The following is a 64,873-nucleotide window of genomic DNA, read 5'->3' on the forward strand; positions in this document are numbered from 1 at the left end:
AGATACTAGGAACCACAAGTAAGCCTGCATTCTAAGAGTGCAGTGTTGTAGTAGGTTCATAAGGTACTATGAGCTCTTTAAGATATGATGGAGTCTCACCATAAATAGCTTTGAAACTGAAGAGAAGGACTTGATGTCTGTTGTGGATTTTATAGGAACGCAATGCAGCAAAGCTAAGATGGGAGTAATATGATCTCTCTTTCTAGTTTTTGTAGGAAAACATGCAGCTGCACACTGGACCAGCTGGAGAGTCTTAGTGCAGCCTAGAAGTAAAGAACGCATGGACTAGTTTTTCTGCATCATTTTGAGACATGATGTGCCTGATTTTTGCAATGTTACGTAGGTGAAAAAAGGCAGTCCTTGACATATTTTATATGGGAGTTAAAGGACATATCCTGATCAAATATAACTCCAAGATTATTTACAGTGGTGCTGGAGGCCAGAGTAATTCCATCCAGAGTAGCTACATCAATTACTGATATCATTAATGATATCATTAGGGATTTCGTTGTATTTTACCAGTAAGTACTGAAATTGAGATATAATCATAAATCATTCTAAACCACATTGTCCCCATTTGCGATCATACTTTCATACTTAGTGAAAATTGCATTCTATGTGGTTTTAAATATATCCTGAAAGTCTGAAATTCAGCTTGGTGAACCCAACAGGTACCCGATGCCAAGATCACATGTCTGAAGCACCATATGATCTCAGCAACAAAAAAATGACCCTCTGTGAATTTCTGAATTGAACAGCATTCTTATTATAATTTTTTCTCTGTTTCTCTTCTAGACACATTCTGGATGATTTTGGACTTCAGTTTTTCATAGATTCAGAGATTCCTTCATTTATGTCTAGTTTTAGTCTATTTTAACTGCAGCCAGGAAAGCTCTGAGTCCACATTTCTACAATCTGCAGGGCCATACTTGAATATCCTGCATTCAAGTGTTCAAGCATTATGCATGTGTCACAATGTCAGCTAGGGGGTCCAAATTGGCTCTGCTTTCATCAACACATGACCTCAAACTTGTATGCATTCAGTGCTCTGTCAGGGAGAAAGAAATTACATATTCCTTAAAATCAGTCCAGCACCAGTGTTCACATGATCTCCTGCTCTGCAGAGCCAAAGGTGGCAGCAAATGGAGGCCGGTTTCTAGACGTCCCACCTTTCCAAAGCCTAGTCAGTATATGACATGTTGGTTCTTTGAAGAGGGCTCTGGTTGCACAAGGCACCAAAACCGATGCACCTTTGCTAGAAGTGATGAGGAAGTGGCAGTATGGAATTTTGAAAAGCATCAGGGATTAGACCACACCCATCTCTGCTATCTTATATCTCAGTCTGAGAAAGGATCTGATCCTAGTAACACATCTAATCGCCTGGGTGACCTTTTGGATTTAGATTTGAAGGCTGTGTGTGATCTGTGCTCTGTTAAGGAGAATGAAATAACATACACTGTTGAGTCAGTTATTCACAAGTGCAGTAGAAATCAGCTTTTAGTCAAAGCAAAAACCTCTAACCAATGGAGGCCTGTCTCTGAGCCGCCTAAATATGGAAACTTTGGTAAAAATGTCTTTTACAAAGCTTGTGACTTCTATGTTGAGGGCTCTGGATGCACACAACACGGAGAGAGCTGCACTTTTGCCAAAAGCTTCGAAGAGGCCACTGTATGGAACTATGTGAGAGAAAGAAAAATAGATAAAGATGAGTTTATCAGAAATGTAGCTGACTCTGAGCATATTTCGATAACACCAGAAAGTGCAGCTGAAAGCATACTCCGAAAATGTTCAGGGGAATTCATTGAGCTCTGTAAAGACTGCTTTCATGATCGTCCACAAAAATTAACAGTCAAAAGGTGGAACGCCACTTGCTCGACAGATCAAGCACACACCTGGAACCCAATCTTAGTTCATCACTTATCAGAGAATAATAGGAAGGACATCTATAGTCAGGTGCGCCCACTTCCCCAAAATTGTCAGTTTAAGTACTGCAGTCATGTCAGGCAAGGCAAGCCCTGCTGGCATCAGGCCAGCCTCTGTTCATCTGCCCAGAGCGAGGTGGAGATGGCACTGTGGAAAGCGGAACAGAGTGGGCTCTTAGTCCGACCTCATCTCCTTCAGTTGAGCCAGCAGGAGCAGAAACAGTCCAGACAGGTCACCATGTACTGCAAAGTCTGCCTCCTGGCCCTTTCCTCCCCAGAGAGTTTCTTCAAGCACTGCTCCTCTTTGGAGCATGCCCAGTTACTCTCTGATGACACCACCATCAAGTGGAAAGGACGGCAGCCTCCACACAACCGCCGAGCTGAGTTTTGGCTGTGTGACAGGTAATCAACACAAAAACATTTTGGTGTCTTTTTACTCTTTTTTTCTGTTCCAATGTTTGTTTTGTACTGAAATTTCCATTTTATATTAGACCACAAACATGTGAGTATGGCAACAATTGTCCAAAAGCTCATTCTACGGAAGAACTGAAGGAGTGGGTGATGCGTGCTGAAGAGGAAGAGGAGATCAGACATAACATTGAAGCCCAAGGTTATATGAGCTATAATGACAAGCTTTTGGAAGAATACAAAAACAGCAGCAATGAAGTGTACATTGTGAGTATGAGGCTCAAATCTTTTGTTTTGACTTTTTCTAAATATGTTGAAGAATTTTTTTATGGCAGGATGTCGTGGTAGCTCAGTCAAATAAGGGTCACACCATGCACATCCTGTAGTGCATTTGAACATCAGACAAAAAACAATAGAAAAAAATATCAAGAACAGTTTACAATAATTACTGCCTGCTTTCTAACATCTATCAGGTAACAAAGGCAGTTTTTACTGGTTACCTTCACTACTATTACTTTTACTATAACTTACTATTACTAATAATATAATTACTGACAGGATCAACTTACTCTTCAGTTCCTACCAATTTAAAGTATTTAAATTCTCCATTTCATATTTCAACAGATGTCAGAACAAGTTGATGATGTCAGCATCTCTTGTGATAAAGATTTAACTTTGGAGTGTGAACACATCAAGGCAACACTGCAATGGAACTTTCAAGTTGCAACAGAGGTAAGATTTTTATAATTTGTTTTTGTAAGGGCCTGGACACACAGGAAGTGTCAACAGTGCATTGTCGCAGAACTTCTTGCTTTTTATTTTGGCGCCCATTTTAACAGATTAGAGCGTCCACACATCTGTGATATTATTTCAAACTGGGACTCCTGCCTGTTGTTTTACCTGCTTACACACATAGATTTTCTGTTGTTTTTTTCCTTATTTGTTGTCGGTTTCCCTCCTGAAAGTTAGCTTGGAGGTGTAACGGGTGAAGAAGGTGGTAAGACCCAAATGCAGCACAAAACACCAGGGAGCAGTTTGAAATGATCTTTATTGATACAGTCATCAAGGTAACTGAACAGGTATAGGCAGAATGTGTAGGGGGGAAGGCTGGGCTCATGGTCACCGATGACACAGAGTAGGCAGCAGGTAAGTTAACGCCAATAGCACTAACGGAGATGAAGAGGTTGACCAGTCAGCAGTCTCTGGGCTCTCCTGTCAAGACTGAAGCTGGAGAACACCACACAGCACAGGCAGACAGGAACCAGGAAGTAAACAGGTGATATTCGTGGTCAGGGACAGAAGGCTGTTGCGTTTACCTGGGCAGAGATGAGGAGAGGTGGTCAGAGGCAAGCAGAGTCGACACTAGGAAATCAGTCCATGAATAAGTGCTTGAAAAGTCTGGCATGAAGTTGAAGAACAATCTGACAAGGAGTGAGTGGACAGGCTTATAAAGTGGCTTGATGTAGATGAGGTGGGTGTGGCTGACTGGCAGGAATGGAGCAGAGGAGGGGTGAATGGAAATTCACCAGAGTTGCAGGAGGTGACAGGAGGTTTTTGTTTGTTTGGCTCGTTTGAAGAACTTGGTTTCATCTGGAGGGATTTTATTCACTTGGAGGGGGTTTAACTGGTAGATATAATCAATATCTCAAAAGATGAATAAAAAACCCACCCTGTGTGAGGTGTGTAAGTGGCTGACACAGAAGTACCCCCAACCAGACACATGCCCAACAGAAAGAAAGATGCTTTCACCTCATATATTGTTTATTTTTTCGACAACTGACCACATGCAGCTTAATCTTATTCTGTCTGGCTGTCGATCATGAAGCGTATTCTTCATACGACTGCATGCACCGGAGCATAAGTTTAGTACCATGACAGTGTGGGATGAATACACGTACCATAACACCCCTATTTGTTGCCATCTGAGAAGTCGTCCTTGGAGAATGTTTGGAAAAAGGCAGGCACTTTCAAAAATATACTTGGCAGGTGATTGGATGAACCATCTGCCTATCACCTTCTATCACCACCTTACCTTGCGAGGCAGCTGGAATGGCAAGATTGCAATAGGATGCTGATTGAACTATACCATTGGTGGTACGATCAATCACATAACTTGAAGCCTGAGAAGGTAGATTCTCGCGTGACCTCAAAAATGTAACTGCCTCGCAAGGTAAGATTGAAGCCCATAACTGCTGCTTATGGCCAGTACCATCTTTTTGTTTGGAACGAGGACTTTCCAGATAAGGAGTGTGGCATGTTGCCTTTCATGTTCTGGAAATGCACACCGCTACCTCAGATCCAAGCTGACTCTAACTTACTGGGAACACCAAGCGGTGCACACTTGGACTAACATTAGCTATCTAACAAAGCAGGTATAAATTATTGTGACCTTAGTCTGACTCAGTGGTAGACCTGGAACCGGGGAGAGCAGCATGTGAGCCAACTGTTGATCACAGCTGTCAATCAACATCCACACAGCTGGCATTAAAGCTGCTATAAGTCTCGAAATGTTATTAATGTAGCAATAATTTCCAAAATGACCACTAGCACACTTATTAGAGGGTCTAAAGCAATTGAGACCATAATGACTTGTTGAAAAAATGTATTGACTTTGTGATTTATGAGAGAAGTTGACACTTCTGGTGACTGTCAGTCATTTAAGATTTGCACTTCCGAATTGCATTTGATTTCAAGCTGTGCTTATTGCTGCTTGAACTTCAACAGCATTACATATCGAAAAATGGACTTGCAGTGGTATTAGCCTAGTTACGGTGCCATGTGTCAGTGTTGTATTCACACAGTTTTCAAATCAATCTTCAAATAATTTTACCTTTAATGTCCTCATCATAGAATGCTTAATTACTACTTTTGTGTTTGTACAGAGACAGCTTGTGCATGTGGCGCTGTTGAAGCAAGAACCAGGAGCATTATTTACACTTGATGACCTCAGTCTAGCACCCTGCAGTCACTCCCCAGGTGAACACTTTCTCAGTGATGACATGACCTATGACATCACTGTGTCTTTCACATGCACCAACCCAGGTCTGTATGAACAGTGGTTAGTGCTAGATTTTGGCATGAGACCAGTGCTCTTGAGAAAACTCAGAGTAAGAGTGGGCCAGCCATCATTGGATGACATCGAACAACCAAATATGACCCATGGAGCTGCCTTTCAAAGTGTTGAGCGTTGGCATCGAGGGAACAGGGTTATAATCCCATGTTCCACCAGGAAAGAAGAACAGGAGGAGCTGTTAAAGGAGTACAAGCTTCCTCAGATTAACTTTCTATTTGAGTCCTCCTATGAGAGCCAAACACCTCTGAATCATGAGAACTACAAAGAAAGCATGCACCACTTCCTGTACAAAGAGGAACTGGCAGAGGACCATGTTGTTTCAAGGTAATATGCTTTTCTGTATCTGTGTCCTGTTCCTTTCATGATTTGAAATTAGCACATATTTGCTAAACAATAACTAAGCTCTCTTTCTTATTTAGGCTTAATGTTTGTGGAGAAATTAAAACACTGGATATGTTGAACAATCCAGAGTTTGACATATTTGCTCCTCCAAGACAACTGTTCTGTTCTGTCTCAACTCCCTGTAATCTCACACCGGACACCCATGAGGGACAGGTACTGAAACGAAGCATCAAGTCTGGTCTGATAGCTCCTTTATGTTCAAGTGGTCGAAACTCCAAGGTCTATGAGGCCAATATCCTGCAGTGGAGTGAAAACAAAATGCTTTTGCAACTGTCTAAAAGATGTTGCTCAGATCTTATGCTCAAAAGAAATGAATCATATCAAATGGAAGTGCAGTTTCAGCTGGACCGCTACAGCTTCTGCAAGATGCACAAAGCTGTAGACCTCCTTCCTGATATAAAAAGAGTGCTACCGGACCTTAAAAACTGCAGTGTTCCTGTAAATGACATTCACTATGAGAAGCTGAATGTAAAGCAACAGTCAGCATTTGACTTTATCACTGGGAATTCCAGTATCCAAAAAGGTGTGGCACCACTCCTCATTTATGGACCATTTGGAACTGGGAAAACATCTACCCTTGCTACAGCAGCCAGAGAGCTTTGTAAGCATCCTCACAACAAAGTGCTAATTTGCACCCACACCAACAGGTAATACATAATATTGAAAATTCATTGAAATGGTTATTGATTGCTTTATGTAGATATATAATCTACTCTTTGCTCTAAGATGTTGTTGCAAATGAATTTTAATATAATGACAACTATAATTTTGTCTTTGACATTTGTTTCCTTTCAGTTCTGCAGATCTGTATGTCAGAGATCACTTCCATCCATTCATTAACAAGAAAAATGATGGGATTAGGCCAATTCGAATAAAGGCAAACAAAAAAAGTGCTTTGTTTGCCACAGATAAGATCACTATGAAGTACTGCTTTCTTTCGAAAGACAGGATGGATTTTCTACCACCAACAAAAGCTATTCTAGATTGCCATAAAATAGTCATAACCACCACTACAATGGCAATGCAATTTCATGACCTAAAGCTCCCAGAGGGATACTTCACCCACATTCTAATTGATGAAGCCTCTCAGATGCTGGAATGTGAGGCCTTGATTCCCCTTGGTTTAGTTGGGCCAAACACAAGAGTTGTTTTAGCAGGAGATCACATGCAAATGGGGCCGAAGCTCTTCTCAGTGGATGATCATCACCGTTCAAATCACACACTCCTTAATCGCTTGTTCCACTACTATCAAGATCAAAAGTGTGATGCTGCCCAAAAAAGTAGAATCATTTTCAGTGAAAACTACCGCTCAACCAAAGAAATTGTGGAGTTTGTATCCACCCATTTCTATGTTGGTAAGAATGATGTTATCAAAGCTAATGGAAATATCCCACCTCCGGCCAATGGCCCTGCCCTAAAGTTCCACCATGTTAGGGGAGAGTGTCTCTTGGACACTGTGTCTATGTCTTGGTATAACCAAGAAGAGGTTTCCACCGTGGTTGAAGCAGTAAATGAGATTCTCAAACACTGGCCATCAACATGGGGAACCAAGGACCAACACTCTATATGTGTTCTATCAGAGGGATGTCAGGTAAATTAAAACAAATTAATTAATGACATCAATGATACAAGGTTTGGCCAGAGTTGTAGGCTAATAGTTTATTTATATCAATTGTTTCTCAGGTTCGACTAATTCGGTCAGCACTTAAGAGAAAAGGCCTTGCAGATGTCCATGTGGAGACCCCTTCAAATGTTCAAGGTAATTTAGATTTAGCTTTAAGAACTCCAGTATGTTTATCCCATTATGTTGAAGGATGACTAGACTCAAACTGAGCACCTGTCTCTCTATTCAAACTAGGGCTGAAACGATTATTCGATACAAAAAATGATCGAGGCAAATTTTCATGAATCGAAGCTTTGTTTAATTAATTTCACTTGCTGCTCTGCTTGTGTTTTACATGGATGGTTTTTACTGACGCACATCACGTCACTCGCTATGTCGCGGAGCAGTTTACTAGAGAGTGAAATAAGTTCATGTATTTGTTTCAGAAGGCACTGAAGTTAAATGGATTTAGTTTTGATTTTAAAAGGAATGTCCAGGAATAAAACCCAATTGATTGTTCATTGAGACTTGTCCTTTTCTTCATTTTTACTATTGCTATTTAATAAGGCAAAATAATTTGATTAATCGATAGAATAATCTATTACAAAAATAATCGATAGCTGCAGCCCTAATACAAACATTGTCATTTCACATGCTCTCATTATAAGTTCTCTTCATGTGTCAACAGGCAAACAGTTCAGGGCAGTCATAATGACAGCTGTGAAAACACGCGACAGCCTAAGAACATCTCACGTGGCCGGTCTGGAGCTGTTCAATGATGCCCGTGTGTTAAACACAGCAATGACGAGGGCTCAGTCCCAAGTGGTTGTGATTGGAGATGCTGCTGCCCTCTGCTGCTTTGGGAAATGTTCAGGAATCTGGAAGAGCTACATAGAACACTGCATCAACAACAGTGGTGTTGCACCAGAGCATTTCACCAGAGATTTCTTTGAAAAAGATGTCATGGAAACTGCAAAGTTTCAAAAGTCTGAACATGTGGATGAGAGCAGCATTCTCAGTGATTCAATTCTTCAAGAATTGAGAGATGAATATGAACAACTGAAAACAGAATTTAGCTCAGACGAAGACTGTTCGGAAGGCTTCAATCACCACAAGTCAAGCTCATCATACAATATCACTGATGATCATACAGATGTTTTTAAGTTATGTAAAAAACAACCAGAGATGTACAAGCTTGGAAAGTTGGTCATGGAGTCCAATAACACAGGTTATGTCATACCATATGATAGCCCCACCAGCCATATTAGCATAAAGGGAAGGGCAAACCTGGGCGAGGCCTTCTCTGGAGATGAAGTGCTTTTACAAGGATCAAGAGTGGTCAGCATCACCAAGAAAGATGAATCAGCCCGTAAACTAGTGTGTGTGCTTGAGGATGTAGATTACAGCAAACAAAGACAGAAATCTTCTGACAAATCTGTCATAGGATGGATGATGCCTATTACAAAAACTGCACCCAAAGTGTGCATACTCATCAGCAAGAAAACACGAAACTTCCTTACAGTATGGGAGCAAATTAATGGATGGTGGAAAGTAAAAACATATGAACCTCTTGATGAAAAACTGAAACAGAACAATGTATTTATGGTGCAAGTGATTTGCTGGAAAGAAAATTGTTCATTTCCATTGGGGAACGTGATAGATATTCTTCCCACTGGAAGATCTTTAGTTTATGGACTAAGGGTCCTGAATGAAGAATTCAACATTGCACCCACTCCATGTTACTCAGATAAGACTGTGACCTTTGCAGATGAAGACAGCACACACAGACAGGATATACGTGAGGTAATGACTTTCACTGTGGATCCAGAAAATGCAACAGACTTGGATGATGCCATCAGTGTCAGGGATATTGGAGACCAATATGAGCTGGGAATCCATATTGCAGATGTGGCAAGCTTTGTGAGTCGAGGAAGTAAATTAGATGAGGATGCAAAACAACGTGGTGTGACATATTACTGCAGTAGGGAAGAACCCATTCATATGTTCCACAAAGACTTGAGCACTGGACGCTTTAGTCTTCTGGAAGATCAAGATCGTAGAGTGGTTTCATTGATGTTCAAATTAAACAAGAAAACACATGAAGTCATTGGAAAGCCTGAATTCCAGCTGTCACTGATCAAGTCTAACAGCAAGTTTTCTTATGAAGATGCAGAGTACATGATCTCCGAAAGATATAGAGAGACACTTGAATTTGATTCAGTAGAAAATTGTGTCGCTGTGGCTTATTGTTTTGCAAAAGCTCAAAGGAAGAGAAGACTTCAGGACTGGGCTTATGCTCAACCTGATGATCACAGATTACCCGGGAAGCGCAAAGCCCATCTGATGATTGAAGAGCTAAGTGTGTTATTCAACACACATGCATCTGAGACTTTGATTGGTTCAGTAAAAGCAAGGAATTACACACCCCTTCGCTGTCAGGCAGAACCAGATCCCAAAAAAGTTGACGATTTCAAGAAGAAATGTGGAGAATTGATACCTCTGTCTTTACATCTTCAGCACAAAGTTACCCATGATGAAATAGTCCCAAACTGTGGAAACTTCCACATACTCACAGAAGTGTGGAAAGATATCCAGTCAGCTGCCAGAACAGATGATATAGACCAAATGGTGGATCTCATTACAACAGATGACATCCACCCTCTGCTCCAGCCAGTCATTAATCAGTTCAGAGAGTGCTCTAGCAAAGCTTATGTCATCCGTTCCAACTCCTGCCCCATGGCAGAAGTTGGGCATTATTCTCTGAATCTAAGGTATTACACACATGCATCCTCACCAATACGGCGGTACATCGACATTGTCTTGCAAAGACTTTTGCACTCCATCATATGTGACAGGAATGTCCAGTACACTCGAACAGAGATTACGACTTTGTGCAATCAATTTGAGCACAACCTCAAGCAAGCCAAGGAGTATGAACAAAAGGCTGAGGAAATCTCCTACGCAGTGAGCATGAAAGAACAAAGTGCTACAAAGCTAGCATTTGTTGTTAGTGCAGATCCTAACACAGAAAGTTTTGCAGTGTCATTTCCTTTTAACTCGAACATATTTGCAAGGAGTTTATCAGTCATGTACAAAGATTTACAGCTGAAGGACCAACCATCTTTTGATGAAGAATATCACTGCATCACTCTTAAGTGGAAAAGGCGGATCTATGCAGCGGACACCATGCAATTCCACCAGGAGATGAAAATGCTGTCAGATTGTGCTCCCTGTGTTAAGCTTCCACTGACAATATGGAAAGGCATTGTTGATGCAATTGCTGAAGAAAATTGGGATCATGCAAAGTCACTCATAATAAAGGCTGAAACAAAGCAACCGGAAAAAGAAAAGAGTCAGCCAAAATCTTCTCAGGTGCCTCAAGCAGAGACTAACACACATACCTCTAAGGCAAATCACTATGTTGACTTTGACCTTCAGTTAAAGCCAGGGGACACTCTTAAGATCCAAATGACCTCAGAAGTTATAAGAGGTTATCCCATGCCTGCTGTTCAATTGGTTCACATTAGGCCCAAGTTTGAAGTTTGTGTGGAACATGTACGCAACCCAATCACATGCTTCTCCAGGTGTACAAATTATCCATCAATGATTTATTATAGTGATACTGAGGAGTATGTCCAGATCTGGAAACCATTGTGTGATATGGAATCTGCTGCCACTGCAGTGAGTGAAAGTGACAGCATAATCATTGAGAACCTGACAGTAAACTTTAAAACAAAGCAGGAAGGTACACTAACAGGAAGCTTCTTCTTACCTCTGGCATGGACCAATGAATGGGCGATTGAATGCAACCTTTCAAAGTGCTTCCTGTGCATTCGAAAAAGAAGTTTGAAGTTGACTTCAACTCTGAAACATTCTGCACAAGTGGACCCGAAAGAGTTCACATGGGTGGCACATGCTGTCACGAACCCAGTACAACAACGTAAAAACTCTTCAAATGATGGAAGTACAGTGAAGTTCTCTGTCCATCACCTGCCAATGGAGAACATTCCTGACTGTGTGTTTCAGAAAAACACACGTTTCACAGTTGAACTAATCCCAAAGCTCCTGCCTGACATGTAAGTTCCAGTGTAGCTCAACTTTACAATGCAACTAATTAATGTAATTGCTGCTTATAGTCTAATTTGATTACATTATTGTTTTTTGCAGACGGAAAGAAAATGCTGTGGTCAACATTCACTCTGCATGTGATCTTGTCAAGAGTATAGCACTTGGAACACATTCCAAAAGGTATGTCCATTAGACAAAAAATAGTTGCCTAGAGTTTAATTATTCATATCCACTCGTCTCACTTTCAAAACGAAACACAGACAACATATTGCACTTTAATTTTATTTTAAATTGCCATTTCATTTAAAACCTCTGTCTTTGCAGTAAAAACAAGGAGGCCCATCATGAGGAAACAGCTACCTTACGGAATGCCAGAGCTAAACCAGAGTCAGCGTGATGCTGTGGACAAAGCTCTAAATGATTCATTTACAGTTATACAGGGACCACCTGGTATGAACTAGAAATGGTATTCACCTTGATGCTTCATAATTTCTGCTATCGATTAAGACTTTTTCCCCACTTGTCTTTTAGGAACTGGGAAGACAGTAGTAGGTGTCTACATAGCGTACTGTTTCTCTGAGCTGAACTCTAAGAACCCAAGGAAATGTGTTGACCCCAAGGATGATAACAAGAAACAAGTTATTCTCTACTGCGGACCATCAGACAAGTCTGTTGATGTTGTTGCAGGCAAGCTACTATATGTCTCTGCTGATATCTGGTGAAGTTTTAATTTCTTTCTCTTACTATAATCCATGGTGTGTGTCTATTGCTGTTATAATACAGAGTATCTGTTGAGGTTTGGGGACAGACTGAAACCCCTCAGAGTCTATAGCCAACAAGTTGAGATGCTGGACTACCCTTATCCAGACTGCACCCTTCAGTTTTACTGCAGAACATTCCGCCAAGAACGTACCAAACCAGCACTTCGGTATTGTTATTACACCAATTGATAAAATTCTGTTTTTAAATGCTTTCTTATTCATTTACACTGGCATATGTTACATCATTTTTAGGAGTATTACTCTTCACCACCGCATACGGCAAAAAGGAAACCTTTATTCAGATAAAATACAAGATTTTGATGAACGCATTGAACAGCTGACTCCTCAAGAGGTGAAAGAGTAAGTTCAAATGCACACATGCATGGAATGAAGAGTTATCTAATGAATGTTACTCACCAAAACTCTTTGCAGTCTAACAAATATGTTGAATACATGTTTCCTTCCTCATGAACATTTGCTGAGCCTATTTTTAAAAATAGGTGCATTTACCGGGGAAGACAGCAGGTAGGATCGAAACCAGGGAATCAGTCAGTGAATCAATGCTGGATGGTCTGCATTGTAGCATTTGCAAATGACAATCTGGCAAAGAGTGAGTGGACAACAGCTGTGTGTGTGTGTGTGTGTGTGTGTGTGTGTGTGTGTGTGTGTGTGTGTGTGTGTGTGTGTGTGTGTGTGTGTGTGTGTGTGTGTGTGTGTGTGTGTATATACATATACACACAGGCTTGATTACAAATGGGGTGCAGCTGAGAGTCCAGGTGATTACTGATGAAGCCCAGGTGAACAGAGTTAACTGATGCGGTGTCCCAAAAAAAAAACAAATAAACAAAACACAAAAACGGAGCCGGGCAGGTGGAGGGGGTCTGAAGGAGGGATAATACTCACCTGGGCCCAAGAGGATTAGGGAGTTGGACCACCGGGAGCTCAGGCACCGGGGGTGGCTTAGCGCCAGGTGAGGCAGAGTCCGAGGCAGGCTGCTCGTCAGCAGAGGCAGAGTCCGAGGCAGGCTGCTCGTCAGCAGAGGCAGAGTCCGAGGCAGGCTGCTCGCCAACAGTGTCCGAGGCAGGCTGCTCGTCAGTAGAGTCCGAGACACAGGCCAGAGTTTGAGGCAGGCTGCTCGTCAGCAGAGGCCGAGGCAGGCTGCTTGTCAGCAGAGGCACAGGCCGAGGCGAGCCGCTCGTCAGCAGAGGCACAGGCCGGAGCCGGGGGTTGCTGGGTAGCAGGAACAGAGAGTAGCTGCACACCGGCAGGAACAGGAGGAAGGGGTTGCTGCACGCCAGCAGAAACTGGAGGAAGGGGTTTCTGCACGCCAGCAGAAACTGGAGGAAGGGTTTGCTGCACGCCAGCTGGAACAGGGAGTAGCTGCACGCCAGCAGGGACAGGAGCAAGAGGTTGCTGCATGCCAGCCGGAACTGGGGGTAGCTGCACGTCAGCAGGAGCAGGGGCTAGTTGACGCAGCCCAGTAGCCTGGGTTCGTGCACTGATTGCAGCCGTTAACTGTTGTAACTGCATAGCCATTGCAGTTAGTGCCTGTGCTTGGGCATCAAATTGTGCACGAATGGCATTTAGGGTGGTGTGTCTCTCAAGGATGCCCTCAAATCTGTCCAGGCAGCTCACTGGTGTGAGGATGTGCGCTGGGTCCATGGCTGGCCAGATCGTACTGTAACGGGTGTAGGTGGTAGGCCCCAGTAGCAGCACAGAACACCAGAGAGCAGTTTTAAATGATCTTTATTTTATAGTCCACAAGGTAAGAGAACAGGTATCAAGCATGATGTGTAGATGGGCAGGCTGGGCTCAGGGTCACTGAAGACACAGAGTTGGCAGCAGGTAAGACTATGCCAGTAGCACTCACGGACATGAGATTGACCAAGTTGGAGTTTCTGGGCTCTCCTGACAGGATCGAAGCCGGAGGACGCCACACAGCCACAGGCAAACAGGAACAGGCAATACTCAAAATCAGGAACAGAAGGCTGGTGTGTTTACCGGGGAAGACAGGAGGAGAGGAGGTCAAAAGCAGGCAGGGTCGAAACCAGGTTATCAGTCTTTCATTAGTTAACATTTCTGAACTGTCAGCATTTACTCTGGTTGTTTCACAGTAAAGGCTGCCATTGCCTCCACAGTAAAACATGTTAAAGATAATCAGTTAGTGTTTCGATAGTATCAACGGGAAGTTTAAGCATTTCAATTTGTCGATGGCAGCAAATACCTTGGCCAAATAAATAAGACAATATAATGTGCAGTGCATCAATATGCAAATGAATGTAGAGTAAACTATGGAAATGTGGTAACACTTTACTTGAAGGTATCATCATAAGAGTGACATGACACTGTCATAACTGTGACATGACACAGTCATGAATGTGTCATAAACATTATGTCAATGTCATAAACGTTTATGACTGTTGTCATTAAGTATCATTCGGTTTTTGTAATGACAAGTTGACATTGTTTGGGATGTCCTTATTATGACAACTTGACATTAATCAAAGTGACATTACCAGAACATGTCTTTTTTATGACAACTTGACATTACATTTGTTTGGGATGTCCTTATTATGACAACTTGACATTAATCAAAGTGACATTAAAATGGGTTAACCCTAACCTTAACCCTAACCCTAACCCTTCATTCAGTTTATCCTTCATTATATGTTAATGACAAATCAAAATTCTACCACTTAACTTGAGGTCAAAGAATTTCTTAATTACACTTTCATAATGGTGACAGTCAGTTTTGGGTATCCTGTCCGTATCCTGTCAAACATCTATGACCAAGTGCTAGAATTGGTCTGTAACCTTGCACATCTAATTATAATGATCATTATGTCAACTTGCCATAAACACAAAAATAGGTGCATATTTTGTTGATGTCAAGATGTCATGACAAAGACATGTTCTGGTCATGTCACTTTGAATAATGTCAAGTTGTCATAATCAAGACAACCCAAACAATGTTAACTTGTCATTACAAAAACCGAATGACACTTAATGACAACAGTCATAAACGTTTATGACATTGACATAATGTTAATGACACGTTCATGACTGTGTCATGTAACAGTTATGACAGTGTCATGTCACTCTTATGACGATACCTTCAAGTAAAGTGTTACCGGAAAGGTATACAAGCATTGATGTTTTACATACACATACTCACAAGTTACGTAACTAATGAAACCTATAGAAAAATAAAATGAATACTGAATGCTACAACTATTATTCATTATTATATTGACTTACATTTTTGATTTATTGATGTTATTGGCCATACACATTTTTGGATCATTGGAGCTGAACTTTAAATGGCCCTCTTATGCTTTTCCTTAATATTTTCAGTTATATATATATATATATATATATATATATATATATATATATATATATATATAAAATGTTGGATATTTGTATTAAACATGGCTCAAGTGTCAAATAATGAGGTAAATATGTGTAGAAGAAATCCCTAACCCCTTTTTACACAGCCTGTTCAAGGTATAAAAGTTTGTTTTTTTAATAGAAAAAAAGCAGTAATTAAGAATAGAAAACAGTAAAAAAGGCAAAAAGACCAGGTCAGCTTGCTTTTGTAACACTAACTGTATGGACTGTTTTTCCTCATAGATACAAAAAGATTCTCAGAGATGCTCGAACACATGAACTTAAACAGCATGACATCATACTGTGCACATGTACACAGTCTTCCTCACCAAGCTTGACTGAGACAGTCACTGCACGTCAGATCCTCATTGATGAATGTGCAATGGCCACTGAACCCCAGGCCATGATTCCATTAGTCTGCAACAATCCAGAAAAGGTGTACTTTTTATTTAATGATCAGTATCATGCTCCTGATCTCCATCAACACTGTCCTTCATGTGTCTGTGTGCTAATCATATATAAATTTACTTAAAGGCAACTTTTGTCAATTTGACCACACACACACACACACACATAGATACCTATTTCACTCAATTGTTTTACAATGTGACTTTCAGATTGTTTTGATTGGTGACCACAAACAGCTACGACCTATTGTGAGGAATGAGCGTGTGAGGAAGATGGGGATGGCTAAGTCTCTGTTTGAACGCTACTATACAGTCTGTGATGACAGGGCAGTGATGCTGGACACACAGTACAGAATGGTAAGAACATGAAATATACACTATGTATACACGTATAGTGTATAGTGTGTATAGTGTGTATCTCATACAGCTGTATATAACTAATGTGCACTATGAATTGTTTCAATATTGTATTACTTTAATTAATTGTAATCAACAATTACAAACCATGTGCCTTCATAGCATGAAGACTTATGCGAGTTCCCATCAAATGCATATTATTATGGAAAGCTGAAAACTGGTGTGGAGCAGCCAAGCAGTGTCCTACGTGTTGGTGACAGAACGATGTCAATCGTTTTTGGGCACATCATAGGAAAGACCAACAGTCTGGTTGTGAACACAGCGAAGGGCAACCAGAACTCTAAAGCAAACCTGGAAGAGAGAGACAAAGTGGTACAGTATTATGGACCCTTGCTTTTCCTTGTTGATTTTAAACACTAATAATAAAATACAGGGGTAAAAGACAGCATAGAGTCATTGACCTGACTGTAATGATTTGGTTCTTTTGCAGATTGATATAGCTGAACAGCTGGTGGTGGATGCAAAAGTCGAACAGCAGAGTATTGTGATCCTGGCGCCCTATAATGCCCAAGTGTCAGAAATCAGAGAAAAGCTGAAGAAGAAGAAAATGGATCAAATCACCGTTACCACAATCACGAAAAGCCAAGGTAACAGTGTAGCTCTCTGCTTCCTCTGAATGACAAATCCTTTACTGAAAGTAAAGTAGCAACACCACAATAGAAAAGTATCCAGAGTAAAACTACTCGTTGTGATGAATTGTTCCTTGTAAATGATTAAATGTATAACATGTAAGCAGTATTTCGTGTTCGTCTCAGTGGTGCTGTGTCCAACTGCTCCCTACACTGCTGTGTAGTGGAAATTAGCAGTGTGTCATATTTTATGACCAGATCTTACATTTAGATTTATAAAATCTTAATCTGTAAAGTATTTTATATTGATAAATGTAATAAATTAAAAAAGTACAGTAATCCAGTGCAGCACAGAAGAAAATAGAGAATCCTTGTATAATGAAGGTTCATCATGTAACATGAAGCATTTTGTCTTCTAGGAAGTGAATGGAGTTATGTCATCCTATCGACTGTGTGCTCTTTGCCAAGTGAAGAGATTCAGAGTGAACCAGACAGAACCTGGCTGTTAAAACATATTGGCTTTGTGAATGATCCAAACCAGATCAATGTGGGCATCACCAGGGCCAAGGAGGGACTGTGCATCATTGGTGAGATCTCTTTTTTCTACCTATGATCAAATCTAAAGGCTGAGTGATCAAATGACCTGAAGAGGTTAAATAATGCACACATTTATCTGACCTCTGCTGTCACTTTAGCATTTTTTGTTATTTCATGTCTTGTTTGAGGGATCTGAGGAACAGAGATCTCCATACATTATAACATGTAAGATTAGAATATAGTCATTATAAAACATAAAAGGTATATCAAGCAGTATTAAGAGATGCTGTATTTTGCTGTTCCTGTGTAGCTTGATAACTCAAATGTGTCTGTGTTCTCAAAGGGAACCAAGAGTTGCTCAACTGCAGTGGAGCTTGGAGAAAGCTCCTGCAACACTACAGGCTTCACAACGCAGTGACAGATGCAGACAAGATTTCAGTGCAAGGTGCCACATAGCTGATCTCCTTTATCCATGTGAAGAGACTTGATTTCTACAAGCCATAGATCAGAACTCTTACACTGACTCACCCACATGACTTCATAAAATGTGTATATTTCATGTTTTTTCTATGATATCGCAATAACTGTTTGTTGGTTTTTACAGTTTTATAGCAGATTTGGGTTTTTTGATATTGTATTTGATCATAAACTGTATGTATTTGACACAGTTGTTTTTGTTTTCTGATTTACACACCCCTTTCTCTTTTAAAAAATATGTATGAGTCTGTAAATATTTAATCTTACAACTACTGTTTCAACTGTAACTATATTTTTTTTGTTTGAGAATTTAGATTTTAAACCTTGCTGTTCAGAGAAAGACTGTTTTTTATTTTGTATTTTACAAGTATTGTACAAGTATAAATATGTAATCACACAGTGCTGATATTAACTGTGGACAGTTGATAAAAGACAACAGTTCAATTTATATTGTTTAGATTTGTTTTAATTCGTGCACGTTTTAGTTGAAATGTAGAGAATTACCAGTGTATGACATCACCTTCAGTGAGTCATTGTTTCTGTATACTGATGAGTGAGTTAGTGTTGTATATTCAGGGAGTAGCTTTGGCTACAGAATTGCTTATAACATGTTTTGTATTGTGGCACATTTTTTTATCCTATAATAGTGTTATTGATATATTTTAATATTGTATTTTCAGGGATTCATTTTGGCTACAGAAATGTTTATAAAAACATTTTGTATTGTGTTACAATGTTATTGTTTATTGTCATTTATGCATGTAGTGATTTGAATAAATGTGTGTAATCATACAAAAATATGAAATCATTTTGTGTTGGCCCTGTGTGAATGGAATGCACAGTATTAATTTCAGTAATTTAGTGTAGGTGTAAAAGAGGTGTTGGTCCCAAACGTCCCAAACGTGTGACCTCAGGAAGGATAGATCATAGACTGTATATAAAATGGACGTAACATCCGTGACGTCACCCATTGGTTTGTGGATTGGTTTGTCACCCATTCGCTTCCAAGCAGCAGTGTCACTGCCCGATTTCCGGAGCTGCCCGATTTGCTGTACGGACCGTCTGCGCATGCGCGAACGAGCCGCCATCTTGTATGGTAACTCCACTTGGACAAACTTCATTCCGTCTCTGCCCGATTTCTAGCTTTGTTGTGATTCTTATACATATATTTATAACTATATATCAGTCTCTCAATTAGAATACAACCAGAAAATAGTTTAAAGTTGTGTAAAGTATAAAGATAAGATAAGATAAAACTTTTATTGATCCCACAGTGGGGGCAATTCACCACTACAGCAGCTCAAAAAGATAGTGATATGAGAAAAAAACAAAACAAATGTGTACCACAATAAAATTAAAACTAAAAAAGGACCTTAAACTGCAGTTATAACATATAGTAGGCTATATACAACAATACAATTAAAAACTAAAAGGAAAGAAAGGACCTTCTTTGCACTAGAGCATAGCAGGGACTTTACATAATAATATTTAATAACTGGTGGTACTGTGTATATAAATATAAACGATTCACAACAAAGCTATTAAAATGGAGGTTTTAATATATGTAATGAAGTGTCGAAAAGCGCATGCGCAGACGGTCCGTACAGCAAATCGGGCAGCTCCGGAAATCGGGCAGTGACAAGCAGCTTGGAAGCGAATAGTTTCGGATCTGGGCAGCGCCATCTTGAAAATGTCCGGTGCATGCTGGGTAAAATAAAAACACGGATTCTACTCAGGAGGAGCAAGAGGCACCCTCCTGAACCTGTGAACCAATCAACCTGTCAATCAGCCACGTAGCCACGCCCTAATGCATACCCTGCTTTATCGTCAAATATAAAATCAGGGAGGCCAACATTTCACAAATGAACATCATACTGCATTGAAGAAGGCTTTAAACTAGCAATTGAGATCATAAACACATTTTGAAAACGTTTACTGAGGTTATAAATCAAGTGAGAAGTTGGTGAATTCTCCATTGACTTGTATAGAGACGGAAATCCTTTTGACACCAAAACGGTCGCCCCCTGGTGGCCTTTTGATAGAATGCAGTCTTAAGTTACTTCCGCGTTGGCATCATTTCAGAGGACCGGAACTCCCCGCTTGGGATAGATGAATGAATTCTTAACTGCTAATTCTGTATATTACTGCACTCTCCACAGGTTGTCTTGTAAGAACAGTAATGGCATGAATACGTCAATTACTCCAGTTATGACACACGCACACACACACACACACACACACACACACACTGACATGCCACTCATTTATTGCTGGTCTTTGATTCTCCTTTGCAGATGTATGCGTGGGGTTAATTCTGATGGATGCACAGAACAGAATAAACCAGCAAAGGTGAGGAAAGAGTCTACAAACTGGCATTAAGTTTATTATTCAAATAATAATAAACTTGTACTAATATGTACTAATATACTTGCATAGAATAATTAATACTAAGACATTTTTTTATAATAATATAATTTACTGCTCAAATACTCATTCTTATAACACTCGAGGGGGCGAATAGTGGACTGATTACTATACCACTACCTAAGTCTGACTCTATGAAGTTGTCAGTATTTTATAGGTCAATTGCGTTTTGGAAGAGTCTTCCAGGTGAGGTTCGTGAGATTTAGAGAAAGGCTGGTTTTAAAAGAAGATTAATAATGTATTTGATATCAATGTAATGTAATTATATCATCTTATTTGAGTGTGGTTGGGTTATGTGATACATGACTGTATAATGTTTTACTATGAGGGGCCGTACAAGCCATAATTCATTCTGGCCCTCTCACACACATACATTCTCCTTACACATACATATATTTTCACTCTCACACACATACATTCTCTTTACACATACATATATTTTCACTCTCACACACATACATACATTCTCCTTACACGTACATATATTTTCACTCTCACACACATACATACATTCTCCTTACACGTACATATATTTTCACTCTCACACACATACATACATTCTCCTTACACATACATATATTTTCACTCTCACACACATACATTCTCCTTTCAAATACATATATTTTCACTCTCACACTCGCCAGAATGAATTATGGCTTGTACGGCCCCTCATATTTTTCTTTCATTTTTATATATTTTTATATTTACTTGAGATTGTAATGCCTGTTGTGCTCTATTAAATATTATTGTCTGGATCCCAGGAAGACTAGCTTTCGTCTTGGCGTCAGCTAATGGGGATCCTTTTAAATAAACAAATAAACATTAAGTCAACATCCAGGACTGCAGCAATGAATGTAAAAACAAGTCCAGACTTCTCCGACTCGGCTCAAATGCTTACTTTAGTAGCCTATTAGGGCCACATGAGGGAAAAAAAATTCCGTGAATAGGTTAAACTTGACATGACGACTTTAAAGTCAGCACTTCAAACATTAAAACTCGAAATGTCGAGAATAAAGTTGAAATATCATGCCGACTTTAATCTCAGCGTGTCGACATTTAAGTCGACATGTCAAGATTAAAGTCGAAATTCCAACAATAAAGTTGGCATGTCATGTCGACTTTAATCTCGACAAAACTAGGAGAGAGCGCGAGCGCTCCTCAGATGCTGAATCTGGACAGTCAGCTTCAGACGCAATCGGTTGGCCCACAAAAATGCCTTGTGTAGATGAATTGGTAAAACTGTATTTCAGAACCGGTTTTAGCAACAAAGAAATTCTTGCTCTTTTAGCGCAGAAACGCAATGTTATCATAAGTGTGAGAACGTTGAAAAGGTTGTGCCGAAAACTGTGTCTTTTCTTACAAGAGCAAGCACTTGGCAACAGCAGCAAGAAAAAACTCCATTTTACCAGGAAGAAACCTCAGGCAGAACCAGGCTCAAAGTGGGAGAACATCTGCCTCGACCGGTTGGGGTAGAGAGGAGAGAGAGGAAGAATAGGAGAGAGAAGAACATTGAAAATCAACATTGAAGCTAGTAGGTCCGGGACTGGAATCTGTCATCCAGACGTCTGCAGGTACAGGCCCAGATTACTTGTGAGACGAGAAAGCACAGACAACTCCGGGGAAGAAGTTTAGGTTATTGAATGCATTAATAGTACATGAATATAGATGGATGGATAGAGAGAGAGAGAGGGAGGAGGAGAGAGGAGCACAGTGTATCATGGGAGTCCCCTGGCAGTCTAAGCCTATAGCAGCATAAACTAGGAGCTGGTCCAGGACAAGCCTGGCTGGCCCTAACTATAATTCAGTCTAGTCTGGTTTATTGGGTTAGGGCATTCATTTCCTGTAAAATCTCCCTTGAAGAAAATTATCCTCTATGTGACTGTCAAACCTGTTGTGGTCTGGGTGGGTATTCCTAAAATTCTCCTGAGTCATTAGAACATTATCACATAATTAAAAGAATTCTCAGCCAATTTGTGTCTGTCAACAGTTTTATGTCATGTTGCTCTGGAGAAGCTTTGTCAAGTCAGAGAAAAAATAACCTGATGATGTAATTTATAAACAAACCCTACAAACTAACATAAAGAGACAGGTATTTACCAGACAGTGAGGAATAAAGCCCAAATTATACGGTTTCACCAAACATCATTGTGATGCCCCTGTGAGTTCATGTGTGGGTGTGGTTAACTTCTTTCCCTTGCAGGAGAAGGCTGATTGCACCTGGGCCCAGTGCCCTGTAGTATAGTTTATAAATGACTCATTTTCCATTCAAGGTTAGGCTGTGTGAAAGCTCAGATGTCCTTGTTAACCTTCTCCCCTCTGTTTCCTCCCTCAGGTCCCGTCCTTGGTTTGGTCTTGGTTTTCAGATATACTATTTTGGTTGTAGTTTTGATTTCCGCACTTTACAACACCCTCCCACATATACATCCATATTTACTCATCCATCACATACATACTGATGCTACTGATGCTCACACTTCATGATTTATTCTAATTTGGCATAACGATTTGTTTTATTTTGGATTCAATAAATATATTTTGTTAACTGATCACCGTGGTGCGTCTCCCTTTTGTTGTGGTGACTTGAGCCAGGTCATGACTATATACAATACCCAACATAGTGTGTGCAGAAACATTCACTGTCCGCCATGCTGTCCACATTTTTTTTATGCTCTAAGAGGGACGCTATCAATTTCCATCATGGGAACTGTAGTGTTTCAGAGCTTGACCTATAATAGTCATTATAAATAAGGATATCTCCGCCTAAAGTATGCCAATTCATATCATTCTTTTTTCAAGTCTTTCTCTCCCGATTTCTGAAGTGCAATACTAAATCACTGGAGTACCCCTAATATGCATTTGAGGATGGAGTACTTCTCAGGTAGCCCTAAATATATGATATAAAATAAAAACATTTCAAATGATAAGGCATGAAACATTTTTAAGGAAATTATTTTTACTTTTTTGTCTTTTAAGCCATGAGGTCCCAAGCGTCAACGTTAAGAACTTTCTTCCTTGTAAAATAAATAGAATTCAGTGTAATCTCACTCAAATGAATGTAGTTCCGCTGAGGAACACAAGGGGGCATGTGGCTACTGTGAAAGAACGAGCAGCATGAAAATGTGTGTTTTTATGTGTTGGACAGAAATTATTATTGCAGTTTGATTTAACTATACCAACTACTATGGATCTTCATGGAATTTAATAAAAAGCCCTGGGAAACATCAGGATAAAGAAAGGGGAAACAATTCTAAATAAGTAACCAAAAGCTTTTAGAGTTCCTGAGGTGGCAGATTCATCTGGGAATTAAGTCATTAACATTACATCCCAGACATTCTGTCACCAGGGACACAACAGACAGATGAAGTCATCTGCGGCCATCAAATATTTTGTTTTATAAGGGCTGATGTCAGCAGAGGAAAAACAAAAGACTGTTGTGTCACTACAGGAGGCCCAAACAAACACTGTCCACCGCAACTTCAGCTGACTGACTGCTACTCAGGAGGAGGAAGGTCTTTGAGTTGACTTAGCGTGATATAACTGACTGACAAAACGCAAGATTTTTCTGCTCTGACAGCACAGAACAAGTCTGCAGTGACTTCCCCTGTGCTGGGACTTCTGGTTTCCTGGCATTAGGCTGTGCAGCTGTGACAAAGAGTAACTTAGTACATTTATTTAAGTACTGTACTTAAGTGCGATTTTGTGGTAGGCTACTTGTTATTTACTTTACAGCTGTTAAACCCCTGAAATGAAGTATATTTACATATTTATAGATTCTGGATTGTTCAATGATGGAGAAGGTTCTGATGTAAATGTAAGGATTTAATTATTTCATTGTAAATTGAAACACACACACACACACAAACACAAACACACACACACACACATTATTATTAACTACGTCGAATTTCTTTTTCTTTTTAAATGATGTTGATTAATGAAGCCATATAATACCTCTTTTCTTTCAGACTAAGCAGCAACTCAGCTGACAATTAGCTGCACAGAATAAATCTCCATGGTAATTTATTCTTCTCTGCTTTCATGCAACCGAATTCCGGCTAAATACAGCCAGGATAACCGGAAAATCCCGGTTTAACCGCTATCTATCTGGTGTGACGTTTTAAGTTTATCAACAAACATAAAACAGTCATATTTGAACCCCCATAAGGAAAACATGTTTCTGTGAAAGTGCAGCAACACCTGTAACCATACACATACTGTATAGCTACGTACGTAATATAGATGTCTCACAGCTGCGACACACCTGGATACTAAAGAATTAAAATATGCATATGTCAGCAAAAAAAACAACAACTGCTCAATGAACAATGCACTAGCCTACAGCTACATTAAAAAATGTGTCGGCGTGTGTGTGATTAAAGTCTTGATTCTATTCATTTAAACGTGTCACGTCACGTCATCTCTCCCTCCGCGTGCTACAACACGTGTTCTCGCGGGGTAAGGACTCGGGCACGTGAAGTACCATGCTGGACAAGAGTTTAGAGGAAGAAACCATCTGGGAAAATCCGACGGGGGAGCAAATGTAAACACAGTCCTGTAAAAGATAAGAGAGTCGCAAATGACGAATATATTTTTAATGTCAATGGAATTTGAGTGTTAACCACATTACAGCAAACATATCTAAAGGGACACTAATACTACGCTTTGTTTGGCGTGTAATTCAAGCAGGTATGTGAGACACTAACAGAAAAACGTAACTAGGACGAAATAAAACACATTTCTGACATTTCCACAGACTGCTGCAAGTTGTATGTATTTAAGATATGCGTTACAGTCTATCGTAAATTCAGCGACACATAGCCAACAGCCCTTCTTTGTTGTTCTAAATGTACTTAGGTACCCCGTGTTCTTTGGAAATGGTACAACTGAACTCTGCAACCCCACGTCCCGCGGCTGGGTCAAGCTGCACGCACTGCGCGAACAAAGGCCGGAAGTGTCCATATTTTTACATTCAGAAATAAAAGTATTCAATTTGAACTGATAAAGAAATACAGGACAGCACGGTTGTATTAAAAATATGGTCAAATAAATGATACATATGGGATTATTGCAGGTAGTCTGTGTTTATCAGATGACTTAAATAAAATGAATGAATAAAAATGAATTAAATCTGTTTTTGTTTTCTTTTTAATCAATCCTCATGTTACTTATATGTCAACTCACCTTGAACATCACCAGAAAAGTGTAATAATTATGCAATAAATTATGTGTAATGTAAGTCCTGGTGTTATTGGACTCGTCATTCTGATTTGAATTTGGTGCTACTTTATTTCAATCAACGAGCCCTATTAGGCACTAACAATGATTTGTATTCCATTGATTTAAAGCTGCAACTATTGGTTGATTGATTAGTCAGTCAACAGAGAATTAACTGGTAACTATTTTGATATGTGATTCATTGTTTGGGCCACTTTTCTGGCAGAAAAATCAAACAATTGATGGTTTTTGGTTCTAAATTGAGAATTTGAACAATGCACGATCACATGAAGAAACAACTCAACGCCATCAAATGTATGCTGGGTGCTGGTTGTCTTTAAAGGAGGAAGACAGCACAAAGACTTTTTATTCATACATATACTTTTCAAAATAATGTTACAAAGTACTTTCCATAAAATCAAATAGAAGAATGAAGAAAATTGACAGTTCTGATAAAAGTACAGGCAGTTAAGATTATAAAACATCAAATCATAAAACAGTAGAACCAACAATAGTCAAAACCATGAAATAAAGATAAAATATAGAATTAAAACATAAAAAAGGATGAGGAATGCAGTCAGTAAAAAACTATAAGGCTAAGATTATTATAGTTAACTCAAACTCAAACTAAAACTAGTAGTGAAAAAATAATTTAGTTAATGGAAATTTAAAAAAGAAGAGTCTTGTAAAAAAAAAAAAAAAAAAAACTACAACGAACAAAGCAAAACTAACTAAAACTAAACTGAACAGCAGATGAAATCAGCTTAGTTTTAGTTTTCTTTTCATTTTCTCCATTGTGACTGTATTGTGTTCAGTTTGACTTGTTGAGATAACGGGCTAGTACCAGTAGGGAGACAAACACAGTGTCAGCATTATTTCATCCTTTACAGCTTCTACTAATCAAGGCTTTCCTCTTAATACCTGAAACACTCAAACTAAGACTAAAACTAATTAAAAACTCAACTAAAACTACTTAATCACGTGTTAACTATCTAAAACTAAACTGAAATTTAAAAAAAAGCAAACTGAAAAACAAAATAAAAATAAAAACTAATAAAAATGTCAAAACAATAATAACCCTGATCCAGACTGCCACCTCGCTTACTGCAATGCACTCACAATATAAACAGCTCAACAATGAGACTTTTATTTTGGCGGACATAGCCGGAAATCAGTTTGTACGTTGCAGTGGCTTCCTGCTCTTACTTTACGTCCTCCTCCTCCCTCCCTGTGTAGCGGAGTAGGTTTCTTTCCTGGTTCTATACAGTGAATAGGCTGAAGCACCAACCGCAGGGACAAAATGTGGACGTATTTTTATTTAGTGTTTGAATCGTAAAGGATTCACCATGGATACACGCGGCGTCGACAACTGGCGAAGACGCACGAGGAGCGCGCGAGCCAGCGGCAGACAACAGACCAAGGCGCGAGCCGACGAGTCCGGCGTGCTGCGGTGTCTCAGCGTGGGAAACACGGGAGAGGAGGACCATGACATGGAGGAGGACATTTGCGTCTTTAAGCAGGACAGCCTGGAGCAGAGGGTCATGGCCCCCCGCTACAGCCTGCTGCGGGAGGTAGGGAGGGGGACGTACGGCGTGGTGTACGAGGCTGTGGCCCGGAGGTCCGGTGCTAAAGTAGCCGTGAAGAAACTACGATGCGACGCGCCAGAAAACGTGGAGCTAGCTCTGCAGGAGTTCTGGGCGCTGGCGAGTTTGGAGAAAAGGCATCTAAACGTGGTCCAGCTGGAGGAGTGTGTGCTGCAGAGGAACGGCATGGCCCAAAAAATGAGCCATGGGAACAAGAGGTCCAAACAGTACCTGCGTCTGGTGGAGACGTCACTAAAAGGTGAGGCTCAGTCAGCTCGCTAGCATCAGCTGTTTGAGCTCAGTCACTTTCTGTTACAGTGAAATCAGTGCTGCGGCTGCCTTTTAGTTTCACATGAAAGACAGATTCAAATAGTGTTTCTAAAGCGGTTTTACAGGAGTCAGCTGTTCACCACTTATAAGCAATGTGACGTCAAAGGTTGCTGAATGCAGTTTGGAGGTTGTGTACAAAGCTTCCTCACATTTACACTGATTTACTGTATAAGGACAAACGGAGACATGTGTCGTAGATTTAGCCACTGGAGCCGATCAGTTGAGTTTGGATGAGTCACACTGGTCATTAGCGTTAGATAACACAGAGGAGATGGTTCATTCTGGCTCTTGTTTCCTTTTTCTTTTGTCTTGACATGCGTTGTGTTGCAGTTAGGTTTCATCGATCTACGTTAAAAGAAGGAAAAAAAGGAATGCCTGTGATGTTTAGTTGGTAGTGTCAGCTTTAACCTTATGAAACGTCCTTTCTAGTAGAGTTGTTGTTGTCGCCATGACAGGCTCACTGGGGGATGGGTAGGTTTTTTGTAAGGGAGCTCCCGAAGCTCACACTCACTAAAATGGAGTCTGCTGTGTTGGCTGTGTTTACAGAGGTATTTTGGCACATTCCAATGACACTTCTTCGACTTTTTTCCCAAATTCTCCACATCAGCAAAGTTGTTTTGCTTGTCTTCATGTGCTGTGCTGCTTCCCAGGTGCAGATTTTGGAGTATCTTTGTTAAAAATCATTATTGTGGTATTGTGAAAGACAGAATGACATAATACATCTCTATCAATCCACACAACCTAAAGATTTCTCAGCATTTATCAGTTTCCGGTTGTGTGGAGTTATACCTTCCCGATCACAGTAGGATTTGGTCCTGTCAGTCAGAGCTACTTCTTATATGTCCATTAGTGACTTGTATGGAGTTATTCCAGCAGTTGTATAATGGATAGGTTTGGAAACATGCCAAAGCGTGTTAGAAATGCTTTGAACCGGTTCCACCAAAGTTTCGGATCTTTTGTAGTTTAGGTAAATACCACACACGCGCCCTGATGAGGAAATGCATCTAATTAGGTTACAGTAAGTTAGTTAGTGTGCATGTTCATTGTCATTAGTATAGCCTCACATACAAGTAGATTGCATAGATGGATATAAAACTACATCTATTGAACCATGTCTGTAGCTGGCGGCCTTTTTTCTCAGTGACACGTTGAAAACATATATAAGATGTATTAAGCACAAAGTATCTTTTCATATTTTCTTTGTTCCTTCTTGAAGTGTTGTGTATGATTACATCACCGTGTGACTGTGGGTCCATTGCAGGTGAGAGACTGCTCAGTCCCCCAGAGGAGCCCTGCTACCTCTGGTTCGTCATGGAGTTCTGCGAAGGCGGCGACCTCAACCAGTTCATCCTGTCTCGGCGGCCCGACCCGCAAACCAACAACAGCTTCATGCTCCAGCTGACCAGCGCCATCGCTTTCCTGCACGAGAACAACATCGTCCACAGAGACCTCAAACCCGACAACATTCTCATCTCGGAGAAGTCGGGGACGCCCGTGCTCAAGGTGGCAGACTTTGGCCTGAGTAAAGTGTGCGCTGGTTTAGGAAACACCAGCGAGGGCAAAGAGGGCGAGGACAAGAACAAAAACGTCAACGTCAACAAGTTTTGGTTGTCGTCGGCGTGCGGATCGGACTTCTACATGGCTCCCGAGGTGTGGGAGGGTCACTACACGGCTAAGGCTGACATATTTGCCCTGGGGATCATCATCTGGGCCATGCTGGAGAGAATTACTTTCATCGACGCCGAGTCCAAACGGGAGCTGCTGGGAACGTACGTGAGACAAGGGACGGACATTGTGCCGGTGGGCGAGGCACTGCTAGAGAATCCAAAGATGGTTCTGAACATCCCACAAAAACGCAGGTCATGCATGTCTGACGGTGTGAGCAAGCTGCTGCAGGACATGCTCGCCGTCAACCCTCAGGACCGGCCCGACGCTTTTGAGCTGCAGGCCAGAATGGACCAGGTCACGTGTGCTGCATGACGCTCAACCACATTGATTTACAGGTACGTGTGACTTCATCTTCTGTAATCGCTCCATGACCGCTGTCAAGATTTTGAACATGCTATCTGTCACGTTATGAATGAAACTGAAGGTCCAGTTCTGTCTGCCGTGTGCTGTTCACCCTGCAGCTGACAGCAGGGCAGGGCAATTCATTAAATTGTATCCTTTAATTACGATTTTTGGCTTCCAGCGCTTCTGGAAACAAGATCATGGAGATAAAACGGTTATTGTTCCACATTCCATTGCACAGTGATGCTCTGGTTCTGTCTTGTGTTATAAATCGTGTGTGTGTGTGTGTGTGTGTGTGTGTGTGTGTGTGTGTGTGTGTGTGTGTGTGTGTGTGTGTGTGTGTGTGTGTGTGTGTGTGTGTGTGTGTGTGTGTGTGTGTGTGTGTGTGTGAGCAGCAGGACAGAAATGATGACTACTACTTTGTTTTAGAGATTAAATTCTGATTCTTTGGTGTCCATATCAATTCAGAATCGATCCTTGATTGAATAAATAAAGAAGGGGCACTATTTTCAGTCTCTTATGGCGCTTTTCCACTATACAGTTGTAGCACTACTCGGTTTGATTCGACTCGGTTTGGTACCAGGAACGACCTTTTCCATTACAAAAGAGTACCTACTCAACGTGGGCGGGGACGTTGAAACTGCGGTGACTTCGTTTTATAAGCGACACAAAACCGGAGGCAGTGGTGTACTTGCTGCTGTATGTGGCTTTCTGTCACACACAAAGCAAGAGAAGAGAGCCGAACCGCTGTAACTATTGTTGCCGGTATTTAAAAATGCCGGGTTTGATTCTTGTGTGGGACGGCTCATGACTCTTCCAGTGAAGACTCTCTGACCAATCAGTGGCCGGCAGTCTGTTGACGTCACATTCAGTATCGGCTCGGCTCGCTTGGAACCTCACCAGAGCAGGTACTAAAAAAGTACCAGGTTACTGTATAGTGGAAAAGCGCCATTACTTCACTAAACTGTGTATCTAACCATTTTTGTGTCCTTATTCTACTGAAATGCAATATGAACCATAAGTGGTAGAAAGATGAAAGGTCCAGTGTGTTGCAGTATGTGTTGGTCAGCTGCTCTTGTTTGTTACTGCTGTAGTTAGCTGCTGCGCTCTGTCAACGTTAGCCTCTGAGTGATGGTGCAGAGAGTTCATGTCCATCTAACAAAGGTAATTATTTAGTTATTAAATCAAATAATGCTTGCAACCACTGCATTCTGTGATGAACGATGATGTAACTGTAGTGTACATGTGCTGTAGACTGTCAGGGTTCTGCTCTGCCCTCAGTATTGTGTTCCGTCTTTTTTGTTCTTTCAACATCAACTTATTAACTAACGTGTTGAAAATCAATTTTTGACATTTGCCAGTTGATTCAGAGTTGTCCACATCCGCATCAGGATTCTTCTAAGAATCAGTTTCCCCTCCCTGACTATTTTAGATACAAGGATGCTCAATGCTGTCTACAGTCTGTTACTGTGCACATGATTACTTTTAAAAAGCTGAGTAGAAACCTGTGTGTGTGTGTGTGTGTGTGTGTGTGTGTGTGTGTGTGTGTGTGTGTGTGTGTGTGTGTGTGTGTGTGTGTGTGTGTGTGTGTGTGTGTGTGTGTGTGTGTGTGTGTGTGTGTGTGTGTGTGGCAGAGACATTGGTGTTCTCCAGAGAGTAAAACCAGGTTAGTCTAATCCTTCACTCTGATTACAGAAACACAGGGTTCTCTTTTCACATGACGGTTAATTAATCACCTTACTGGAGAAAACAAGTGTAACCTGTTTATTTAAGTGTGTGTAAACAGCCTGCAGGTTAATACAAGTCAGTGATGTCTGTCACACCTCTTTCAGTATTGATCACTCTCCACACAACATGCATCTCATTAATCACTACGATAATATGATCTCAATTATTCAGGTCTAACTTATTTTTATTTATAATGTTGTTGTATTGAATATATGTGTAGTAGTTTTCAGTAGGCTGTGGAAGTGCACTACAGCATAGTTGATCTCATTTATTTTAATTGATTTATTTTTCCTAAAGGAGCTGCATGACTCTCATAACAGCACCTTTCAGGTAGATGTACTGTGAGGAATGAGGAGAGGATTCTAGCAGATGCACTAGTCAATGACTTTTAACAGTAATGTGGGGTGTTATAATGCTCGCTAAGTGATATTAATTAATATTTATTGAATTTTGATAATAATATATCAGCCAAATATCGTTATTGGCCGATATATTCCCCTTGTTGACTAACATCGGTCAGTGTTTCCCATTAATGATACAGACTGTGGCCCGTCATAGTATAATTTGTGGCGCCACAGTCTCACAGTGAGCTGAACACATCTGTACACTCTGCAAAACGTTACGTTGTTTTTAGGGCTGAGCGGTATATTTAGCAAACAAGATATAGGACGAGATGTTATCTTCTTTTGTGTGGATTATATTATCAAATTACTGAATGAAGTTGTGACTGCGCTGAGGTTCAGCTCCGCCCCTGTGAGACAGAGGAGAGGAGCAGCTAACGTTAGCCTCTGCTGCCGTTTGCTGTCACTTCTCGTCTCGTTGCTCTCCTCTGCTCTCAGAGAGTCTGTTCAATGCAGGAATACTACTACTTTATTCCTCCTCACTGTTCTGTATTAAAGGTCCGTACACTGAATGGAGGACAGAGTTGCTCCGTCAGTAAGCGGCTACAGGACGCTGTTATTAGCAGCTGTGGTGGAGCGAGCTAGAGAGTGAATGAAGAGAGGGAGCGCTGACAGTAAGAAAACCGGTGAATCAGATCAATAACACGTTATTTTCTGATTGTTTTACAGCGGTTATGTTCAACAGCACAAATAAACTTCCCCACACACCATCATTCAACCCTGCAGCTCAGCCTCAAACCTCTGAATGTGAAAACACAGCTTTATGCTGCTTCGTTTGGTTCAGTTTAAAAAAGGCTGAATTACTTTAAAACAATTCAGGTTTTTTTTTTTACAATGATTTCTTTGTTTCCGTGTGGAATAAATAACAATAACATAATAACATCATTAAATAATATAATGGAGCAGTCCTAACTAACAGAGTTCATCTCTTATGTATCATAAATGTCATCTTATCAAAAAACAAAGCTGCTTGAATTCACTTTGAAATGATGTGAAACACATTTAGTCAGTGTGCAGCACTGGAATCTCAAACATGTGACTGAAGGCTTTGATGAAGTGCATAAATCAAATGACTTCAAGTCAGCCAACATCTTTTACTAACTTCCTGTAGTCATTCAGTGCCAAGAGGAGTATGACTGAGACAACTGGATTTCTTTGCCTCAGTAACATGTTTATATCTTAGTAAGACTGGCATCATTCTCCTGAGACAGTTTCAATAATATAAGCCCCGTTTCCACTGCAGGAACTTGGGGGGGGGGGGGGGTTTTACGGGGCCGTTGGTGCGTGTCTCCATAGCAGGAACCTCCCTGAAGGACAATCTCCTGGAACTTTTACAGGGGCTAAGCGAGTCCCTGCCTCTGGGTATGTACTCCGAGCGGCCCCGAAAACTCGTGGGTGTGGCTAGAGGTTGACTCGGTGATGATTGGGTATACTCAAAGCGGGATGTGACATCAACAGAAAGCACCAAAATAAGCAGCATTTTCAAAACCCAGTAGAAGAAGAACTAGTAGAAAGCGTCTACACTGCCGGAAAAAAAGTTCATAACGTCCACCGATATGTACACGAACACACAAACCAGACACACAGCAACCACTTCAGCTCCTTCCATGTTTACCTCCTCGTTGTCGTTTTCTTTGTTATGCTTTTTGTGCGTCGCCTCGATGACGTCACGGTCAGATTCCGGTGGGTCCTATTACAGTCCTACTCTGCTATGGAGACACAACGGTCTAGAGTGCGGAGTGAAAGGACGTTCCTTTAAAGGTCCCGCCTCCTTAATTTTACCAGGAACATGTGACAGATAAACTTCATTGGTTGTTAGTCTAGCAGCATCCTTTGATACCGTTGAAATCGCTGACCTGACATTTTCAGTATGGCCAACAGCTGATCAGAAGGCATGATCTAATATTTTTCTTAGGGTCATGATGATTTTGCTGAGTCATCATGTCTGGAGCTAAACTGTCAAAATACATGAGACTAAACATATGAATATACTAGCTGCTTCAAGTTGACAACATCCACCTTAACATGCTTACATATATGATATGTGCAATATAACACACAGCCAATTGTGCCAGTCTAGCCAATGAAACGACAGCTGTATAAATAGCAGCAGTAATGCAATTTGTGGTTGACCTGAACATATCAACACACATCATCCAACCTTCCTCTGTGTGACCCTTCTCATGACTCAGGCTGAACAACGGTCAGACACACTGTACTGTACTGTTACTGACATACAGCAGCATCTGTGAACCAAAAAAATGCCCCTAAAAATAGGAAATGAAGAGAGAGAGAGAGAGAGTAGAAGAGTATGAACAAAGGGATGATCAAAAAGGGAAAGAAACTGACAGCAGCAAACTGACAGCAGTCTCTTAAGAAGAGGGTGAAAAACTGGTGTAATAGAGGGAATATTTCATGAAGCTCTTATGAAGCATTATCCGGACGTACCCGCTGGCGGATTCACTGTAGCCATTAGCCACAGAGAAATAAGTACTCCTCGTCTCTTCCCTTTAAATTACATTTCCAGCCTGTGTTTCCTGTAAGTAGCCAGTGAGTCAGATGCTTCACTGTGTGTTGTATGTGCGGGAAAAATACATTTAGAAAGAGTAGTGGTACCTGTAAACTCCATCTTGCAATGACATTAAGGCTTAGAGACCTAATGACTCAATTTGCATCCAAATTTTAACCATTTCTTCTCTTCTCAATTAAATCAGAGCTCAGACAAGTCATCCACACATCCATAAATCAGTTAACATGTATCTCTCCTGATTGTTGTATTTGGTATTAGTTGTGCCTGTTGTTTTACTGCTTCCGGACGGAGATTTAGGGTTGTGATTGTCCTTATTTCTTGTCATTTGTTTCCCTCCTGACTGTTAGTTTTGGAGGTGTGTTTGGCTTATTTGGGAAACTTAGAGGGTTTTCCTTCATTAGGAGCGGTGACAGCAGGGGTTTAACTGGCAGAATAATCAATATAATCAATAAAAATAGTGTGAGGAGTGTATGTGGCTGACACAGAAGTGTCCATCAGGAAGAAAGCAGCGTTCACATCACATTAATTATTCTTCACAACTGAGCACATGTTTCTTCACCTCTTTCTGTCTAAAGTATAACAATCAGTGACAAATAAGGGTTGGTAGGTGAGCAATTCAAAAATCTGCTAAAAAAAAATAGCAGCATCAGGTTTGTTTAAATGTACATTTAGTATTTTTGTTGGTTTTATATCATTTGAAATGACCACCATTTTTTACCAAAAGTAAGACTGAATGCTCCTGAAAATGTCAAATGGTATAACCACAAAAGAATGATACATATTAAATATTGTATCCACCTACAGTGTATTTAAGTGGACTTATACTAATTATTACTTCATTTAAAACATGTAAATGTTTCCTGATCTCCATGCTTCCCCAGATGAAATGTAATATAAAGAACAATTGTATTCCATTACCTTTATTTAATATAAAAGTTATAATGTAAGATCATGCCAAACTAGTTGATATGGTGTTTTATTGAGAATTTACTGTTTTTAAGCAAGTTGAATTATTTGGTACAAAGTTTTTATGGTTACACCACTTAGACATGTTTGCCATAATCCTCTAATATATTCTCTCAAAATGGATTAAAAGCAGACATTTGATGCTGGGTCCACAAAAAAAAGAATCATGTAAGGATCATGTTGTAGTGTGTCTACATTAGCTGAGCTTCAGTGTAGTTTGGTCTCTGGAGATTGAGTGACAGATAGGAGTTTTACAGTCTTGGTCCATGTCATGATCAATGTCCCCAGGTGTGTTCAGGCCTGTCAGTCAGGTGTAGTAAATAACACACAACGCAGTGGGAGGTGTTGTGACATGTTCCACTCCCACAGGGGTTGTGAACTGTGAACGATGTGCTGTGCTGTGCTGTGCGCGTCTGTCCCCAGGCACATATTTAGAAAGTGCTGTGCTTAGTGTATGTGCTCTCACACTGTCTTATGTTTGTGCTGGAGCTAACCAGGACACCTCTTATGCAACTAAAGCTGCAGCCACCCCTGGCCCCGGGGCCACACATCCACCAACACACAGATGCCTGTGTTTTTATAAAGAGGCTGAGTGAGCATTTTCTGGCTCTTCCCGTTGTTTTCTACATAGATAGTCGATGTAACATTTATGAGCTGCTTATTATGAATAGTTTTTCCCCTCTATGTCAGACTTTACAGTATATGTGTTTGCCTTTTGTTTGTTCTTCCATCGTGTGCTTGGCTGTGCTGAGGTGGGGGAGGGGAGGATTGCATATTATGTGAGCAGGGCGGGGTTATGAGAGTGGCAAACATCCCAGCTGACCTTCCTTCTCTTCCCGCTCTGCTTTCCGCCTATCAGTCTGCTGCGACCCCACCCCCCTAACTCCTCCATTCATCCTTTCCTCCATCCCCCAGTCAGCCCCCTGCACGCTCTCCACTCACTCAACTCAATATTTGTCAAGTAATGCTTAAAAAAAGAAAGAAGAGTAGTTCACACTTTCACCATATGGAACACGTCATATGGCCAAAGTGTCATAAAGCAAGGAGCGATATTATATTGGTTTAAAATGGGATAACGGCACATGTAGTCTGTTTTTAAAGATGAAAAGTGATGGAAATAGTTAGGAAGGATAAAAGAGACTCTGTTTACTATCTTACCTGTGCACAGCTGGCCTATCACAGCATGATGTGGGTGTAAATGTGGGTCAGGTTGTCACAGTGCGGGTGGGGGTTTCTGAAGCTGTCCGACCAATCAGGAAGCAGTTCTGATTGTCTGATTGAGTGCGCTGGCACCGTGAATGTGTTAATGATGGGAAACCCTTTTGTTGATATTTGGGCTTTTAAAGGCTCAATGCTAATGAGGGTTTTTTTGTCTTTATTGGACAATTAATAGTGAGTGTTTTAACCAGTCATCCAGCAGGACGCACCCTACTTCTTTATATTATAAAGAGCAATGTATAAATAATTCATATGATGTCGCCTGGCATCTAATTATAATTATTTTATTTTTATTTTTTTGGCCAATGTGACCTTCAGTTAAATGTGGTTGTGAGGAACATGACATGAAACTATGAGCTGTTGTCTGGTTAGATTAGTTTACACATATACAAATAATACAGATTATATACCAGGGCCTGACTGATACTTGATTTTAGGGCCCGATGCCCTCACCTATATTATGGAGTAAAACAATTCTGATGTTGATATATCGGCCGATTATGTTATATGTACTGAATATATACATTAGCATACATTGTTTTGTAATGTTTCCTCAAATTGTGCTTATCAAACACTATCCAGGAATATTTTATTGTACAAAATGACATCAGAGCTCTGAAACAGTAAAAACACCACTGGGAATTTAATCAACATAATTAGCTATGAATAAAAAAAATACACAGAACAAAAAAAAACACATATATTAAACTTGAATTAAGAAACATAAAATGCTGCCTATATAACTTAAATATCAGCACATATCAGACAACATATTTACTGATACCTATATATCTGCGATAGGTCAATATCAACTGATCGATATATCGGCTCTGCTATATACATATAAGCAATGTAAGATGTGATGGAGAAGTGCTTAATCTAGGGACTCTGCAGTGCAATGGTTACATTAATCAATGAAAAAAAAAAAAGAAGAAAACTAAGATTATTAAAAGGAAGGTCAAAAGAGAGATTAAGAACTACAAGATAGCAGATTTACAGATATGTTCTACAACTGCACAAAGAAAACAGCCTTAGGATTAGTGGCTTGTTTATAAAGATAACGTTACAGCGATAGAAACAAACCTTTTTACTGCTTTGTTAAAATTTGCAGGTGCTACTTAAAAAATAGAGATGGCAATTCATTCCATATGACTGAACCTCTGTAGATTAGACCAAACTGTAACTGAGGCCTGAGTTTAAAGTTGTTGAGGGCAGAATAGTTATGAAATTGGTGATATAATTCATGATAGTTAGTGTGCTTTCTGCAGGATAGCAGCTGTATTTAAGCCACAGATGTTTTGTTTTAGAATAAGAAGCCAAATATTCACTGATGTCAGCTTCTGTGTCATTATTTTCTGATATCTTATAGACCAAGCAAAAAAGAATTCAACAAAAAACAGTGAATCATAATGAAAAGAATCATTAGGTGCAGCTTATAATAGGATGAAACATGCTCTTGTATAGAAAGGATGTGAATGCAGTAAATTGTAGCTCAAATTCTACAAATCTATCTTCATGAAACTGACGGCACAGTCACATTCCAGGAACTCAGCGGGAGCCCTCATGATTCATTCATAGATAACTGGACTAATGGTTTTGCGTCAGAGCCTTTTATTGTAGAGAAAGCAGACATCCCAGTGTCTGAACCACACTGTGCTAGACCATGATGCAATGCTGATGCAAGGCATGCTCAGACTTTAGCTGCAGTTTAGAGTTCAACATGAGACTAAAGTAACACATTTAGAACAGCTTTCATTAGGAACTTAAAAATAGTGAAAACTGCAACATTGTATTGAGTTCTTGTTTAGTTTAGTTTAGTTTATTAAGATCACCATTAGCCATTGTGCTGGGCAACAGCTAGTCTTCCTGGGGTCCACAATTAACACAGAAAAAAACAATACAGTTATATATACCCACAATATAATACAAAAATACAATACAATAAAAAGAGAGGGTAGCAATATATGTTCAAAGCACACAAGTAAAAAAAACACACTAGAAAGAGGAAAAATAAATATAAAACCACACACAGCAAAACTCATTTTATGTCCATTGTGCTGCTGACAGAAGCCTCAACAATAGACATGACCAAATGCTCAGCTTAACTGAAATGTAATCCTGTGTGTGTAGGTGTGTGTGTGTGTGTAAATACCATAGGGGATAAGTGAGAAAAGGTGTTTGTTTAGCATGAGTCAACACTGTAAATATTAGATCTTTTTGTAGTGTTTCAGGCATAACCGTCACACAGTTTGGACAGAAGAAAGAAAACTAAAACTTTTAAAACGTGACTGAATATTTAAGCTGCGTATCACAATGCTGCATCAGTAGTTAGAGCATGTTGACGTGATCAGCACCCAATAGCCTCGTGACCAACAACAGTGTTCTCTGATGAATTTATAAAGCTCCAAAAGCCAAATTCCCATGCTCCATAAAAGTGACGGCTCAGCTCTAATAAAACATGTTGTCTTTACATGCTGCTGCATTAGGCTCCAAATCCCTGCTTGAAGCACTTTTAAGTCCGTTATGTAACCGAGGACAGGAGGGAAAATCTATGACAGCATAGACCGGGGGCCACAGAGTGCAACTGTGACTGCACATCTGAGAACAGACTCTGAACACAGGGCTGCTGCAGCTCCTGTCAGACCGAACACAGGGCTGCTGCAGCTCCTGTCAGACCAAACACAGGGCTGCTGCAGCTCCCGGCTGCCGCACAATAGCTCAGGATAATCCTCAATACGGCGGTCAACAAAGTGACATGTACTCAGACATATAAACAAGATCCGGACCTCCCAGGCTATTTGAAAGTCTGTGGCCCCTGGAGTCAGCTGTCCTGGCTGGGTGATTGACAGCAGGCCTGTGACCTCCAGTAAAAAAAGCTCCTGATGCTCCGTCCCACCACCACAGCCCAGGCTTCAGTTACACCCTGTCATGTCCACTTTACTCACTCTAGCTTCACTTTACACCATCTATATTCAATCATGTTTCTTTATTCTCTAAGATATGAAGCAAAATCAAAAATGCTTGTATAGAAAGGCATCTGTGCTGCTCTGTTGATCGTGTGTGTGTGCGCAGTAGGCAGGGTACACTGCAGTCAGACATCATTTGCTGCAGCAGAGTGGCGTCGCTGCACTGACTCAGCACATCTGTGTTTCACATCCCTGCCGCTGCGCAGCGAGGTTCAGTGGTTAGGATGAAGCTGGTAGGGCGTTAGTGAAGTGTCTGCATCTCTTATTATGCCACACACACACACAGACACGGTTTTCAGGGTGTGTGAAGCAGGTGAAACCCTCCAGGGCTCATCAGTGTCTCCTCGAGGAATACACAGTTTGTTTTTATTACAGAGCTGCTGACAGATGTTCTTCTAGCAAATAAAGATCTATCAGGGGAGCAGCACTGTTGTAATAGAGCTTAAAGGCTCCTTCCACTCAAACATGTGTTTTTCTTCTTGTTCCTACAGTTGGATGTTTACATTCATCTGCTGAAGGAGGAGAGTGTTTCTGTGCTGTTATGTTAAATCTCAGATTAACATGTGTATCTATGAGCAGGATTTGTGACATCAGATAGTAACTCAATTAATGGACTAGTCGTTTAATTTCTCAAGTATTTTTTACATTTTCAAGACAATCTTAGCATTAGATTTCCCATGTGGAAGTTTTGGGCTGAAGTTGGTTGTGTGAGGAAGGTCAGGGGTCACCAGAAACATAAACCTGAGAGTCATTAATATGAGTGTGGCCAGTGGGAGCAGCTCGTCTTATTGACTTATTGGCTGTGCAGGTGATCAGAGAACACAGTTTCATACTGTTGTGTTGTGTGTACTGTACATGGATTGTGTCACTAATCCCATTTCTCTCCTATTTATTGCAACAAGCCTCAAGCTCTCTCCCTTCGAGTTTCCCACATGTGTAGACTTTAAAATATCTTATTTCTAATGACTGTTCTCTTGTGTTTCTCTGTAGATGCGTGTTGGTACCTGGAGCTGCTACATCACAGAGGGTTTCCCCATTTTAATCTGAAGACTGTGAAGATAAAGGAGAAGTGAGGAGAGCAGTTAAGCCTGCAGTTTGGATGCTGAAATGGGATTTTTTTTTTAGTTTTCTTTGAACTTGTTTACAGTGAGGTCACCTGCCAATCATGATACAGAATGTTTGTCTCGCCCCGAATATTGTAACAAACAAAAAAACCCTTACGTCTTATGAAACTGACGTAGCCAATTCCTCCATCAAAGGTCTGGAGAAGTTCCCATCAGAAAACACACAACATGACACCACGCTGAACAAAAGGGACTGTTTGCTGATTGGCTCCAAATTGGATTCTGTCTTTACTGCAGTGAGCTCATCTTATAGCTTTGGTTGGTTTTCAATATTCACAATTTCACATCCTGCACTTTGATCATATTTAATGAAACACTGTGACATCACACACACACACACACACACACACACACACACACACACACACACAAACACACTCCTGCTGGAGTCTTCATGCTATTCAGTTCTGTTATTTTTGTCCCAAAATCTCAACGAAGTCTGGTTCCTGTAGGTGTTTCACAGTGCTGACCTGTCTCGTGTCGTATCTCCTGTTGGTGTGTTTCAGCAGAGCTCCAGTGAGCATCAGTACCACGTGTAACCCCGGTGACACTTAACATAAAACTGTGTCAACGCCCTTTTTTTCTTTTGTCGGGTTGACATTTCTCCAGACGTCTGTTAGTTTACACTGATGTATGCTACATGAGAGTACTGGTGAGTCATCAGGAGTGGGTGATGTCATGGCATATATGGTGATATAGTGCATATCCCTGAAATTCAATTCAAACAGTTTTTGGCTAATGCACTGACTTACACTCACTGGTCTCTTCTTTAGGTTCACCTCTACAATCTAATTCAATCCAATACAACAACTCTGCTATAAATTCTACTTTTATGAAGTTTATACATTTTCAGCTTGTTATATAGCAGAGCTATTAGATTGCACAGGTAAACCTAATGAAGTGACCAGTGAGTGTAAACCCTATATGTAATATATACCACAGCATTGCTCACAACATCCTGATGCAACCAGATCTTTTAAAGGGACAATAACCTCGGTCTAAACAGCACAGCAGAATTATCTCACAGTAAAAAATAGTCATCATTTCCTGTTAGTCGCTTGATAAGTTAGATATTTTGAACCAGGGTTTTGTTCCTCTCTTCATACTGTGATCATGTTTTCATCAGTGTGTCAGCCTGCAGGCAGCGCTGCTCTTCAGTCCAAAGGGATCAATGGAAACTCAGTCGCACCACAGAATCAATCCAGACCTCTCTGCCTGTTTCTGACACAGCGGCACACTTTAAAAATATATATATATTATTATGATTTCCAAACCATTTCTAAAGTTCAGTGTTGCAAACTGCGCATCACAGTCGGCAGACCAGGTTTCACTAAAGATGGAGTGTTTCAGTTTCAATTCAATGAATGTTATTTGTATTAGTCGGCATGGAAGCAAAAGCCAGGACAGTAAAGCCCCCACCCCCCCACCCCCAAACAGTCTTTACATTCATAAATGTGAAACATGACAACAGTTCTGTGTATGGATCCAGATTGGAAAAAGCTACACACACACAATAGAGTGAATGTTATGTTTTTTATAGGGATTATATCTGGAGACGTATAAGCTTTTTCAACTGAAGTATTTTCGCATGCCCCATGTTTTTTTGTTTTTGTTTTTGTGTCCTACATTTTTGCCTTTGACTAGAAACTGCGTGTTGAAAGCAGATTATTTGGCAAATGAAATTTAGACTCCATGGTCATTTTCACACCTTTGATTCTGCTCTAGTCTAATTCTTAAACCTTTGGTGCCTTGAAATCACTGATGAGATGAAATAAGATTTGGCTCCAGATTAACTGGTGTGTTTTTCTTTCAATTTGGCAATCTAAATATCTTATTCAGGTTATATGCTCGTCATGATTTAATGTCTTCAGTATTTAAATGAAATTATGCATTTAATTTGACCCCCAAGATAAATATGTACGTGGATCAATATTATTTTAATGGGGTTTTTTGTTTCTGTTTTTTTAAAATCTGTGGACCGTTTTGTTAAGTAAAACGACATATTTAAAGGGAACTGACGATCTCATGTTCAAACAGGTGCCATTCTTATTCAATTTCATAAAGTTTAGGACGCATTAAAGTTTATTTCTGGGTAGAAAAATGGATTGCCCTTAATGTAAGTGTGTTTTAAATTAACAGCAGGGTTTAGAAAGTTGTAACTGCAATCAAAATCAGAAAGTGAAAAAGAAGTCAAGAAGCATAAAAAAGAATAAATAAATAAAAAAGAAGCAGAATATTTGAATTTTTTTTTTTTTTTTTTTTTTTTTGCCCTGGAACCAAAGATGGGAACACAGCAGAATCCTGAATGTGAGATGAAAGAACCCTGAATGACTCAAAAGAATCCTGTTTTTTGTTTTTTTCTTTTGATTGTACTACCTCGTGTCTCTGCACATTTTCTTTTACTGAGCCATCGCTTTTTTCTTCCAACAAACACATTCCTCAGTTTAGAGACAAAAACCTGGCAGACTTCAAGAAGCTTTGAATTGAAAATCATCACAGTATTTGTCGGGTGTGTGCAGGTTTTCCTTTTTATTTGTCTTGATGTGTTTTAAAGAGAATTGGATTGTAAATGCGTGGCGGGGGGGATGGAGTAAGTGATACTGCTTTCCACTTCTTCTTCTGGTTTTTTTTTTTGTTTAGTTTTTTTACAGATGCATTGTGAGATACGCGTTTACAATGATACAGATGTTTACACGTCTTTAGATCAACACAGATCATGATGTACTCGGTTAATTTCTTGAGCTTCTGTGAATAATGTACCTCAGTTCCAACTTTATGTTTTCACTAATGTATGACTATTTTATTGTGCAGGGTAGATTACGATGATCATGAGCTGGAGGTGAGCTAACAGTGGAGTAGAGCTTGTGATGAACAGCTCAAACAGAGTTTTTTGTTTTTTTTCTTAAGATGTATTCTGATTTCTGAGGAATTGTTATTTTTACTTTAATGTTTAGAGGAATGTACGTCACCAATATCAAAAGAGATTGAAGCAAACCCCTTTCTGATGTTTCTTTTTTTCCATCCTCCATGTCCATGTAGCTGCCTCTGGATGCTTTCCTTTGGTGTTGGGGGACACTGGTACCTGCCTGTTTTTCGGGATGTATGTGCATAATGTAGCTGTTAATGTGTTCGGGAACACCGTGTTTGACTAAACGCTATTTTACATGTAACACTCTTCTATGCAACTTTGCCTCCCTCATCCTGACAGGAACTGTACTTGTTGGACCTGGTTGCGTTCAGGTGGATGTACGACCCTTTATTTCAGTATATGTTCAATCCTCGGTTGTACATGTTACTAAAGCGATTTGCTTGAATGAAAAACATGTTTTTTTTTTAATGCTGACTTTGTACATATCAGAGCTGTTTCAATAAAGGTTGGAAATACCTCAAATTGGTGTGTTGTTTGGGTTTGAATTCTTAAAGTATAAGTTCATTAATGTGTGTTAAATCAGCAGTCAGGTGACCATATGAACAGTAGAGAGGTTTTCCTCTCTGTAATCATTCCTCCTGTTCATACTGACTATTAAAAGATCTCCTTCATATGAGCTTTCAGTGGAAGTGACAAAATCCACAAGAGATCCTGACTGTTGTTTTAAGACAGACCTAAAAAATGATGAACTAACCCTTTAACATTTTAAAGCCATACTAACAGAGATGGCGGTGTTGATTTGTCAGTGCACTGTTTTCATACAGATTTAAATATCTTGATGGATTGTGATGGACATTTTGGTTTAACTGTGGCTATTATTACCTGTTAAATGGACAGCATTACCATCAGCTTCAGATGCTCTTTGTGTTTAGTGCTAATTAGCAAATTACAGAGCTGCTGGTATGACTGTAGTTTAGTTTAGTTAAGTTTGTTATTGACGGTGACTGAAGTGTGTAGGAGGCTCAGGAGGGAATTCAATCCAGCTAGAAAGAATGAAGAAAGGAAATAAACACGTTTTCCATGACGGTTAGCAGGGTGTGCCTCCTCCACCCTTCCTTGTGCCCAACGGACAAGTGGGAATAGCTGATTCCTCAGACTTGACTTGTTTACTGATGAATATGAATAATGATTTCACTGTTGAATTACTGCTAAGAGCTGAAATGTGAACTCAAGGCATCTGTTTGAACACTCAATTTGAAATACTTTGATGTAGGACTGGGCAATATATCGATATTATATCGATATCGTAATATGGTGATATAGCATAGGTGTTTCTTCCTGGTGTTCTAGCTGTTCTATTATTTGCCTTTTCCCCACTTTGTCATTATTCTGCCTCCCTAGGTGTAACTGACATTTGGCATATTGTAAAATGGTGATATGGCATAAGAGTCTTTTCCTGGTTTTAAATGCGGCATTACATTAGAATGATGTCATTATCTGAACTTAACAGATTGTTCTAGCTGTTATATTATTTGCATTTTATCCACTTAGTCAATATATCCACATTACTGATGATTTATTAAAAATCACATTGTGTAAATATTTTGTGAAAGCACCAACAATCATCCGTACAATATCATGGCGATATCGATATCGAGGTATTTGGTGAAAAATATTGTGATATTTGGTTTTATCCATATCGCCCAGGCCTACTTTGATGTGTGATGTAGCATGGCAAACCTTCGCTCTTATAGTGGCTGTTAATGGAAGTGCCCTGATTATGTTTTCAGCTAAAACAAAAAAACAAGAGAAAAGAAAATGAGAGTGTGTCGGTTGCCTTATTGTGAAAGACAGTTCACTCTGCACTGGGCTCATGTTAAGGTTTTATGGCAGGAACTCATGATGATGATTGAAATTTCTGCAAATCGTTGGCAAAAAAAATAGAAAGTTTTACTCCTCATGTTTAAATGTGCCTGCGTGACTGACAGAAAAACAACATACAGACTCTGCCTGTCACAGTGTAGTCAATCCATGGCTGCAAGCATGGATCAACCTGACAAACAGGCAGACTAATCCTAGAGCCCTTGACCCAGGTTCAGTAGGTCAGCCACTGCGTCATCATCACCTAATACTGAACCCATGCGTACAAAGACAGTTTTAAAAGCTGAATTATTTCATTTGATACCGGACTGATATTATCCATATTAATTAATACTGTTTTATCCTTCAAATCATATTACTACAAGTTAATTGACGTGCAACCAACAAACAACAGAGGACAATTATTTGACCTGTAGTCACTGAGTGTGTTAATCCAGCCCTGATTAGACAATGGATGAAGTGATTAGACTCATTGTGTGATGCAGCTTCAGGTGCTTTGTTACTACTCACAGACACATCTTTAGTTTACTTTATTAGAATCCCCATTAGCTGTATATAAGAAAAATGCATGATGAGGTTAGCAAGAGAGAAAAAAATGAAGTAAAGTGCAAAATTACTTTAATTAATACACAATATAGTAAAATAATATAAAACACTATACACTAAGGGAGGAGTTAGATAAATATGATCAATAATTTATATTTATGACAACAGATTATTTAATTATTCATCACGTTTGTAAGATGCATTTTAGTTCATTCTACCTTTAATTTCTGTGATGTCTAACGGTATATAGTTCTAAAATAGCATTGATCTGTTCATAACTGTTCTCCTCATTGCATTTGATCTAAGTCAGGGGACTGTGAATTGACCCATCACTGCTTTTTTCTTCTTCTTTTTTTTTTTTTGCAAATCAATGAATCACCTGTTTCTGTGAGGCAGGTAGACCTTAAACGTGATCTCAATTTTCACAGTCACAGAGCAGATAACACATGCAGAAATGACAGATGTAACACTTGATGTACTTTGACAGATGATCGTGTTTCTGCTTGTGAAACCAGTTGAGTTCAGTCTGAGCAATACACACTTCAATAGAGATCAACACACCTGACAAACAGACAAGCAGAGCAGGGCCCACTGCTGTGTGTTTGTCTTGTTAAACACATGATTTAAAGTGATGTGTAGAGACAAATCAATCATCATGTTGATCTCATACATGACCTTTGACCTCTGATATCTCTGTGCCACTTCAGTCACACAGTGGACTGTAAATAAATTCAGTTAACTTATCAGTCTGCCATTTATGGAGTGTGAAGTGTGTCACAAAAAGAATCCTAAACTTTTTTTTATTGTTTAATTATTATCAATTAATACATTTCTAAAAGCTGTTATAAATTGATTAAATTAATCTTAAGTTACTGTTTCATGATCCCTGTACTTAAAGCTGTGTGTAAGCAACCCAGAGAGCAGCAGGTGCTCTGATTGGCCAGCTGTAAAATTTGAGACAGATTGATGTAATATAGAATAACAATTAAAGATAAAGGTATGTTTTCTTTTTAATTTTATTTCAAAATAGAATTTATAATGTATCATTCATAAACAAAAGAAGTATAATAATAATAATTATTATTATTATTATCACCAAATTGAATTATTTTTTTTATTCTTACATATACACAGAGATTGTTTATTTTATTTTTATTCTATTTTATTTTTTTATCACTTTGACTGTTGGGTCAATTTTGAATTTCTCCCTAGGGGAATCAATAAAGATACCATGCCATGCCATACCATGCCATACCATGCCATACCATGCCATACCATGCCATACCATGCCATATCATACCAAAGCATGCCATGCCATACCATGCCATACCATGCCATACCATGCCAAACCAAAGCATGCCATGCCATGCCATGCCATACCATATGCTGTTTATGATGAAAAATTTAAATTATTGTAATTAATCTATTTGTATTTGATTTATTAATTATGAAGCAGTTAAACATCGAAAACTTCTATAACTATTTTGGTAGCACACTTCAGACACCATACAGGTCTACATGGGTCATCCTGTCACACCAAGCACACTGTGCCTTCTACAGTATGTTACATTTACTACATAATATTTACTACATTCATGTAATCATGGAGTAAATGATATGTTGAGTTTATCAGAGATGTTGTCTGCAGCTTGAGTGTAACGTCTGACTGGACTTTGCTTTGAGCTGAATACAATCTGAAGTTGATGAGTCTTGATGTGTTTAATTAACCACCAACAATAGCACACTTATTCTCCCTTCACAGTCTCTCAGCACTGGAAGGATGCACAGTTGGAATGTGACAGGTTAAACATTGTCAGGCAGTCAGTGTGCAAAAGCTGGAATCCTCTGTTAGTGAATCTGCACTGCAGATGTCATGTTATTGATATGTAGCACTATGTGCAGTATATCCCTCAGGGCTGTTAAACCAGGAAGCAACGGATATAACCACATGGAAATTTGTTTTCAATGTACTTCAGTTAGACTGAAGCTCTCTGCAGCCTCTCAAAACAGGTCAAACTAGAATGGAGTGAGAAAAGGATCATACAGTTAATGTGCTATTACTGTATGTATATTTCAATTCACACCAAGTGACATTCATCCTACTATAGCTACCACAGTTTCCATTGGTGTAACTGAACTAAATCATCCCTCTAACCAGTCATCTAGCTGTGTTAAAGTGTTTAAAGTGTTAAAATAATCAGCTGGTGTATCATCAGTTTGAGTTGGGATGGATTATATTCATTTCACCAGCTAGACAGAAAACTCTGCAAGTGGTCATAAACAATCAATCAGCCAATGATTTCAAACCAGCCAATCAATCATCACTGATAAGAAAAGCTGGCTCATTGTTCCGCTTAGTGAATGTGATTTAAAATCAGCTTTAGTGAAATACATACATAACAAGACAAAAACATTATAATGACAAAACTTGAGAGCACAAAGCACTGCATGATATAAGTTGATATTATCATCACAATTTTAAATGAATGATACAATATTATTAACTGACCGGCACAGAGGAATAAGATATGTCAGACTTTGGATACACACACAATACTTGTTAGTATAATACATTCATTCATGGTTTGGATCTAAACATGAGATTTGTTGACAATACTACACTTTAGTATGCTCTCAAATATGTACTTTATTTAATCTGTTGATCCACTGATTCAAAGGTTGTGCATTGCCCAATTGATTCGTTTCTGTTTGTCTGGAGCTTGTGTCTGTTAAAAATAAAAAATAAAAATCATGCCGCCTGACTTTTGGATAATCTGCAGTTCAGGAGTGATTTTGGAGATTTACATACAAGTGATGTCAGTTTAAAATCCTGAATGCTCTGCAGTGCTGGTTAAGACAGGGTGACACAGAAAATGAAATGTCACACACAGCAGTCCCTGAGAGTTCATCACTGAGGTCTGAAATACCAACAGGAGGACAAAATTGAAATGACCGTTACACCTCCTCAACCACACACACACACACACACACACACACACACACACACACACACACACACACACACACACACACACACACACACACACACACACACACACACACACACACACACACACTACCAGATGCCAAAAGTCCAAATTATTCTTCAGTTGAATTCTGTTAAAGATGAAATGTGGTGACATCTTTATCCTCAATTTATGTCAGAAATAATGAAATGTTAGTATGTAAACATGTAAATCACCTCTTCAGACACATGAACACAGGTTGATAGAGATGTAATAGCTTGATGATATCTCTGAAACTGATAAAACCTTCAGTGAAGGGAGATCCAGTCAATCAGCTTTCTGTTTACAGATGTTTTCCTTTAAAGGTGATCGGTGTGGATTTCCTCATTTATGACAGACAGGACTTCCTTATTATCAGCAGAAAATCACAGTTTGATACTGCAATTAAATCCTTTTCTCAGCTGAAATGTCCCTTCCATTTTTCTAACCTCTTCCTGAATGGTTCGGAGTGCAGGCTGTTGTTGGTGTTGGAAAGCAAAATATGTTCAACACTGCCCTCAAGTGACAGAATATCAGAATTACAATACATTCATTTACACTGTTCCTGTCTCCAAGCGACCAAATAGACATAAATCTAAAACCTCAGAATAAACACAAAAATAAAACATTGCTAAATAAAAATATTAAAAGCAACTGTTTTTGGTATCGTTTGTTAAATTTGGGAGGTTTTATGACATCAGGAGTTCAAATTATACTGAACAGGTGTCGTAGATTTTAAAATACACTTGAATATATTTTATAGTTTTGATTATTGTATCTATTGTTTATTTATGTGCAACATTAACAAGACACAAAAACACATAATGCATTAAAGTAGTAAAAAAGGATTTTCAAAAATCAGAGCTTATGGCATCTCACCAAAAAAGGGAAAATAAAACCTAATGATATTCAATATTGTTTTTAATAAAACATATGTATTTATTTTTCTTTATATACACACTAGCACATACCAACACCACAGCTCCCAGTATCTCCCACTTCCACTAATGTATTGTATATTTATTGTTTATTGTATATGGTATATATGTTTTTAGTATTTTATTTTATTTTATTTCATATCACTTTTCAAGAATACTGTCAATTTTGAACTTCAATCAATAAAGTTACCCTAAACCCTAAACAGGAGAAAACTGAAAAAAGACTTTAGAAAAACGAGAGAACCAGTAATGATATGTGCCAACAATAAAATAAATACATATGCAAATCACTAATAACACACTATTAGCATACTATACAACTGATAGACAATATACAAGGAGAATGAAAGAATTCCACACCATTAAAACATCAAGTAGTTTGGCTCATCAAGTAAGCTGTAAGTTTGTAACAGAGGAAGATAGTGCTGTAACATGTTGGTATTTATTCCACAGCTGAGCTCCCCACAACCTGCATCTGACAGATAATTGACACAGTTGTTGAGTTGAGCTCTCAGGACTTAGTTTTACCATCCAATCATTCCTTCAGTGAGGGTCAGCATAAACGCTTACTGGGGTCATCAGGTGGGCATCCTCCTTCCTTGGTATCTTTTCGATTGGCCCACAACACATCCAGAGGTTCAGTGATGTCAACTGGTGTCCCCCTCCATTTTTATCCCTCCTGCTTGCTGATGGTCAACTTGCTGCCCAGTTCTTGTCTCAGAATTATTATATATATATATAATATATATTATATTCATCACTGAATTTGTCTGAAAAACAAAAACATAACTATTTATAGGGTTTGGTTGGATTTTCTATCCTACTTGAACTTGAATGAATTCCATACTTAACAATACGACAACATTATGATTAAAAAAAATCATGATAGTGAATATTATCATCAAATTCCCAAATATGTATTGGATTTTTAAATGAAGGATAAGGTTGGTGATATTCTATATTTTTCATTTTGTCAACAAATCTCATGTGCTGAGCCAAACCAACAATGAACTCATTCTACTATCAAGTATTGTGTGTGTATCAACGTCTTATATCCACTGATGTCTAAAAACTGTTGAAAGCACGTCATTGACTGATAACGTAATCAAGATAGAACTTCCTCTGCTGAAACCTATCTTTGTTGCAGAGAATCTTTTGATAAGTCAGCTAAAATTCACACGTTAGCATATCGTAGCAGGAAAAGCACAGCTGTAGTTAATAACCTGAATCATGGCATATGTTATTCAGTAAGGGAAAGAGTGCTTGTTCACAAGAGTATCCACTAGGTGGAGACAAATACTCATCTTTGTTTCTGCCAGTTTTAATGAAGGTAAAAAACAACTTCATGCACATCATGACATGTATTTGACCATAAAGGTAGACACACACATGCAAAACATACACATTAGTGGACCTGAATGAAATCTGCAACACATATTGATATTAACACTGAATGAAATGGTGAGAAAGCACCTTTTACTCTGCTCTCTTGAGTTTTCTGGTTTCTACAAAAACAACATTTATGTTTATGTTTATGAATATTTGGCAACCAATCAGCAGAACAAACTGTAAAGACATCTTGGACATGTTATCACCTCATTTACAATTTGAATGGTGTTACTAGCCACCTGATGAGTCCAATATTCACTAAATGCTCACTAGCCAGATGCTTATGCTTTGTCTGCCAGCGGTTTGGTGGTGGTGCAGGTAGTGTGTACATCTGTCTGCCGCTGCTGCTGCTGCTGCTGGAAACAAGGTTGATGAGAACAGTGAAAGTGAACCAAAGTTGCAAGTCATAGAAAGAAAATGAGCTGAAAGAGGCTAAAATGTTCTGTAGAGCTGAAGGGAACTGCAGATTTGGGTGATGATTCTTTGTAGGTTTAACCATTTCTTATGACAAATAGTCTTATGATCCATTGCCATTATGAAAAAATATTGATTTGTGTAGCTTTACTGTTATTTTACTCTCAGAACTGAGGAAGACAAACTAAAGCATACATGAGAGTGACTATTCAACTTACATTTGTCAAGTTGCCAGAGGCATATTATTGCTAATGTTGCTCTGAGTCTTATGCATTTGGAAATGAGCTGAAAATGCTCTTTCCTAAGATTTTGACTATAAGCTTTCATATGTGGACAGAGTCTATCTGTCAACTTATTTTGGTGTTTTTCTGCCCTCCAGTGTTTAAAAGTCGATTGTTGCAGCTTTAAACCATTTAGGCTCCATTCCAATGGAGATTTTGGTAGAGAGATGATGTTAAACAAAGAAAGGCAAGACAAAGAAAAAAGAAATAGAAGGCACAACGATGTTAATGAACTTTCCAATAAAATAAAATCCATCTTTTGAATCAACAGTGGAAAGATCACATAGGTTCTTCATTTGTTCACCCCAAATTACAACCTGCCCACAAATGAACGTGTTGGATAACTAAGCTGATACTGCAGGTAAAAAGTGTCCAGGGCATTGTGTGGCAGTGGAAAAGATTCACTGTGGGAATGTGGAGATAGTCCTGGGAGTTTTCATTCTTCTCCTGTAACTATTTACTTTGCAGTCCATCGTCTGTGACATCAGAACCTAGACTATATAAATGAATGGAGGGTAGGCAGCTTTAATAAATACATCTACACTCCTCTAGAGGAGGGGAAGAAGAAGAAGGGAGGAAGGCTAGAGGGGAAAAAAAGAAGAGCAAAGGGGACATTGGTGATGAAGATGGACAGAAGAGACTTCCAGCTGGTTTGCTCTGTGCTGCTGTGTATCATCACTCAGGTGAGACGTGCCAAAATAAAGCTGTAAAATGATTTATGTTAATATCTGTTGCATCAGTAATAACATCACTGAAAGACATTATTTTAGCATTGAATCTGTAGAGTGACATGGTGAACTATGGTGAGCGTGATATGCTCTTGCTTGTTGTACGTATCTCAATGATGGCTGTCTTCGTTCATATTTATTCTGATTATTGGAGGCAGAAATACAAAGCCATTAATCATCACACCATGAGGAGACTCACAACAGTAATATTCTAGGAGACGGATGGGATTTCTAGCCTAGCTGTCCTAAACTATGTATATTCCCTTATGATACCAAGGCCTATATGTTAATGAACCATACACTGCCGAACGGCGTTATTAGATATTTTCTTGTTGCATACGAATATGCACCAAAGTTGGCTCAACTGAGAACCATGAAAGGTTCACTAGAGGAAGTAACTAGTTATTAATATGGAAGACAGGTGCTGACTAGGTTAGTTAGTCATAAGAAGAAGCACTTATTTTTATAACTATTGGTCCTGTGAGTTGTTGTTTTTTTATGATAAAAAAGTTACCATTTGTCAGTCAAGAGAAGCAATGTATTACATTTAGGGTAATAAAACATATGATACAGATCATTATAATGTGTGTAATTTATTTATATTGAGTTGTGACTCATGTTTCCCTGTAATAACTGATAAATGAAAGCCCACTTCCCATACAAAGAGCAAAATAAGTTAATTAAGTTTGTCAAATATCTGAAACCCTCTGTTTCTTAGGAAATGCCACATACTGGAAATGTGATGAGAGTTTTACATGAAAACACCCTGGGGGCTTGCTCTCACTACATACTTATACCGGTGTCAGACTTCCCTTTTCTTTTTGTCTGTTGCGTACGTGCTTGTTTTGTTGTGTTGCTTTTTTCAATACAGCCCTCAGAATGGAAAACACTATAATGAAAGTGAAACACAATAAACACTATACTTTGTTCTTTTACTATAAGTCAAAACATTCAAACAAACATGTGAGTGAATATGACAAATTTATAGCATTCCTGCCTTTTATTTGGTAATTCATTTTAGCCATTTTAAGATTTTGCAAACTCTATTTTCTTCCTTTTTTTTAAACCTTGTAACAACTAACACTAGTGTCACATCTGTACAGAAGACATGCAGAGGCTTAACCTCAACTAGATGTAAGCCTGAGAAGGGCATTTATTTGCATATAAGACCTACAAGTTTGTAGTCGTGGTAATGACCTGTGGTGTACTACCTCATAGGTGTGAATGTGAAAGCTTTAACCTCTGGAAAGCAAGTAAAGCCTTTTTTTCTGGGGGCTCTGTCTGTTTGTGGTTAAATGTGCAAATGGCAGATAGCAGGGTTCAAGAGTTTCAACAGTACGAATATATCTTACTGCCGCACCTGAAGAATAGATACGGGTTCATTTGATGCAAGTTGAACATCAGTATAAAACGATCTGCTTAGATTTATAGTATTTCAGATGTTTCTTGCATTTGCAGCATATGAACCAAACTACAATTCAACCAAAATACAATAAAACAATGGTGTCATGTGACCTGAATAGTATGGCCAAGCAAATAGTCTCAGTGTTATATGCTGAGGTTTTTTTTAGATTTATCAAGCTGTTGAACTTCCCTCCTGTACAACAGATATGATATGAAATGTGTGTGCACTGCTCTAAGCATTTAAATAAGTCAACAGCAACATTTTTTCCAGGAACAAATACATGGTTACTCAGTGTAACAAACAAACACATTCTTGCTCAGTGTACGTCACAGACCTTGTTGTGAACAGTTTTCTTCATTAGAAAGTAGTTCCAGAGAAGATTGTTTATAATGTGGAGTGTGGATTATCTTTACATAACATCTCTTAGTGCCAAATTCATTCCACCTTTGTTATAATACCAGATACAAGCTAATTAAACAGAAAGTACAACTGTGTGACAGTATAAACAGCTGCAGATAATTTGTAACTCTCACTTTAGGTGTGGTGTCAGCTGTGTACCGGACCATGTCAGTGCCCACACACCGTGCCACGCTGCCCTGCCGGGGTTCCTCTGACATTAGACAGCTGCGGGTGTTGCCAGGTGTGTGCCAGACAGGAGGGGGAGGCCTGCAGTGACCGGCTGCCCTGTGACACCCAACGAGGGCTACAGTGTGACTACAGCGCCAGCTACCCTGGAGGACCAGGACAGTGTGTCGGTGCGAGCAGAACACAATTCTGTTTTTTTTTTTTCAAACCTAAAACAGATTCATTTGGATTAGCGCTGCAAATACTTGGGGAGTACTCAGTATCTTCAGCTACTTAGAAAATGGAACAAATGAAAAATTGCAGGAAAATATTACTTATATTTTAACATTAACCGTGATACAACTGCCAATGTTAATATTGCACCTATTTGTGAAGCTTTTAGATGCATCTCACATTCTTTATCAAAGTATGGAGTTGTTTCTGTTTCTGTTTGGACATTACATAGAACAAATGCTGTGGTTCAAATTTGACCATATTTCCTCTGACTGTATACTTATGGTTTGTACAGGTATAGATCATAGTTTGCAAAAGCAACATGGGACATTTTTGGCAGAAGCAAGCACTGATGTTTGTGGTAGATCCGTCTAGCATATCATGCCTTTAAGGTCATGGTTGTAGTGCGTGAGAAAGCATGGCTTTGTCAAGGTGTTCATACTCATGCATTGTGTGAAGTGTGTTAACTTCCATACCTATCACTTCGTGAACCTTGTGAACCTGGTGAATGAAGGTCTAGTCAAGTTTAAATTTAATACAATACCAGCAAGGACATGTATCAAATCCCATTACCATCTTTGTTGGAATTTTGAAATTTCAACATTGTGAAATGGTTAAGATATTTTGTTGTTGCTGATGTGTTGGAACACAAATTCAAAATATGGAAGCCACAACTTATTGTTCCTACCACCAACTACTGTACGTTTTATGTTACCGTGTTAATATAGCCTCAGCTACTGCCATCATGCTACTGTTTTAACACTCTACAAGTAGTTGTAATATTACAAAACTAGATCCTGTCATTCATCATGATAAGAAACGAAGCATGTCCTCTCTAGCCTTCTTTACGCAATATCTTCACATAATCAGTCCTGCTGCATCCTGTTCACCATTTCAAAAGTGAACATTACTGAGCAGAAGGGGGTTTCTTCGGTGAAATGCCAGTACTGGCTCATTTCACTGTTTTCATAAAACAAACAGTGACCACATTTCTCGCTGATGCCTACATTTCTTGTAATGCTAACAATAAATCTCATGTGTTTGGGAGGTAATTTGTCTGCACATGTTTCACATAACTCACCTCAAACTTGGCAGAGCAGTGCTGTAATGAGCCTATGACTTATATCCACTTAACACTCCTTGCTCTCCCTCTCTTCCTGTCAATGCCGCAATCAGGTCAGAATGAACTGGGCTGTGAGCTGAATGGCAGACGGTTGGAGGAGGGGCAGGTATTTCAACCTTCCTGTGCCCAGCTGTGCCATTGTCTGGGAGGAGGGGTGACCTGCGTGCCCCTGTGCACTGATGATCTGCAGAGGCCTGCTGATAAGTGCCCAAACCCTCAGCTGGTGCGACTGCCAGGGCGCTGCTGTAAAGAGTGGGTGTGTGACGGCCTGGACAACAGTATTTCCTCAAGTCCATCGGCAGGTAATTAGGTTGATGACGTGAAAGACTACAAAGAAAGCTGGAAACAGATTTCACCACATTATCGTAAGGCAGGCAGAGGGGGGGGGGCATTTTTGTCTCATCTCTGCCAGGGTGTGAGCATGAAGCATTTGGATGAGTTTCAGCTATTTCCTGTATGACTTAAAATCTGCTGTTAATAATTCAGGTCAGCAGTCAACAACCAGACTGGTTCATAGCATTTTTTGGTTTCAACGAAATAAACAGATTTCAAAACAGAAGGGGTGCAGGGGGATAAAACATCTGTATGAAACATCTGTGGGCAGTATTCTTAACAAACTGACCTCAGCCGAGCAGCAGTTTACAACATTTCAAACTGCATATGTGCTACATGTTCTGCCTCATGAGCTCTCATCAAAGCCATCCACTTCAAACAAGCACGCAGCAAATATTTTCCTCTCTGGTGTTCCTTTCCAGCAGAGCAGGCACGTCAGGACTACAGGGGTGGGCTCTCTGGCCTGTCGCTCGGCCCCATCCCAAACTGTGTCGAGTGGCGCACCGAATGGAGCCCTTGCTCCCACAGCTGTGGCCCAGGTGTCTCCACCCGCAGCTCAAACAGGAACTGGGCTTGTCGTCTGCAGACTGAGACCAGACTGTGCCAGGTCAGGCCATGCCAGACTCTGCTACCGGGGCTCCGAAGACAGCAGCCGGTCAGTACACACACGAGTCTGTCTATCAACGTGCAACATCCAGTCACAGTCCCAGTGGTGGTGATTTGCATTCATAAGCTGCCACTTTGCACCATTGTGGCATCTATGTGGTTTAACTCAAACTATACTGTTGCCTATAAAGTTGGAATAATTTTGTTTTCAGACACATTCCTCTTTTTATTTTCTATGTATACACATCAGTAATCACCTTTGACCAGGTGCAATGAGATTGATCAATACAATTTTGAGAATATATACACTTTATCTATCAAGAATAAATCACATTGTCACAATCATTTCATAAGAAGAAGTAAAATATATTTTATTCCAACTTTATGGGCAACAGTGTATATGGAATTCAAAAATATAATATTATCAATATAAAAAGTAATCATTCTGTTAACCCTTTCATACTGTTCAGGTCAAACTGCCACCTGTTTTGACATGTGGCAGTTGTAAAAAAAATACCCCAAATGTCTTTATCCTTATTATTTGATGACTATTACTTAAGTGGTCCAAAATGCACAAAAATGAAAATATTTTAAAATGTTATACTTTTGTATAGGTGCTACACATGTTTTGTACATTCAGGCTGTTCAGGGTCAAATTTGACCGTATCTATTGACATGTGTTTTAGTGAAATGAATAGTTCATAGTTTTAATAAGGATTTCTTTTTATGATGTAGCAGTGAAGACTGATGGCTCTACTGGTTATACAATAAACCCCACACTTCCATAAAGTTCTTATTATTTTCACTTTACATTAAATACATTAACATCATTATTACTATGTTATATTTTCATGTCTTAGGTAAAATAGGACATGATATTGTGTGATAGGAGATGTTTAGTGGTGTAAAAGCTAAAAAAATACACTCTCTCTGCTCTCTGAAACATGAATCAAGGTTTAATCACATTTATTGATCAGTCAGATCAACTATTGATGCTTTCTAAACACATCTGTGGTTCAACATTTGGTATAAACACTTCTTATGATGGTATTCTTACTGCGAGTGTGTAAAATATGAACAGCATGTAAGGGTTAAATAAGGTACACAGAACCACTAACTAATGAAACAATCTTTTTTTATAGTATAGTTACATTAACCATGAGATACTTTTAATGGCAGAGTTGTTATCAGGAGCTATCTTTTCCACAGCAGGCAGCAAGAAAAGCACAGGGGAACTAATAACACTGATGATGGCTCTGTTCCAAGTGTCAATGCTAGTCAACAGAGTCCTGGAACAAAACACCCAAACAGAGCAATGACTAATATTATTAATCATACCGGTGCTTTATTTACCCATAATGTGTCACTTGTAGGAAGTTCCTGTTTGCTAGAATAGACAAAGAGAAAGAATTGTTGTTCTTTGTGGAGTTTTGTGACATTTTCCTAATGAACTTCTATGGAATAATGTCACGGTTGTTGTGAAACCCCCCTGCTAGCTAGTTAGCATAGCAGCAAAGAGCTATATCTAAACACTACGTCTAGGCTGAATGCTAAGTTTAAAAAGTAGTAGTAGTAGTGTTACTATAATCTTGTTTGTAATATAATAAAAGCTGTACAAATTAAAAAACATATTTTTCAATATTTATCAATTTTCTACTCAAGAAAGATGGACATGTATTGTAACTTTGGTGATAAATACAATACAATGACATTACCATTAATGCACTAATGTGCTGTTACAAGTTAGCTAGAGAGGCTAATGACCTATATTTGCACCTATATTTATTGTTTATTGAGTATTTCTCGCACAACAAACACACTACAAGAAATGATATTTAACTACTTTTTGGGATTGGACCTTGGCTGTTACCTCACAAAAAATATTAAGTTAATAGGACATAAAGTCTTGTGTGGGAAAAGTCATACCAGGTTCAAGTTTTTAGAGGGGCGAATAAAGGAAGTAATCTGCATTACAAACCTGAGGTTCCCAACTGTGAGGTCTGCAGTTGAGCTTGTATTTGATTTGCATAAAATGATTGAAACTTGGTACAAATACTTAATATTTATTGTTGCATGCCATGACTCATGACAAGAATGGATCAGATGATAACAAGACTAGGTCAAAATCTCATATATGACTGGATGGTGTAAGGTAGTCCATGCTAGTGTCTATAATGTGAATTCCTGGATATTAAATGTTCATCTGGAATTTTCTGTAGTGGTCCCAGTCATATTTGTTGTTAAAGTGTACCGAAGTAGCATCACATGACATAGTTAAGCTATGTTTGAGGCAATAAAAAGGTAATTAATTCAATTGCAAGAACAATACTTTTCAGTCATACCTTGGGATGTTTGATTTGAAAGAGAACTTATTTTAATTTTAAATATAAATATTGTAATTATCTGCTACCTCACTTTGGTTGGTAAATGTGGGTTTTTAAAATTATGTTGGGGCTAAACTCAGGTGCTGTAAACGCTCCCTGAGGACATAATTAAAACTGTTTGCACCAATTCATTTTAAAAGAGCAGTGACCAATGGTGTAACTTCATCACTCAGTCATCAAAAAATGTACCAACCCACAAATGGTGACTACTGATGCAACGAGTGTATATGTCAAAACGATATAATAGTATGCCTGTCACTGCTTATTTCAGGGGTCTGGGATGTGCGAGAGCAGCTACAGTTCACCTCTGTCCGTTCAGCTTGAACATCAAGGCTGTTGGACCACCAGAGCCTACCGCCTTAAGTTTTGTGCCTTGACCTGTACAGAGGGACGCTGCTGCAGCCCCTCCCATTCTAGAACAGTGTGGATGGTATTCCGCTGCCCCCAGGGCAGTATCACCCACCAGCAGGTGATGATGATTGAGTCCTGCTCCTGCAGCAGCTCCAACTGCCAACAGTACCCAGCGACACCTGGTCGGACCCTCCTGCCCTGGCTGTGAGGTGTGACCCCACCTTTGAGAAAGACAGGCAGGTCCTGTCTGTGAGGAAATTAGAGGATGAAAGTGAACGGACACACAAGAATGTGTCAATGCAGAAAGTTGAGCCAGTGTTCCAAACTTATGGAAATGCTATCATCAGGATGTGAAACTTAACTTTCGAACAACACAGATTTCAGATTGTATATTTTGTAAAAAATGTGCACTCATATTTGAAAATATGTACTAAGAATTGTGCAGTAATCTGTATCCACATTTAAAACAACTCACATTTCATATTAACATTGCAGTGTTTTCTACAAACTTTAATGTAAACATATATAACCATTTGAATCCAGTCCACTCTTCGACAAACTCTTTTTGAAACGGGCTGTTTTAGCTGTTGTCTCTTTAAGGCCCATCTTCTGATGAACCTACTCTATTCTGATTGGCCAGCTGCATGAAGCTTCCACCCTAGCAGCCTTCCAGCGGTTTTGGAGGCTACATAAACAAACAGTAATGATAGTATTTTACTTATTTTTCTCAGTTGTTTCAAATGGAAACTTCTCAAATACATCCGTACAAGTTTGAGCCCAGTATGCAAGTGAGACAATGTGAACAACACATGGAACATCCTTAACAACAAATCAACATGGACATCTGAAACCATAACACTGTAAAACATAACAGACATTTACATAAAGCATGATATGTCCTCTTTAAAATGTGGCTTGTGTCAATCCCTGGACTGGGGGGGACATTAACATGCTTAAGTGCCAGTCATAGAAAAACATGGCTTCAGTAACTATGACAACACCCATAGGTTTTCTGAATAAATGTATTGGATTCTGGAGGTGAATATGTTTGCCTAATAAATATGTTCTTATTAACAATGGATGTGTGTAGTGTGAAAGGGATCACTCATAGAGACACACTCACAGAGAATTGTCACTAGCTCTGCAGTTCCCAGACGCTCTGTGGAGCTTTTTAGTGTCTACCAGCTCATTGCTTTGCTTTCATGGTTGCAACTTTACACTTTTGATCTCACCATGCTCATCAACCTCATATCCGGCAGCGACAGCAGACAGCTGTTTTACGTCAAAAGGCTTTGATAAACCTACTCTGCACTACCCGCCCAGCACAAAACAAAAGACAGATGAAGAAACCATGATGGAGCGAATAACACCTTGAGAGATTATTCTCAGAATTGATGGAAACCGTAAGAGCGGTACTGTGAAAGAAGAGTGACTCATTCATCTGGTCACCTGTAGTGCAACTCCAAATGAACACTAATGATGCTCTGTGTCTGCTGAATGTGTAAATAACTGTGTAAAAAACTGTTTATTATCACATTAGCCACAACAACCTGTATAGGATGATAACGCAATGGTGTTAAGTTAAAGTCCAACTGATATTAAATTGCATATTCTTTGTAAAACACGGTGGAGAAATATATATTTTACCAGTTTGTGTCTTGTGACAGCAGTCCTCAGTCTGTGCATTAAACGACAGAATGCTGAATACTGAGAAGTAGTTTTTTTAATAGTCAATCCAAACGTTTCATTTTATTTGCATAAAGCCATAAAGAGTAAAAAAAAAAAAAAAAAAAGGCCCAGATTTTGAACCCCAACCTGTCTCTTTATCTAAAGTATAGTAACAAAAAGACTTTGGCACTAAAAAGACTGTAATGTTGAAACATAGAAGCCTTGATTTGACTCATTTGGACGACTGAAGCTTCATATTAGCTTCAGATCAACTTTTAAATACATTTTTACACAGAAGGAGGACTGTAGATTTAGTCCTCCATCACTTCCATTGTAAGTAAATTATGAAGGGATCTTCTAATAGTCAGTATGAACAGGAGGAATCATTACAACATATTTCAGTGTACATTTGGGCTCCTGACTGTCGCGGACAGACTTCAAAAATTGTGAATCCTTCGACTTTACTGTACCTTTCAGTTGTGGTTTCTGCTGGGTGTCACTGTTCTTTCCTGCAAATGTTTGTAAGGTGTAGAGCCAAACCGCAACCACTGCTTTCCTGGGTAAACATCTCAACTAGTAGCGCTCAGACTCACAGCACCACATTGCAGATTGCAAACCTACGTTTACTAAAGACGAGACAAAATATTTTAAATGCCTGAACACTGCTTTGAGTGGAGACATAAGAGTTTTATCAATCAATCTTTATTTATATAGCGCCGAAAGCCAGCAAAAGCTATCTCAAGGCACTTTTCGCATAGAGCAGGTCTAGACCATACTCATTAATTTATATGGACCTCATCACACAATTCATACATTGTTTTTCTATTATACAAATTCAAAAAATCTTTTGGCAATTTTTCAAATCTGCGTGTGTATTAGCCTGCTCAGTATTCATTTGTAGCATGGTTGGTAACATGGAGTTGTATGATCCGATGGTCGTAATATCACATTTGCAAGCTACATGCTGGAACATAATTTTATAATTCATCATTTTATCATATTTGTAATCATTAAGAATGTGTAAGTTGCATTCTGGACCACAGTTGGCTCCAAACTGGTCATGTCACAAGTCCTGCTTGTAGGTACACAACCAGTCCTCATCTCAGATGTAAGTGGAGCACAGAGAAGCTTTCCTCCTTCAGCATTTGGATTTGAAAACAAACTCTGCACAGAGAAGAGAGAAGAACACTCAACTCAAGCGATATTAAACAAAACACATTTTTAGTGGCAGTGGACTTTATACAAACACCTGCCAGACGTTTCTGGCTTTAGTGCACAGTTCTCTACCTGTTACACTCTACTTCTTTAACAACACCAAGTATGATAAAATGATACTAATGATCCACAGTAAGACCGTTGGCTCATGGAGCAACATGTAGAAGTCTGCACGACCAATTTGACTACAAAAATAAATAAATACAAAAAAACCCCAAACATTACTATCATGTAACTGGCTTTCAGAGATGTAACTGGATTCCAGTCAACAAACATATCATTTGTGTGAGTGTGAGTTTTTGTTACTACGTATATGCATGTTCAATTTTCAAAAAGTCCTGATTTAAAATGCAAAAAATGTCCTTTAGCCAAACAGATGAATACATTTGAATAAAATGAAAATCATTCATGGTTTGTCACTGATGTGTAGTCCAACTGAACAGCTTAAGACTGGCATTCGGGTATAAACGGGGTTGGCACACATTCCACATTGTTGTAAAAAGTTATTACACAATCATTGTTGGCTGAGACAGAGGGCGTGTATAAGTGTCTCAACATGCAGGGTTGATTGCCAAGAAATTGTTTTATTCTTTATATCAACTTAACTTACTGTAACTTTCAGTTTGATGTACAGGTCGCCCATAAAGTCGGAATCATTTAGTTTTCAGACACATTCCTCTTTTTATTTTCTATGTATACACATCAGTAATCACCTTTGACCAGGTGCAATGAGATTGATCAATACAATTTTGAGAATATATACACTTTATCTATCAAGAATAAATCACATTGTCGCAATCATTTCATGAGAAGAGGTAAAATATATTTTATTCCAATTTTATGGGCGACCGTGTAGTTTGTAGAACTGTTTGCTGTGCGCGCAGCGTGTCCTGTCAGGCAGGAATGGCGCAGCCTACACTGTTTTACAGTGATACATTCTTTAATTTGTAATTGTCTGTTGTGTGTTGATGTGTTTTCCTTGTTCAAACATGTATGCGTCTCCACGTGCGCCACGCCAGTCTGGCAAGTGGGCGGAGGTTTTCTTGGTTTCATATTCACTTTTCACGACGCACAAGTGGTTCCCACATGAGATGTTTGGTCTGAGCGAGCGTGCCACTGGCTGCTGTTTTGTTTTCTCTGAAGAAATCATTCTGAACCAAAAGCAGATTTAAACCCAATGGAACCTGAAGAGATGTCTGGAAATATCACACTCGTACAGTACAACTGCAGCTCCATCAACCTGAGTTTTACGCACACCTTCCTGCCGCCTGTATTCGTCATTGTGTTCGTGGTTGGAATGGTGTCCAATATCTGGGGGCTGAGAAGCGTGTACACCAGCTGGAAAAACATTGGAAACATTAACATCTTCATGCTCAACCTCGGCGTGGCGGACCTGCTGTACCTGTTCACCTTGCCGTTCCTCGTGTACTATTACTCGGGCAACAGCCACTGGCAGTTCGGCCAGGCTTTCTGCAAGGTGACCCGCTTCTGCTTCAACCTCAACCTTTATGGCAGCATCGGCTTCCTCACCTGCATCAGCATCTACAGGTACCTGGGCATCGTGCACCCCATGAAAGTGATGGGAAAAATCACCAGCTGCCACTCTCTGGCTATAAGCGCCCTGGTCTGGATTGTGGTCATTATTCAGATCCTCCCTGATATGTTCTTTGAAAAGAATAATCTAAAGTTACCAGAGTCGTGTTTTGACACAACCTCCGACGACAGGATCAGAGAATACCTGCATTACAGCATCGCATGGACCGTCATAGGGTTTGCTGTACCTCTGGTAATCATCCTGCTGTGTTATGGACACGTTGTTGTGGTTCTTGCCACAAAAGCCAACATTAACCCTCTGCTGAAGCAGCGCTGTTTGAAACTGGTCGTGATTCTTGTGATACTGTTCTCCGTCTGTTTCATCCCTTATCACGTGTTTAGAAATGTTAATATGAAAACCAGGATTTCGAAACTAGATGGAGTTTGCCACGCCAGCTTCCGCAACATCTATATAGCGCATCAGGTCGGCAGATGTCTGGCGTGCCTGAACAGCGCAATAAACCCGCTCATTTATATAGTTGGAAATGATGATTTCCTCATGAGGCTCCATGATCTCAGTAAGCGTGCTAGGATGTCTGTGGTGGTCCTGACAGGCGCAGTCCTTTACCGCAGAACGGTGGATGTGGATTCACCTACAGACACTGGCGTCACCTCGGACCTGATGAAAGGATAAGACCCCAGAGACATACTTCCTTGAGCCCGAATCGCTGCACCGCCAGAGTACCACAATTCCTGGAACAAAGTAGTGTAATGACCGGGGACTGCTAAGCGTGTTATCAGTCATCACATCAGTGTCAGCGCAGAGAGCTCTGATCACATGCAGCCTAAACTACTGAACATTCATATAAAAGACAAGA

General features: G+C 39.5%; 3 protein-coding genes and 1 pseudogene across 3 annotated transcripts; all 4 read left to right on the top strand.

Annotated features, from left to right (window-relative positions):
- Positions 1–975: 975 nt before the first annotated feature.
- LOC134003101 (helicase with zinc finger domain 2-like) lies at positions 976–18,126 on the top strand (annotated as a pseudogene).
- Positions 18,127–27,003: 8,877 nt separating this feature from the next.
- On the top strand, positions 27,004–40,891 carry LOC134003135 (serine/threonine-protein kinase 35-like). The gene is made up of 3 exons (XM_062442270.1): positions 27,004–27,514; positions 28,847–29,588; positions 40,395–40,891. Exons 1-2 carry the CDS (start codon positions 27,019–27,021, stop codon positions 29,563–29,565), a joined length of 1,215 nt encoding a protein of 404 aa, XP_062298254.1. The 5' UTR covers positions 27,004–27,018; the 3' UTR covers positions 29,566–29,588; positions 40,395–40,891.
- Positions 40,892–52,471: 11,580 nt separating this feature from the next.
- LOC133978188 (CCN family member 5-like) lies at positions 52,472–59,787 on the top strand. Its single transcript, XM_062416554.1, has 5 exons — positions 52,472–52,534; positions 54,523–54,739; positions 55,959–56,207; positions 56,661–56,893; positions 59,500–59,787. Exons 1-5 carry the CDS (start codon positions 52,472–52,474, stop codon positions 59,785–59,787), a joined length of 1,050 nt encoding a protein of 349 aa, XP_062272538.1.
- Positions 59,788–63,654: 3,867 nt separating this feature from the next.
- Positions 63,655–64,689, top strand: LOC133978189 (P2Y purinoceptor 1-like). The gene has a single exon (XM_062416555.1). It carries the CDS (start codon positions 63,655–63,657, stop codon positions 64,687–64,689), a length of 1,035 nt encoding a protein of 344 aa, XP_062272539.1.
- Positions 64,690–64,873: the final 184 nt, after the last annotated feature.

This window comes from Scomber scombrus, chromosome 3 (genome assembly GCF_963691925.1).
Source record: "Scomber scombrus chromosome 3, fScoSco1.1, whole genome shotgun sequence".
Taxonomy (NCBI): Eukaryota; Metazoa; Chordata; class Actinopteri; order Scombriformes; family Scombridae; genus Scomber; species Scomber scombrus.

Coding starts and splice junctions, on each gene's coding strand:
- LOC134003135 (XM_062442270.1), top strand. CDS start 27,019: ATGGATACACGCGGCGTCGACAACTGGCGAAGACGCACGAGGAGCGCG. Junction 27,515..28,846: donor GGTGGAGACGTCACTAAAAG/GTGAGGCTCAGT, acceptor GGTCCATTGCAG/GTGAGAGACTGCTCAGTCCC.
- LOC133978188 (XM_062416554.1), top strand. CDS start 52,472: ATGAAGATGGACAGAAGAGACTTCCAGCTGGTTTGCTCTGTGCTGCTG. Junction 52,535..54,522: donor TGCTGTGTATCATCACTCAG/GTGAGACGTGCC, acceptor CTCTCACTTTAG/GTGTGGTGTCAGCTGTGTAC. Junction 56,208..56,660: donor TTCCTCAAGTCCATCGGCAG/GTAATTAGGTTG, acceptor GTTCCTTTCCAG/CAGAGCAGGCACGTCAGGAC.
- LOC133978189 (XM_062416555.1), top strand. CDS start 63,655: ATGTCTGGAAATATCACACTCGTACAGTACAACTGCAGCTCCATCAAC.